The following is a 71,431-nucleotide window of genomic DNA, read 5'->3' as shown; positions in this document are numbered from 1 at the left end:
AATCGAAATCTTTACTAAAAATTATGTTCTTTCGTTGAAAGGAGGATAAGGAATAAAGCCAAGTCTAAAAAATAATACACTAGCCGTTGCCAAAACTTATCCATTCAGCTCTTTGTGCGTAGTTTGGCTTTTGAAGCTGTCAGTTCAGCCATCCAGCCAATTTTTGGCTCACTGCAAAATTAAACTATGTACTTATTCCCTTGGGCAGGCCACTTGGCCAGACGAAGTGATGGCAGGTGGACTAAGGCGGTGACAGAATGGTGGCCAAGACAAGGCAAAAGAAGCGTCGGTCGTCCGGGAGCAAGATGGGTCGATGACATTATAAAGGTCTCGGGTCGAGTCTGGATGAGGCTAGCACAGGACCGTAGAAATTGGCACGAAAAAGGGGAGGCCTATGCCCAGCAGTGGGAGGATAAAGGCTGTGGATGATGATGATGATGACTTATTCCCTTTGTGAAATTCAAAGTTGGGTAAAATTTAAGTCAATTTAGGAGATAATACCAATTTTCGTTTCTCAACTTTTGCCGTTAAACATGCGATCAATTTGCAACACATTTCGACATTTGAACACAATTTCAACGCATCGTCAACAAGACCTAGGTCACCAAAAACTAAAAACAATTTCTCCTCAAAGTGTGGGAGGTTAAAGCTTCCAATTAAAGTGTCCAGCTGATACCGAAGGCTGGTGTTAGAACGTGAGCACCGCCACATTCCCACCACGCGCTAACAATTTGCAACACACGATGCCAATTAAATGCATTTTTAACAATGAACCCTGGCAACGTGACTTTGACTATACCTACTTCTATACTGTATACACATTCTAGTCTTAAATAACCCTTCGATAGAAGGATCCCATCGTAAAGCTTGCAACAGACAGATAATGTTCTTAGAAACTCTAAAGTAAGTGTTTGTCTAGTGTTGTACATGGTTTATGGGGTAGTAAAATCTAATCGAAGTACAACGCCATTTTACGATTTAACATACAAACAAATTAAATACTTTTTATTCTCAGGAACTTCTGATAGAAACTTCGCAGTTGGATTTTTGATTTGAATAGTGCTTTCTTGCTTCATTAACATAAACACGACAATTTATAACACATGAGGGTTTACTGCGTAGTTTGCTTACAAATATTTTGCATAGCGTGTTTCGTTATATTCTCACGTTGTGCTAAAGAGCTGGAACGCTAATGAGAACCCTTCATTATAAGTCGCATGTTAAAGTTCGAGGTGCATTTGCAAGTGAAATAAAAGTGGGAACACCATGCCAGCGGCTGGTTATTGCCTCTCTAACGCCGATAGTGGGTTCAATAGACGTGCGCAGTCTGCGCATGCGACTAACGAACGAGATGCGCGCGCGCCGATAAAGCCTGCATTTCAATAGCGCATGCGTTGCGCCTGCGACACTCGCACTCACCGGCGTGAGCATGTTTCATATTTATTGCGATTGTGTAAGATGCCGTGTGGATAGGAAATGAAGGCTCGACCACTATACGCACTTAGATAAGTACCTAGATACAGCTTGTATTGTTACACTACAAAAAAAATATGTTCAGTGCATTGTAGAGATGTCCGAACACGCCATATAGGCAAGCAATCTCTGTTATTTATTGAACGAGATTTTTACTGTCAAGATACAGCATCAATCACTTCGAAGCTCAAACATTTCTTGTTTTACAAAAACAAAAAATCACTCATGAACGACTCAGCTTTACCGATATTATCTGTATTTACCTTGAAAACGAATCGGCAGACTACTTAATAAATTCATCATTATTTCGTCGAACTGTTCGTAGAAATGTTACACCTGGATTGAAACCGCAAAATGCAAAATTTACTTTTTTACACTACAATAGGCCGCTCGTTGTGGGAATATACGTTCTCTGAGGCACAGAAAATCGTTTTATGCCTCGGTTGATTACATTCGCTCAAAAGGGCAACTTATAGATGTATCCTTAATTTGATTCGCATGTTAACTCATAAAACTCCTACCCATGTAATAAACTCGGTAGAAAAGCATGTTGTTTCGTAGTTATCACAATACAAACGTATATTTAGATCACATTAATATGTATTTGAAAAATGGTAATATGTAATTAAGTGCAGACCATTTTTTACTTTACTTTCAAGCTTTTTATCGATTTGAAAAATAAATTGGATTTTCAATGCGGATAGTTAAAAACTTTTTGTTATTTACAACGAGTAATTAATAAGAAATGAAATATGCTGCTGTAGTGTTTAGCATTTGTAGAAACACAACCAGTTTAAACAACATAATAAAGAAACTCAATAATTTAACAAGACAAGGCGCCTATTTGTTTACATTGACGACATAATATTTTCTGTGTAGTTAAACACAAAACCGAATGACAATAAATGATTTTATAATACTCGTTAATTATAGAGCGAGCGACTTGTCCTTCGCTGCAGTGTGCGATTCGCAATTACAATAAGAAACAGTAGCAGCCCGACATGTCAAATTAATACTACCAGATGTAATCACGAGCTATTGAAAAAGAGTTTAATACATGATGTGTTTATTAAATTGTCGTAAGTTATTTACGACTGCAAACGAACAAGTACTCCCGGCTCGTGTAATTATTGAGAACACGCTTATATTCTCGGTTTTACATACAATTTTCAACTTCTATACTTAAACCTGTAGTTCTGTGTCTCAGGCAAAACTAATGACTGACGACGTACCCGCACTTAATTATGTACGCAATTAAAGTCTATGCGTAATTAAATAATTTATCAATTCGGTTACACAACTATGTATGTACGTGTGCAGTTTAAAAATAAAGTTAACAAGAAATACATACTCTTTTTATTTTAGAACTCTATGGTGGGTGCTTAGGTTTATCCAAGAGCGTAACTAATGTAATTCTTATTTCAAAATAGTAGTAGATACGGGTAATGAGTTGAGTGAACTTGTAAGTGCCACACAAGGCGACAACTACGGATATTATCCCACGAACACATAAGTCAATCCATAATTACAGCCTGCCATGTATAATCGATCTAACGTAATTAAACAAATGGTCAGACGAACGGGTCCGGTCCCTTGGGCTGCCATAAAATTTCTTGTTCCGCGTGAGATTGCCACAATCTCATCTTTTTATAGAGAAACTAGTCGCGTTTCGAAGTGCGTTCACGTCGCGTAGTCGCAAAAGAAAAATCTCAAGTACAAACTGGTATAGGAAACTAGATTTCCACGTCTGCAGGCGTTTAGAACGATTAGCCGGGAGGGACGCATTGTTGATACGCTATCAGCTGATTGCGCGCAGTCCGCCATGGTAGCGCGGCCGGAGCGCATGCGCGCGTCTCTCGCGGCCCGCCCGCACCACGCGACGTCGCACGCGCCGCCGTGAGCGACGACACTGCATGAATGACATTATTTTATTTATCGTAATGGCATAATAAGCACGATGCCGGCCAACGGAAGGAAGTTCGTGCGTGTAGTGAAGTACTTGCTGGCCGGAGTGACAGTGTTCTGCGTCAGCTGGATAGCCTGCGTGAGCGAGTGGCACTCGGTGCGCTGGCGCAGCAGCCGCGGCGAGCTGGCGCGGGCCATGTCCACCATGAGGACTATAGTAGCCTACTCGGAGGGCAAGCAGGCGGAGATGGATCGGCCCACGCCGCTCACCTGCGACAGTCTACCGGTTTTCCCCAAATTATCTCATATTGTTAGCATTTTTTTAATAATATTCTTCTAATATAAAAGAAAAAAAGGTTAATAACTGCAAAGCATTTGAGTGAATAAAATTAATTAAAAAGGTTTTCGTTCCAATTAAATGGTAATAAAAATGGAAAGCAAATTTTATAGCATCTAACTTAAGCAGCAGTGCAGAAGTAAAATTAATTTAATGAAAAATACATAATAAATAGAAACACGAGAGCTAAATACAGTACAAATGGATCAAACACATTATGCCGCACTAAACATTTTTACGAGCAACTAAATTACGTGAATTATGATGAGCTAAGCTATTTTTACTTTTTTGTACTCAGTACACTGATATAGTCATTCGAAGTATGTAAATGAGAACTTGTAGCAAATTAAAATAAATATTCGAATACCAATTAAAGTCATAAAAATGTTTATAGCTAGAAAAAGTTCGCGCGTCCAACTTATGTCTTCAATTCAGTGATTATTTTACTTAAATGCACAGGTTTAAATATGCACGTAAAACAATAAAATCTTTTAGTTATGTATGTACCAAACAACGCGCATATTATCAAAAACATATGCGAGTTTTTTTTTTATTAATGTAATATTCATAAACAGAAGGTGCTAATGTTAATTAAGCAATAACATTACTATAATAATTCGTGCATAATTATTATGCACGAAGCGTGAATACTTAGAGCTAATTACGACGTGATTCAATTATAAAAAGCTGTGATTATGAACATAAAGCGCATCACGCCTCGCATCGCATATGCAAATATTCAGACAATAATGGATGAGAAAACGCATCTCCGAGAATATACGATCTATTGTCGCGTCTACTTTGTATGCAACACTTCCTGTTCCCGCTAACTCACTACAGATATTTATAGAATACCGTACACTTGAGTCAATATTATAAGTATAAAATACGCAATCCGATACTCCCAGTAATGTCGTAAACGCTCAAACTACTTTCAAAGCAAACACATTGAATATAAAATTACCGCGCCCGTCCAACTGATAAATGAACTGCTAATAGTTCTCACTTTTCTCATGCATTAACTTCAATGTTCCATTAATAAAAACGGTGGTACAAAAGTGAAAGACACAAAGAAACCCGCGTCTGCGAACAGGCGGATACACATAAAAACACATTTCTCACGTCATCTAAACAAAATGATAGCTATAAACAAATTGTCGGCGATAAGAATCGAGTGGTATCGCACAAACGGCGATAGCCTCCGCACAGCGCGAGCTTCGCATGCTTTTATTTGAACTCGTTTTGTGTAGCGATAATCTATTCCGATGCCGGTCACGAATGGAAAATAAATCGAAATCAATATCCTCTACGGGCATTTCTAATAGTATGCCGCCACTGGCACGCTGCCTCCTGCTCTATATACTATAGGCAGATACTCGCCGGTCAGATTCCCGGCCAAGCCGCCGCATAGTTCCGATACACTAACCAGGAATATTTGCATACATAAATAGAAACACATTTCCGGTAAATTGCCCGAGGTCAGTAACTCCTCACTTACCTCACAGGATCTTATTCGTGCCTCAGCATGCATCACTGCATACTGAGAATATTTCACAATGCAAACATTTGCATCCGGATGTATCTACGATCTTCGCAGTACATAAAAGCAAGAATTACGTATTCAAATGTTTTAAAAAACCTCATACAATAAACTAAGGTAAATTACAAAAGAATCAAATCATTATCGTGTTTGCGAAAGCAATTTAGTCTGTTCGTGGAATTGTTGAAGTTATCCAATATATTGAGCAAAATTGGTCACGTCAATCTAATCTATACAAAACATTATAATTTAAGAACAAAAGACGTTCGGAAGATTAACAAAACCATATTCTGTTTGACCGCTTATTTGGGAGTACAACTCGAAGTAGGAGTATCGTAAAAGCTTTGCTCTGTAACTTGACACTCCGAAATTTCGTTCAATAATTATCGGAAGAGGAACGAGTAAATGCGCTTGTTATCTGGTTCTTGCGGCCGGTTTGATTAACACGTAAATAATTCCCTTGGCGCTTTGGTAAATCAGCATTAACATCGGCCATTAATAAGTGCCGCCGCCAAACGAGAGATAAATAAACCAGTCAAGTGCGAGTCGGAGTCTCGATGCGGAGGGTCCGGTAGTATTAGTCTAAAGAGATAGAAATTTGAGGAAAAGAATTACATAAACTAATTTCTGACGGTAAGAACCATTGATTTAGTTTGTATTGCTTTTTGTTGTAGTGATATGAGCAGTAATACGCTACCTCTAGTAACCACGGCTCATGAGTTGTCACCTGGTGAAAGACAGGGGATCCTTACGAATAGAGCTTGGTTTTCATAAGACTTTAAAAAAAAGAAGATTCTGAATTCGACTGTTTCTTTTACCCTTTGAACTTCAGGTGGAACCGATTCTGTTGATTCTTTTTTCATTTAACGTAGTCAATAAGTAGGTATCACAAAATTAAAAATGATTCAAGTTTAGCTCAACTGACGCGTTGGTTTTTATTGGAATTCGACTGCATGTTTTTGTTGTTTAATCAAGCTTTTTTTACTACGGAACCCTCATAACACCTGGACGATGCTCAGATTAATCTAATCTAATGATAAGCATACGTTACAGTAATTACGAAACGTGTTTCATAATAACATGGGTTTGTTTCGATTACCGCACGTTTGTCTGTCGGTCTGTCGGTAATCGGTTTATTTGTACTGCGAGATAATGTGATCTTCCTGTGGTTTCAGATTGCTTACAATCATTCGCGGTTTCAGTCATGCGAGCGATCTGTTTTAGATTGTGTAATTTTTATTTTTGTACTTTAGAGTCTACTTTAAGTGATTCTCAGTAACATTTTAGCAAAAGCTTGACCTATGAAGATAAAACCTCTTTTAGCTGATATTTGATCCGCAATCAAAGTCCAGTGTAACTGTATCCTTTGATCCCGCTATAGGTTTTATTTTACCCGTTATTCCATCCCGGCTAACGCAGGACAAAGTGTATCATCACGTAGTATCAACAAACGTTAATGTCTGTCCACATGCCGCAGACGATGACAGACATAGATTATCTCATTATCTTCCACTAAACATTCCCGTCACGAAAATAGAGTCCGTCTGAAACAAATGAGGCCAAATTGGTGTTTAACTTCACAAAAAAGGTTAAATTATTTCTATATTTTGTTGGTACGTTGCCTGGTTGGTAAATTTTGGTGTTTTGCGAACACCCGATTCATAATTATAATACATCATGACCTAGCAAAGCGTCTCGTTGACACTTCTCGTAACCCAAAGGCTGGCTTTTACCTCGCTCAGAGGATTAGCATTGCCATTCAACGTGACAATGCTGCCAGCCTTTTGGGCACACTCCCAGCCGGCAGCGATGCCGATGAATTTTTTGATGCTTTGATTTAAATTTTTTTTTAACTTGTAAATATTTAACTCTGTAAAATTGTAAATAATCTAAATACATCATTGAAATTGAAGTATTATATCTGAATTTCTTCTGAATTTCGTATTATCTAAAAAGCACATACGTTGGTATCTATTAAACAAATGAAAAAAAATAACACGAGTATTTTAAATATCAAAACAATGAAAAAGAAAAAAAAACATTAGTTTCTTCATTTTTACCTTCTAATTTATTATTAACTTGCGATTTGGGCGAAACTGAAAAGAAAATCAGAATTCAGAGAAAAACAACAACCATTCTCACCTACCCATATTCTAAATCGGATACAAAAAAACACACACCCATGACTCCCATAAGCAAGCCCCGTGTGAGTATAGAATCACTTCGCCACTGTACCAATACAACTTTTATTTTCCCGAGTAATCATGAGTGGCGTTCACAACGAGAACTTCGAATTGATTACATATTATTATTCCCATAGAACAGACAACCAATATCATATTTGGTCCGTGTGAAATAAGGCCACGTATTACGACTCCAGTGTATTATTTCTCTTTATTACTATCATTATTTTTTTATGACCCCTCTCTGTTTCTGTTTTGTGGCAATACTGAAGTTCGCACATGTATAAAGCCGTAAAATTGTACACAAATATTTTTCTTATAGAAATTTTATAGATGAGATTGAATCGTATTTGATAAGTCAAGTTTAGTATTGAAAGACATGCAACCATATATAATAGAAACGTATACATTTTTATTACTTGTTTATATTTTACTTTAAACCTGGTAGCTTAATATTATAATGAAAGATGTCATATAAAGATATCGACTAACATAAAAAAAATCTGTGAAATGTGTCAGTATCAAACTGCTTATGAGTATTACTCTAAATCCTGAATAGTGGTCAGGGAATTTTGATCTAAGCTTCCAATCTTGCAATTTACAAAGCCTTTTTAAGCACCGACACCCATCCTCCGCAAATTTCGCAAAATCTGAATCAAGATCCTTCGCAACTTGGGTTAATGCATAAAAAACAATCTAAACATAACTTCCACTTTTTGGAAAATGCACTCAGAACTATATTAAAAAAAATAGCCAACAGTCACAGTGGGACCCACAATGTTCGTATATTTTTCCCTTTGAAAGCCACAAGCGTGACGCGTATGTGTATTATTATGCAAATACCCGGTAATAACAAATGTTTTCTAATAGGGAATAGAAATTCCTTTTATATAGCAATACATGAAAAAATAACAATGTAATTATATAACCGTTCTTGTAGGCAATTAGCAATAAAATCCCCAGTCTATAAGTATTATATTGGTTTATTTGTATTATGTACTAGCTAGCACGTGGTTAGAAGAGCTTGAAGCCCTGTTTTTTCCACATTTTCCATTGTATCTTCGCTCGTATTAGTCACAGCGTGATATTATATAGCCTATTGCCTTCCTTGATAAATGGTCTATTCAACACAAAAATATTTTTTCAATTCGAACCAGTAGATCCTGAGATTAGCGCTTTCAAACAAACAAAAAAGCTCTTCAGCTTTATAAAATTTGTATAAATTATCTATGTTGGAGTGTTGGTTCAATCAGAGAAAGAAATATTGACGAAGATTAGTCATAGGAAAATATCCTTAATTTAAATAGATATCGTTGGACTTGGGTTAAAAATAGGAGAACATTAACATGTTATTATGGCTATTATATACACGACTAGATCATGTATTATTAATTCTAGCTATAATTTTCACAACAACGTAATTGAATTTAATCAACAAGGTAATCATTTCAATTAAAACACAGTGTACCACACATGCTAAGTTTCTGTGTTTTTTGTAAATAATTGAACCATACGTACGCTATTATCCTATTTTTATTATTACCGGTAAGTTTTCTGCATTTCAAAAGGTATAATTTCAAAATAATACAATCTTTTTATAGCGCCTGGTAGCAAAAATAAGGGACTATTAAAGTGACCATATAAAAATACTGGTGGTAAACTTTTGTTATGCGTTTAAGCTGGCGCCTCTAAGGCAACTTACACCTCACATCGTTAGTGAGAAACTAATATTTCTCTTTTTAGGCGCGTTCGAAAGCACGAGAGAGTGCAATCTTGGCACCAATACTTACACACACCACTACTCCTTAAATAAAACAATTGTGCAAGCGGGACAGGGCGAACACAGCTTACAGAAGCGTCTATCTTCTTTAGTTTTAGTAATATCACGTTGACACGCTGTGGTAAAAGTTCCAGCCTCTTATAAATCAGTATTGAGCAGTAAAACCAATCCAACGTAAGGTCGAATGAGCTTAGACTTATGCAAATTAAACCGACCGATGGCCTGCGTAAGTTTAAATCAGTTTTACCGCCTATTATTTGCTAGCTTTACGCTCTGAACCGTCAGTTCACTAGGTGGTAAAGTCTTGGTGTATCTTTTTTCCTACGATCTCAGTTTATATTACAATGCGTCAAACAAAGCACTGATATTAGTTTAAATCTTAATTTTTCTCTTTTCTTTTTGGACAAATTAACTGTTTTTTTTTGAATCCTTAAGCGACGTATGGAAAAAATTCTAATTGGGTGGAAATATTTTTTTATACTATTCAATTTTAACTCAATTTAACAGGCTCCCCTGTTTGTAATAGTGAATAAGTATTGCTACAAAATGTAAAACAAAAATGGTTTTGTTCAAAGTAAGTGCTTAAGTAAAGGAATCATGCTCATGAATACTTTAGAAACATTTAGACCTAGTGTAGTCACCAGTTAACGTAACTTTGACGTCGAATTACAGTTACCGTCGTAAATAGTTACAACTTTACTGTATTTCCATGTTTGAGAGTTAGTTAGGAGGTATAGCTTCTTAGATGTAAGTGATGCCTTACACGTAATAACATAAACTGGAGAAAATGCAGCCATAAGACAAACTAAATAAATTCTACATTTCCTGACAGTTTTAGTCATTTTTAAAAAAATAAATGCTGGTTTCTTTCCCTGTTATTATTTTTTTGTCTCCTTTCTGTCAACAGATGCAAGTTATTAAATCATCTGCATGAACTTTTTTGTGTCATTTTGAGGAATGTATTGCCCATTCATAAAGTAAATGTTTATAGCAGATAAACACACGCGAGCTCTGTCTAACGAAGCGCGACGTGTATAGTAATATGTGTGTAATTGCCTATAAAAGCAACTGTCGGTTTTCGACAAATATTCCAAAGACGGTGAGAAATGTTCTTCTGTATACACAATACTGGAATTCGAAACAACACGCATTGTATCATCACTTTAATCGATCTATCACGTATCGATGATACTCTTTTGTTATAAATGAATATTTATTTATTGTGCATGATTTTCATTTGTTTTGTAATCACAATACTGGCTGTTAGCAAGATTCTTAAATTAAAAAGAATTGATTTGTACCTCTTTGTTCTTCAATGAGTATTTATTTTATTTTCATTTCTTTTGTAATCATAAAACTGGTCGCTTAGGGCAAGGTTCCTTTTTCAATAAATCTATTACAGCTAAAAAGACTCGTAGTTCAAGACATGTGATTTATGTACTCACAAAATTGTAATTTACGATCGTTTGCGTTTTTGTTTGTTTCTCCGACTCAACTGCGGTTTCCAGCGAGTAATGAATATCCTTCATGGTTATTTAAAAGCTCAGTTAGTCATAAGAGATAGGAATCGCAAAACCTGAAAGCTTGGAGGAAACCGTTTTAATTGATTACTGTAATGCACATTATACACCTTAATGAATTATTATCATCTTAAGCAGTAAAACTGGAACCATTAACTTTTATGCCACTTGAATATTTATGAATAAACCTATTTACTTTAACAAATTATTGTTTTGCATAAAGGAGCTGTATTGCAGTCACTGTTTGGAAACGTTTTGTAATTTTATTAGATTTTACAAAATTTGAAAAAAGAAAGTCTTTCTTTTCTAAAATCTCTACTGCACAAAAGAGATTGAACATTACATAGTTATAATTCCTCACAAGCGATCTCCTTACTCTGATCTAGGCAGTAAAGAGGGCCCGGGGTGTTTTTAGTCTGTTTGCGTCAGACATATCCTTAAGCCGTGCCTTCGGCGTGAAAAAGTCATTAGTCGCATTGTTAAATAACAAAGCAAATTCTCAAGTACCTAAGTACTAAATTGTTGCACTTGCAATTTATATTGATAGACAGTGTGTAAGTTTAGGATTGGAGTTAACTAGTTGCAATTTTTACTCAAAAACACGCAAGAATTAAACAATTTTAGAATACGAAGAAATAAAAAACACATAAAAGTACGTAAATATACACTGAACAAATTGGCAATCAAAAAGATATTCACATACCACACATAAAACAAATCAATTCACAAATTTGAGACGAATCTTTAATGGCTACTGTGAACTATTATATAAGTACATTTTACAATTGGCCACAGTTCGTTTTCAACCACGACCTGCGTTAGAAAACTTAGAGTCTACAGTCCAACATAATTCACGCATCATTACCTGAAATATGTACGCGAAAAACAATCTTGTGGAATCACAAAGAGGGTTGGTTTTTGAAATGAATGTATGGATGTATGGTTAATACTAGTGTCCAATCAAAGGCTAACTGACTAATTGCGATTGGTTCCACTGACATGGAGAACCGTGAGAAATCCTTAATATCCGCTCGCGCACATACTAATAAGCCTCGATCAAGTATCGATCTAATTATATAATTTAAAAACCTTCCCGGGATGAACACGTTTAAAAAATCAAGTTTTTCTATACCATTGCAAAATGCAATTAACTCTACACTTAAGCAGTTCATGTAGATTAGATTTTTTTCTAATTTATGCTAAGTCTCAGTAAAATAAAAACTAAAAATAGACAACTAAGGTGAACCTGCATGGAAAAAAGCAATAATTCTGATATGCGTATCGAAATAAATCCACTTATTTTAATATAAGATAAACTAAGTAATTATTCATAGATTTAATTGCTCGAGAGCTGTGTCGTTTTATAGAGATTATGAGTATACAAAACATTATAAAACGATAAAATTACTAACGCTTAGTAAGTCTAGAGCTTGACTAACGTCAACATAATCCAGTAAAAAATAGCCTTACATCTGTGTACCAAGAGCAAAAAAAACAAATAAGTTTTTAAGACACTTCTCTCATCATAAGTAGTGAAGTGTATATTATAATATTAATGAAATTCAATTCAATTGTTTCAGGATCGGAGATGGCCAGGCGAAGGAGGCAGTGCGCAGGAGTGGCAGCAGGTGGCCGGTACGCGCGTATCGCTGTACGCAGCGTACTACGACGAGCGCGCTACGCAGCGCTACGTGCGTATACTCGCCACCTTCCACGGTACGCCAGTGAACCGTTAAATAATTTATATTCAACTCATTTAATCCTAGTTAACATATGCAACAAAATGCGTAGGATTTAATGTGTAACATCGTGATCGTAAGCACATGTTTGTAGGTTTAACTGAGGCTAGTAAGATTTGACTGCCTGGATTATATTTTTCTAAGAATCTTCTACTTGCAAATAAATCTGCTTTCAGCTCAAAGTTCACCTTTTTTCTTTAAGATCGTCGTTAGCAAATGTTGTAGGAAACACAACTATCCTAAAATTCTTTTATTTATTTATTTTTTCCACTCCACTTCCACTTTACCTTCCTTTATTTATTTATATCCGTCTTAAACATCATCATTGCATTAAACTAAAGTTATGAAAAAACGTACAAATATAAAGTTATGAACCTACACAAGAAGTGTGTAATTTGTCCTTGCATAAACAAAACTCTTTAACGTATAGAGCTTATTCTAAGTCCCTCTTTATGACATAAACGGACCAAGTATTCAAGCTAGTACTATTCCTGCAACATAGTAGAACCTCAGAAAAACTAAGACGTTTAGATAATTGACAAGACATCGTCATATGCAAAGGGTTACTGACACCTAATTAAATGTCCTCGTTCGTTAAATTATACTTCGAGTTTCATGCAGTTGCTATTTTCATATTAGTCGGTCGACGTAATGACTTAGGTAACTAAACTGGTTCGCCATGTGTTGTAATTAAACAGCAAGATGGTAATAGCTGTTTATGTAATCTGGTTAAAACTACGGTAGGTATACAAAGAATAAGATGTATTTACCTAAATACATCAAAGACTTGAATAAAATAATTAAAAAACTGTGAGACTCATCTGAAAAAGAATTAAAAAAGAGACTTGTATGATTTTCAGCAGACTTCAAAAAGGTAGTTATTCTATTTTCCTCTATATTTTTTCATTCTGTATGTCTTCTACCTCTTTGGTCTGGATGAACCGATTCTCTTCTTTGCTTTTTTCAATTAACGTGTAAGTAGTATTAAGCTATCATTTGGTCCCATAAATATTTTGGTTGCTAAAACAATATTATTTACATATACATACTATTAATATAGAAATCAAAGAAGATGAAGAATGAACTAATTTATATATTAGTTAGCCGAAATACCATGCAACTTTTTCTGGGCACAGGTATAGAAATATCATTTAAATTACAAAATAATCAGCCCATTAATACTAATTAAAGTTCTACAAAAATGTCTAAAACAACTTGTGCGGCCCACCCGTAACCCAAATACTTTAGAATTTTAAATGTGAAGTAATTTATTCATTACAAGTAGCATTCCTTGTTGTTTACAAGCTGTTATCTGTGAGCGCCACACAAGTGCATCGTGAACTTCGTTCGTTTCACTTTTAATTTTATTTAAATCCTTAATCAGCAATTAAGTTATATTTGTTTGCGTGGATCGCACGCGCGGCGCCCGCGGGCTCTCTCCCTGCCCCGCAAATAAACATGCGTAATTCAACCTCGCACGTCCACCCATAACGATTCCGCACGATTATATAAATTTCCCCTAAACACATATTGTTCACCAATACAATAAGCTAACAACTAGATTTACTCTACATTTCTCAGGAATCAATTTTATAACCCTATAATGGACATAAACTTTTATGACATAAACATGCGTTCTCGAAAATATCGGACAACACTAAAATAAAACGCCGTATAATTTCACACCCAGGGCGATTTTATATTTGAATTCTCCTTTTAAGGATCAGTATTTTACAAGCTTAAAATGTCCACGATAATCGCACAGTAAACATAAAACTTTAAAACTCCACCCAGTTATGCAAGAGATTAGCACGAACAGACAGCTTACTAAAGATTTTGCAGTCTCGCCCAGTTTTACAGAAAAAAAGGCTCGGTGAACAAAATAATCTCGGTCAATAAAGACATCAGGGAAATCTCAAGTCCTGATAAGCCAACGCCATAATTACCGGAGGTACTGATAGCCGATCGCCAGTTCGTATTTTCTCTGCATACAAAATAAAAAAGTTTACGTTTGCAACTTAATCAGGGGAAAGGTTTTTGTTTTAAGGATGTGTAGTGAGTCTACCAATAAGTCACGTAGAATGTCTCATTAAAATGGTGGTAGTATTAAGTATAGTTTAAAAGAGTATTTATATATGGAGTGCATTAAATATAAAGTTAGAGTAACAAAAGCACGGATGGAAAGTGCGGGCCGGCGACAGTGCGCGAGGGCCGATAAGCTCACACTCATTTGTCACTGGAGGCGAGCGTACGCGTCGTGTAAATTCCTTCCCGGCCGAGATAAACCCACCCAACTCCTATGTTGTGGTGAGGAATGAGAGACGGATTAAACACAGGCCCTACCCGCTGTCTTCGGTTTTTACCTTTTGTATTTGGTTTGGAAAGATTGTTTGTCGATTTTATGGCTCCCTTTTTTGGATAAAACATACGCGCCTGTAGAATTTAATGTTTGACTTTTTAAAATACGTTTATTGTTTAAATTTACCATCCACATTACCGAGCTACCTGAACTGAGTTATGCGGAATGTGATTGTCATAGCTTAATAACAATCCTTTTTGAGGAACCTTACCTTATTTTAAACCTTGAATTATGTGCTGTAGGACCATTTGTAATTGTCTAAAAGAAGTCACATACTTTGATGGCATATCTCGTTTAAGAAATATATTATTATGTTCTAAATACAAAACGACCCATAACTCAATTGCAACATTGAACTATAACAAAATATTACAAGAACTTTAGTATAAAAGGAAATGGGTTTCTTCGCCGTATTCACTAGGAAGGCGTGCCATCCTGATCAGGCAAGCCTGTAATTGAAGCACCGTTTTAATGACAGTTCCTCGCAAAGCACCGCAAGTGTACCCGAGGAAATCATTCCAACAAATTACTATTATATAAGTCCAAGTAATGGAGTTTCTCTATATGAATTACGTTCGTAGCAAGATGCACTTTTCCGTTCAGTCACATCTCACTTAACTGTAGGATTGATTTTATTTTATATTATTATCTTTAGCCAAAGCTAACTGTTTTTAATACAGACATTACTTTTTACAGGTAGAAATTATTCAACGGAAGACACGTTGTTTTGCCAAACACGTTCAAGAAACGGGAATTCTATCGAAGATTCTGTTGAAGTCGTTGCAGCAAAGCCTTTGGAGATTTGGTGGCACAAATGGGACATTACAGTATCGGAAGTAGATACGCCGCTGCTATTATCATGTCCTCTAACTGAATCCCTCGACGGTCCCTCAGTGGTGTCCGTCGTTACGGAACCGTGCGATAACCCGTCCAATGCCTTCCAGCTAGAACCTTATAAAGAGAAAAGCAACAAAAAGCGAATGTTCACCATTTGTGTTAAGGATATGAACTTCGATAAAGATATATCACAAAGCTTAGTCGAGTGGATCGAAATCAATAAAATACTCGGCGTAGATTTGATTGACATGTATGTAGACGAAGTCACAGATAAAACAAAAGAAATTCTACTGCATTATCGAGATAAGGGTCTTGTAAGATTGTTCCATGTTCCTATTAAGCATAAGTCTGATAGATCTCTTTGGCAACGAAGGAGAGATCACATTTTAACATATAATGATTGTCTGTATAGAAATATTAAAGAGTCTGAGTATATAGTGCCACTGGACATAGACGAAGTGGTTCTACCGAAGATTGCAGATACTTGGCCGGAGCTACTGGATCGTCTGAACAAATACGGATGGAATTCCTCGCAACGGTCCTCCATAATGATACAGAACGTATTCTTCTTCAACTTCATGCAAGATATTAATAAGTACAAGAGTATTAGTGATATCGGAGTAATGAACAAAATATACGTCAAAAGGGACGACGTACGAATAAAAAGAACCAACAACTTAGAAGTAGATGAAATAGAATTAATAGTTGATTCAAATAATTTAAGTAATGAAGTCATAGGTGTTAATGAAGTAGATAAAGTGCTATATGAGAAGTACAAAGCGAGATGCGGTACTGAGTTGCCGACGCCTAAATTAGCAAAAGACGTAGTAAGTTCTGCAGTGATCAGCCCTATAGGGTTTTATAGTAAGAGCTGGATGCTGACTAAAAAGGTGTTAACAGCGTTCAACCATTACCCTTTACAAAGCCTTGGCGCGTTAGGCTCCGTTGGCTGGTCAGCGCCCTTTAAAGAAGTGCAACTCAATCATTATAAGGTGAGAATATTGTTTTTGTTTACATATTAAATAAAAAGAAGTAAACCCAAGTAATAAAATTAAATTAATGATGTAGGTATTTTACGTACTTGTTGTGTTCTATGAGAACTGTCAAAAGATTCTTCTGAGAACGAGCAGACTATACGTAGACTATGTCTATGTGTACTTGTCTCAAATGTTGCAAACTGTTCCACAAACTTACAAGTACTTAATTGATAATATGAAACAGTAAACAGTTTCGTTTTGTATTATTGGAAAGTAGCATCAGAAAGCACGATTTAGCAAAATATCTACCGATTCAATCCTTTGTTTGTGGACCACGGGCACATTTAACTGTACTAGTAAAACCTAGGGATATTTAGCTCACGTTTTCAAATATTTCTCTAATAAATAAGGGCATGTTGTGAGGTTATAATCACGTTTGCAGGAGTCGTGCAACACGACGGTGGTTGGAGAGTGTGCGCGGTACGGCCGGCGCGCGCGGATCGACCGCTCGGCGCTGCGCCTGCGACACCGCCTCACGCGAGCCCTCGCTGACGCCATCTGCACTGGAATAAATGTTATCTGAGAATTAAGGCGTTTTATTTACCTATGTCATTAAATATATGTACGATGAGAACCTTTAATTGTGTAACAAAAGTGATAAAGGCTATTATCACATTTTGGAACTTACTAATGAAAATCTAATAAAAATCTAGTTAATAATATTTCTAGGATATAAATCATTAATAGAGACAATTGTAGTACCTATTTTTTATTGAAGATCTAAATCAGATATTGGAGATAAAAATGGCTTCTCCTATGTTACGCTGCATCTACAGCATCTATTAGGTATACAGAAAAACTTTACCTGTACGGACTGTAAATACATTTCACTCATAGCTAATCTCAAAGATGTTTTATATAAAAACTACCACTTTTATCTTTATCGTAAAAGACAACGCCTTCCACTCTAAAATGATATTCTATAATACCGATAAGAAGAAATCAGTACAGTCAAACAAAACATAATCATAAATAAATACCGGCACTAAACTGCACACGACTAAATGCATGCATTATGCAAAATACCATGGAGGTTTCCAACGTAAAAGATATTTTAAATATAGCTTCAAGTACAGGGCACGTGGTACAGGGTACAAAAAGTAGTTTTTAAATATTTATGAAGAGAACTAAGAAGGCATCCGTCAACGGCAGGGGATTGATGATACTGGCCTATTGCCTGGTTGATTTGATTTAGATGTAAAACTTGGAATATTTTTCTCATGACAGCACTTTATGCTTCCATTGTGCCAGGAATGTGTATCTAGGCTTTTAATGCTGACTATAGAAATATAAGAAGGCCATAGAAATCATTTAAACTTTCTCATTCTTTTTTATCGTACTGTTGAGCAAAGACCCTATCTTTTTACGAGCCATTTTCTTTTAGCTGTGCCACTTTTATCCTGATTTAAGCCGAAACTTTTGTTCCAACTGACAGACAAATTACGCTAATTCTAAACGTTGAAAGCTGGTTAGTATTTCGACTACATAGCTATTTGAGAAAAATAATATGTGTTGCTATGCGTATCATAAAAAAGGTAATGTACCTGTGATTTATTAAAAACGGAAATACTTGAAATTATTTTGGAGATGTCAATATTTTCTAATAAATATATTTTAGCAACAAATCATCCAATGACATTTACTTAATATTCAAATCTGGCAGGCACAATGAACAGACATATTTTGCACAATGTTTTTGTAAAGCTAGTGTGCCTAGATTTCAATTATTTACATGCTTATAAAACGTGCCGCATTTATTTATAAGGAAAAACAATGAACATATCTATTAGCTCCACTTAAGCCAAACTGAAATAAATCTCAGTCATTTCGCGTAAATATTTATAATGATTTATGAGCCCATTATGCATTTTCGTGTTCAACAGACTAAAAAAAATAATGTCCAAGTGTAATCGTGTGTGACGAAATAAATCGGTAATGTGGTTATAATGACGAAGATTCACATACGGCATTACCCGGTGAAGTAACGATCTATCACGCAACACTAGGATAAAATTATAAGTGTCCATAACCAATTTTCTGAATCATTTTAAATCCATTTAAGACCGAACTACAGTTCTCCAAGCCTTAACATAAAAAAGTACTTTAAAAAAACACGCAAATTGAAAATCCCGGCTGAATGCGTTTAATATTTTCAAATTTGGAATAAGCTGCGTTTGAATATTTAAGCATTTAGTTTCTGTATTTTTTTATTATCGACGTTAAATAAAGTGTGGTTTTCGTTGTCTACGTCTAGAAATCTAATCGTAAATAGTGCGTCGTTTCGCCGGCCACCAGATAGGCGTAGGTGCGGACTGCGACTCTTAATGTCCTCGTATCTGTCACTAGAATTACATTTTACGCACTTCGACTGCACAGTACAACGAGCGAACAAATACCCTTACACGTTTTAATAATATATGCATCTATTATATCAATATAGCGCGATAAAATTTCAATAATCAATTGATTTTTAATAAAATGCTTATCTCTGAGCTGGATTTAAATGTCATGAAATTTTCTAAGAATTATTGTTTTAAATGCGTCCTTATGGTAAAACTAGTATTTTTGAACGATATTATTAATAATCATTTTGTTTCAATTCAAGGCTAACAGCCTTGCCAACTAACATCCGATACAGCAAAGAAGAACTTTTAACAAAAAGAAACCTACATACATAAAGAATTTTATGCACGTTATAAAAACTTTCCCTATCCCTTTACACTTGTAAAGAAATAATACTACGAATACATTATTCAACTGGCCAGTGATTCGGAACGACCGTTCATGCAATTTGATACGAAATAATTTACTTAATAACCCACCAAAGGTCAGAAATAAAGACAATATGTTACAAGGCATGACTGTAGTAGTACTTTAGCGAGGGGTCCTATCACTTCATCCCTCGATAGTTCGAAACTCGAATGAAGCTGAACTGATTCATTTACAACGACAGATAACATCGCCTAGTTTATTGGACATTGTGCGTACGTTCCGATGCCCCGATAAGCTGATACCGTGTTCGCCACGGTAATCAATTACTACCGCCTACCTACACGCTTCCATTCAATAGCGAAACATTTTTATTGCCGCTCCCGACGCCGCGAAAATTAAACACTCGTTACTTTTGCAGATGCACGATAAAAGAACGATTGAATTTAAAATATTATATTCAATACACTTTGTTTATTTAGGACTGAACTCGAGTAAATTTATTTATTATTTCCTTTGTGTGTAATGTACACATAATGCGTCTTGACGCCGATTACACATGGAAATAAGTAAGAAGAGTCTTGTATAAATAAGTCGGAGTGCCTGAGCTTAGCTAAGGTGTCGTTCACTTGGAAGTTATCAATCATGGAGGTGCAATTGGTGTAATCAACATCAAAGCCATCATGAAACCGATGCTGAGCCGTATTTATGGAATTGAAACATGTTTCATTCGACACCCGTCAATCATGTTACTCAAATGGCTGGTTAGGCGCTGAGATCTCACATAAATTAGATGTAAGACTGGAACATAGCTCTTTGATTACTAGAACAGCAATCACGTATATTAACTGGAGCGGTAATTTGATGAACATTCATTGTTCGTAAATCAAGCAAGTATAAATAAAAATCTGTTGCTGTCGATGTTCAAAAACATATAAATAATTGATAAGATCGATATGTGAAACAATACGAGCAATATATTGGTAATGAAACAGCCGGTAGTGGTGGGTACATTGTCCAGTGGTCGATAGCATCAGTTCACTTACTGGGCGCGATGGGAGATACCGCGGCGTCACTGGTGACCATTACAATTACGATGCCTCGCATTTTAGTGGGCTCCTTCCAGCGCATTAGCAAGTACACGGCTCTTGTCAGAGAGCGACCACTTAGCGCTCACTACCAATGACTCACAATCAAAGTCAACAGATCGTTAAACTGTTGTACATTACAGTAATTTATGTGCGTCTTTACAGGTACAATTTCAAGGCACCTTTTTCACACGAAATATCAAGATTGTTATAGGTACTTAAATAAAAAGCCTGTATTCTTCGCAAAATAGATTGCAGCAGTACATTCCAAAAAGAAACAAAAAAAAACTCCAAAATTAATGGTCTTCTCGTTCAAAATTAACAAGCTAATCATTCTAAGTGAAGTTTCATCTAAGTTTCATTAAAATAGTTCTGCGTCAGGAAAACCGCTGGCGGAGTAACTGAAGTACTTAATCGTGTGTCAATCATTGTGATGAATGCTTCGTAATCCATGTATTGATGTGATAGCGGCGGACCTTCTTAGGGCCCAGACGGGTGGCCCGTCTATCGCCACAAGCAATTTCTAATCAATTCACCTAACGGACATTGGTGTTTGAGATTACCTAGTTTGGAGCAAAACCCTTTCAAAAGAAATGATGCATGGACAGACGTCTTGTTAAGTTTAATTGAGCATTCGAGAGGTTCTTGTAAATGTATGTTATATTATCTATCTTAGGATTTAACCGTTTAATCAGAGCTAGTCAAAAGCTGCTCTAAGTCTATAATAATAGAAGCGTCTTACAAAAAAAATGAAAAGTGAAATAATATGTATTCTGTTTTAGGCAAGAACTCCGTAGACCGCATAAGTGCACATATCACCAACACACGATAATCAAACCGACGTATCCTGTACCACACCACATTTCCTTCATTAACTATGCAAACTGTACGAAAGTAGGGCCAATCATACCCAATCAGTGATTGATTTATGACGCAGACATGACTCATGGTTTCGCACTGAATACCAAATGTACCCGTGCTGGTACTAAATTATCTACCTTACCTACATTGACAGTCGCCTATATATTTTGTAAGCTGATAGTTTAAAGCACAAAAAACCAAACTATCAGCCTTCTGACCTTAAGATAGAGTTTGGAATTGCGTGTAGAGCTTTAAGCATGACAAAGTTTGAAGTCCCACTTTACATCTTTCAAGTAGCCAAGTAGTAAATTATAAGTAAATGACATACGAGACAAGGCCTGGTTGACTGAATGTAATCTCAGCTCCTACGAAGATTAAATATGAGATAAGAGGAATATTCCATATTAAACTAAGCGGAAACCGGAGCTATACATTAGTATCTCCCGAGGACTTGGACATGATACACTTGGGATGTTTTGTCTTTCAAATTGATCCAATATTGTAACTTTAAACTTGAACCAAACTGCGTATATTACATGCACTCTTTCGAAGGTTATTACTACACACAGTATATTAGGATCCAGAGAGCTTGTCCGAAAGGGTTCCGCGGTCCCATGGGTATTTTTTAGTCTGTAAAAGTCTGACACTCCTTCGCGATCAAGTAGAGCCAGAAATAGTCTTTTGAGTTACGTTTTAGAACCCTAATAATGCAATAACAAACTAAGCAAATCCCATGGAAATACTAAATTACTTATTGTGGACTTTTTATTTAAAAGAGATATATTCCAGCTACAGCAATAATTTCGTTTTATATTAAAAAATAATGACGGGAGAGGTCTTTGCCCATCAGTGAAACACAGTAAGGAGGATTAAAAAAAATACATGCTTAATCAGAACGTAACTAAAATGGAATTACTGAAGAAAACAACATATCTAGGAGAAACAAAAAAGTTAAGTAGAAGATATAATATGCAAATTTTCCAGCTAGCTCATACCACCAGGAAGAAATAAACAGTCTAATGTTCCCAACGTTTCCAACACTTAAACACCTTTGAGTCCTAAGTTGCATGTGAATCGCACATACAGTCAGTAATCAAGAAATTCTAAGCCGCAAACCCTCCCGGCTATATCTGGCGTGCAAGCACTCGCCATGAGTTAGAAATCGATCACTATAAGTCACTCCAAACGAGCATTCTTGAAACCTTTAACAAAAAGATTAAGAAATAATTCTCCAATAAAACTTCATCATTAAGCTTCATTGTTCAAATATGCGGCGTATAATTGCATTCTGCTCCACTTTTGGAAGGACGTATGCCCGTAAAAATATTTTGCCCTGTCGTTTGACATTATTTTTAATGTAACTTAGCTTTAAGTTTTTATAAAAGACATTTATTTGCATATTTCATATTTAACTCGGTAGAAGTGCACGAGTACCGTCGGCAAATATATGAGGCATAACCATTTATGAAAAAATCTATTTTGCTACTTTAGGGAATCTCCGAAAAAAAAGGATCTTCTGTCCAATATTTCATTGATCTTTTAAAACGCAATTCTTACTATTTTTCTAGGTGCTAGTCTGTTTTACTTCTTTTTCCTTTCGAGTGCAAACAGTTTGCTGCTGCCAGTACGTACTTAATTAAGGCAAAAACACTAATGAGCGAGGTGGCACGTCCCAAGTGCGCAGGCGGCGACGTGACGTGCGCTCGCGCCGCACGCCGCGTCCCGCCAATTGTCTTCACCAGGTATTACTCAGAAGTTCACCCTCTCAGCTCTGTAATTCCACATAATAACATAATTACATTGTTGTCTGCAGTTCCTTAAAACATCTCGACAAGGTTTGTGTAAAATGCAAATTAAATTTATAATAATGACCGGTGGTATGAAGGACAAAAGTCACACAAGTAAGACAAGGTGCCTTAGTACATTAATGTTCTGCAGTACTTTGCATTTTACGCTGATCTGCAGGCTTGCGTTATCGGGCCGATCAGCAACCGCTACATGTAGATGACCAGGGTGGCGAATGCCTAATAACGGGGCATCTCTCGGGTAGCCGAGCTGGTAAACACAGGTATAAAGAGGTCGAGACCAGTAGTCCCTCATACCGTTGTTGATTCATGATTAACGTGCTGCCAGCTAATTAGCTGCTGTCTGTGCCGGTGAGTGGCAAGTCACTGTTTCATTATACGGCTTCGTGACGAAAATTAAATTGAAGCTTTAACTTGGTTTGAGTTTCCGTTAACTTGGAACTTAATGATTTGTCGTGTTCCTGTTTAAAGTATACATCCTATTTTTTGTGCAAACTGAAATTGTAATTGAGAGCTACTTATATCTCTGCAAGTATAATCTGATCAAATTTATTTTTCACAATCCAAAAACAACAAAAGCCTCCAGACATTTTTATTCGCTGTACTGAGTTTACGATATCAAGAGCATAAATTCTTTCGGACGACTCCAATTTGTTACATGATAATAAGTCTCATATAAATCTAAAAAAAGAAAACTTTTTCTCTTCAATAACAAGGTATTGGACGAGTTATACTATCCCAAGCATTTAGAGTCGGCATTAAACTTAATTTTATTATGGCAACACCGCCATAAACATCGTTGTTAGACAACACTTTTAACTATCCGCCACAAAAACTACGCCCAGTTTACAATAGCACTAACAATCACTGTAATGATACAAATGGTATGTGAGCACATGCGAGCCAGACACCCGAGCAAGCTTCACTTAAAAACCCCGGCCACAGCACATTAAAAATTACAAACGCAATATGAGCGGTGTTTACAACTCGCATGACACTATTGGTCATCATAAACTCATGATAATTGCAAAGTTTCACGCGGTTACAAGCCGTCTCTTGGTTAACAGCACCCTTAAAGAACTTAAAGCCTAGTTAAACTATTACCAACTTTGTAAAGTTTTCTTTACAGGACAGTTTAAGAACTTAGTGTTATAGTTACTTGCTAACATTTGCGCAGCACAAGTAAGCCTGTCTAACTACCTATATAGTGGGCATTTACAGCGGCTGAATAAACACATCAAAGTTCCAATGACACCACGCTAATGGTCAAGTCATGGTTGATTGCGTTACAAACGCTGAGAATTGCGAACTGGCTTTTGAGTCGGACGATTTACAACGTCATCTCAGACCTCCAGGCGAAACCAAATAAACGCACTTTAATAGTAGGTATTTATTTTCCTCAATTAATATGTTAAGGATATCATTTATGAGTATTTTAATAGGCATTAGATGCTCTCGAAACCACATAAAATAGAATGAGCTTCTACTATAAACTTGGTTGCGAAACAAGGACATAAAAACGTCTATCGCCATCTTCAATAAGGAAGTTATCCAGCCATCCATTAGAATTCAGATGAGACATTAATGAATATGATTTTACGTTGCAGTTGCTGTCTATCCGGGCTAAGCTGACTACATGCAGTCAATGCACTATTGAAATTTATCGTATCCTGCGAATCTACCGCCTCCGAGGCAAGGAGAGGTCGTCGACCTAGGGCCGGCGTTAGGATACCTAGGTCGGTAGACGCGGTAGGTACAGTTTAGGTGCGCGGGCTGGATAGCACGACGAACCCGGATGCCTTGCATTTATTATACTACAACATTTACTATTGAATGGAACTAGCCGCATTAACGCAGCCTTCGTAAACAATGTTCGCTTAGACAATACGGCTTGGAATGGACTCAATAATGGGATGCAGTGATAATGATATTTACGTAAGTCTTTTGATAGGAACGCAAAACTACATAAACACTCTTATCAATTCTACGTCACAGACAACGAGCCAAAAACAAATTCTTTAAATTATTTGTACTTTCTTCATTCTTGTTAGTAATAAAACAAATATAAAACTGCGAAAGAAGATACGTTAACGCTATTTGGAGTAAGATGTCCAGCTAAGAATCAGGACGGTCTTTTTTGATTCTATGTTTGACCAAAACACTAAAAAAAGAGTGCAATAGCAATCGGGTGTCAAATAAAAACTCCTTACAAAGTAGTACCCACTGTACCCAGTTCGAGACGCTCACAATCAATTTCGTCACTCGTAAGTACAGTCACAAACAACACATGTACAAGTATGTACAGTCATTAGCAAGCGCTCGACCAGTTCCTTCATCCGTAACGAATTTCTGGTTCCGCGCAGCGATTAGCATCTAACCTCAACAACCCTTTGGAAATTGGATTTATTTGGTTTGAATTTCCCTTAATGAAACTGGGTAGGTATTTTGGTGCCGTATGTCATGTTCAAATTCTAGTGTTTTAAACGTTATTGAGGATAGTGGACGTTAAAAAGATGCTGGTCATATTTGAGATGAGCTCTGAGCATGTAAGAAAAAACAAATATAATTGTGTCCAAAAATGAAATGACTTAAAAAATGTGTTTCCTTGTAAAAATTCTCAGTGAGGATAGAAAAACAATTTAATGGAAAACCGAACATTTTTTTATAAAAGGTTCCTCGACATGTCCCGTATTAAAAATATGGCCAAGCCGATCTCTACCTAAACACATTTAGTCATAATTAATAATAAAGCTAGTACATTACCCAACATCCAACGACACATTTTCTCATAACACTGTACTAGGAAGTACCTATAATTAACTTCTTAAATGTCAATATACGAGCCATAACAATATATCACGGTGCAAGAGGCATTAATATAATGATGGTAATTTAGCGTTAGACCGTAAAATGGCGGGCGACGTCGACAGAATTCAATGTTGCAATTTTTACCTTACCTAGGTACTTGGTACTAAGCTCGTGTTGTTAATGGAAAATGGTACAATGTTGTAATAGATGAATACACCTGGAAATAGTTCATTAAAACCTTTTGATTATAGTACAACAAGCTTTTCGCCCGCGGCTTCGCCCGTGAGGATGTCAGTTATATCACGTTTCCAAGAGAACTCTTCATAAGTCCGGCATTAAAACTATCCTATGTTGTTTCTCAAGGTCAACTCTATCTCTGTACCAAATTTCATTAAAATCAGTTCAGTGGTTTAGACGTGAAAGCGTAACAGACAGACAGACAGACAGATAGAGTTACTTTCGCATTTATAATATTAGTAAGGATTTAAGTTTTCTTGTAGATCATCGTGAGCATAAGTTGGTTTTCGAACACCAAAAACAGTTACTTAACAGTTTTTGGCCTATACTATTAAGTCCCAGTGTTTTTGTAGATGTAAGGAAATTAAAAGAACACTTCAATTTCCCACATACACTTCATGGTAAGAGAAAATTTACAATGACAATCATGAGCGGAAAGCATGATTTTAAAAGATAAAATTCCGACGACTTTACAGGCTAACTACAACAACATTTATTATCAGTTAGAAAAGCTTCTCAATAACAAAAACTTATTTACAACACAGCACACCTACGAGTAGAAAGCCCATAAAAACAACCAAAGCAAGTCGCCAGTGATTTATCGAAAGATAGTATTTTACTTCCTATTATACTTTGTAAATACTTGCTGCTTTAATATCCCTTTAATGGACATGGCCACTTATGCAACATTTTAATGCATCAATAGTTAATGTTCTTATACAGAACATTTCCATAAACGACGCATTTAGGAACAAGCACTCGTTTCACATAATAATGGGATCCGTTTGCCTCTCTCCTCATAATAACTCGAAATTGTTTTATTATCCTGCGCGGAATACAACGTAATAGACATTACGAAACTCGCGCTAAAAGTATACACGAGAAAGTAATGTTACTGCTTTACATAATGTTCCAAGGTACCTTCAATGTGACTCATGATTTAGACTTAATATAACTTGTTCGATGCTCTTTTATTCAGAGCTATAAACGTTTGCAGGACATTAATGCTCGGTGAATGTTAAACAATAAAAAGGCAAATCTATTAAACGGCGCTCACGCTGCGATCAGACATGTCATTTCTCTAGTAACTGCGAGAGTATCGTATGAAAAACAATCTAGTTCTTACTATTCTGGTGGATAAGTAGCTATTGCTTGCTATTATAATGTCCGACTACATTACAATTTTAGATCTGAGTATACACAAAGCGAAAAAGTGTAGAGTACGGGCCCATTCTTATTCCTAACCGCTTTCGTACGAGAAAACTAATAAAATAGCATTAAAACTTCATCACCATTGTATTCTATTCAATGCGTTGCACATGGGCGAGCTTGAATGTTACACTATCTTACGTTTGTTCTTATTCTTTGTCTATTCAAGTGCTAAGTATGTTTTCATTACACGAACGTGATTGATTTCTTGATCTGGGAATGGAATCACTTTGTCTGAAACAATAGAAAGTATGAGCTATTTCTCAACGCGAACTAATTGTTGGATTTATATTCTATTGTGTATCATGAGAGTGATTAGTTAGAGCAAACGATTCCTGTTAATACCTTCAAATATTTTAAAACCATTGCATGGATCCCAGGGAAGAGGAAACGGTTTTACTTTTGATGAGAAAAAATTCTCATGCGTATTTTACAAATGCGTTCGTCAAAGTTAAGTCTTCCAAATAATCATAATGCTTACAAAAAAACTCGTGATCCTTACTGCACAAAACTAAACACAATATCCACTCCGCTAGTTGTTAGTCCGTATTAGCCTAACGTTATATCCTATACATTCATAGTATTTGCCTGCGTTTCTACTCGCTCGCAATTGCACAATAGGAATGCAACTTATGCAAGCAAGCAATGCCAAGCAATTCTCCTTGCGATTCTAAACTCTCTATTGCTGAGGCCAAATTGTGTTTTCTATTATTATTTTTATGTCTTTAAACTATGGGATCGTACCTAGTAGTTGTTTTTCGATGCAAACTGCAACCTTGAGTATGAAATCGATGTACACCCAGTGCTCACTGGGGGGGCAACCTCACTACCATATTTGTTGACGGACTTATTTGATGTATGTTATCGTTCGGAGGCAGTTTAGGAATTAAAATCTGGTTAAGTGCAAGTCGGAATCGCGACCTGAAGGTCCAATAAACCGCTGGGTGATAATAAATTTGTGGATTGATTTTTTTCTCTCTTTAATTTATTTTTCACCCACACCAACAAATGTATATCAATAACAACCTATTTTTAGTATTTGATGTTTTAGCGGCAACAGAAATACATCATCTGTGAAGCCGTAAAAAAATAAACTATCCAGCTATCACAGTTTATGAGAGACGGCTTGGTGACGGACGGACAGACAGCAGAGCCTCAATAAAAGGGTTCATTTTTACAATTTTTTTTTAATTATTAAAATACAACATCCTGATACATGATTACAAAAGTAAGTGGTTCTTATCCTCCAAGTCTTTAACCTTCAGTGAATGCAAAGCTCTATTGAGTATTTCAAAGTGTTCTCATATATTTGCGTGGTGTGAGCACAATGTATCTTCCTGGCGAGTGGGCGGACCGCGGTAAGCGAAATAGGAGTTGACGCCTCCGAACACTCCGACGTAAGTATTTTATTTCATTTGGAACCAATGTTTATGCACGCGTGATCTTCCTACACATTCTAAAGCGTCAAATGGACGATGGACTTGACGAATATCCTGCAATGGAGGAAAATTAATCGTTTTCTTGATTTAAAGAGTAAGTTATGGGTTCAACTCCATGCCATTTAAACTGCTAGAGATGGCACAGTGCTCCTGCAATTCAACCAAAAAAAGGATACTAGCCAGATATTTTGACTCCTAATTACTTTCAAAATAATATCATCACAAGTTACCGTAAATAAGGTAAGGTATAAAAGGAATTCTAACATACAATAATCTTCGCTTGTCACTCGACTTCCAGTAAAATATGAATAAAGATATGTTGCAACAAAAACTCGTATAGGAAGCGAGGAGCGGTTTATATGATGCGAATTTAAATAGGGCTGGCATGCGATGCTTCCTAGTTCCACGAGGTTCTTACCAGAGGGGCTACCATGCTTTAAAGTGATATTTACCCGATGTGGAAGAGCGAGAGTCTACAATGTGTATGGCGCTGTCTCGCTTTCACAACCAAAATGATGGAACTTTACGACGCGCGACGTGGTGGGAGAACCTCAGGAAGCTAGATAGATAGATGGATAGAGCAAGAAGTTCAATATACTTGTAAAGTCACTGATTAGGTAATTATTTAGTTTAGTTGGTTGATTTTTTTGTCGCTGCCCAAAAGTGGTTCTTGATGTCTTTTTGTTTTTAAATAGTTTTGATTTTCGTTTTTGGATGAAGCGATTTGTCCACAACAGAGAACAAAATTTTGCCATTTAAAAAACTAATATAAAATTCATACAAATAGTTATAGAAGGTCAAAAGTTTAAGGAAAGCTTGCACTATGACCAAAACGTGAGTCACAGTTTCGAAACTACTCACGCATACGTCGTTCTATGCTAGAGACACTTAACGTATAACAGCATCCAGTTTGGACCAGTCTCTCAGGATACAGTTACAATGGCTGTTAAAGCTACCCACACTATGTTTAATGTTTGCGGAAGCAGTTCACTGTTTGAAAGTCGACTGTGCATTTGAAGTGACACTTGCAAATTTACGGAGAATTTTGTGTAGGTAATGAGGTTTAAGCTATCTACATATTTTTGCCAGGAGTAGTATTGAAGTAAAAGGGTATTTTTTGGGTTATCGTTGTTAAAAAATCCTTTATTTTTGAATGTTTCTGATAGAGTAAGAATAAAGATTATGTGAGACCTTTCCTTGCGGCTTCCATTTTACCATATTCCATATGTAATACCTTTAATATTTGGTTAAGTGTAGTTTTAATTAAATTACGAAAGATGATTAAAATCTATAAGCTAATATTTATTAAAAACTGCCTTTCAGCAAGTCATCAAAAACATTATGATCTGTATTCGCGATAAACGACATATCTTGAGAATTCCGTTACTAAATATGAACAAGAAGTTTAGAAATAGTGGCATTATAACGGGAAAGTAATGACTGACTGCAGCAGGATTATGCAAAGCGCTTAACCTGTACTACGAGCTGTCGGAATCTCATTGCAGCGTCTGTGAAAGGAAGACACCGCTACGTACTGATAACAGCGCCATCTCGCTTCCGTTCTTGAAACAATCTTACTTATGGAACTTATACTTAGTAAGCTTGAAGCTTTCACTACTGACAGACCGCAAGGTCGCTCCCCGTTATCTAATGTTACTAAATGGACAGCTTGAGGACGTACGCTTACGTATTATCTTAGCCGGTTACACAGCATGTTATGCTACCGCAGGCAACTTGTATTAAACGTTGGCACAGGATTTATTAAATAGGAATGACGTAAGTGGAAAATTTTAGTCAGAAGAGGACGAATGCTTCAGTATATAAGGGGATCAAAGGCCATTTTCAGCAATATTTTTTTGTCCGTTCATGAGGAAATCTTACCAAGTTTTATTTTACAACAATTGTACGTCTTCTTTCTCAAAAAAAATTCAAAAGCAATTAATTACTTAGTAATATATGAAAGTACTTTTGCATCCGTGTTATGGGATCAGTAATTTATCAAAAACTAGTTTAAAACCATCCTGTATCTACCATTCTACACTGCGCAGATCAATCTATTTAAGTAGGTATATCAATAACTAGATTGATAGCCGTCTCATCTATTGACAGTAGCTATAAAGTTCAATCGACCATATAAGTGCTAGAAATGCGAATACTAGCATTAACTTAGATATCCTTAGCGCGTACAGTGTAGTTGGAATAAGATAAAAGCAGTAGTAACAACCATTCAGGTTTTCCAGAATTAGTTTCTGTTAACGTACATGTATAAAGTCAACGGATAAGTTTTGCGCCTACTGCAATGTTTGCGCTTATAAACAAGTATCTGTGTAACAGTTATAAAAGTGTATTTAATTCAGGTACCTTCCTTATGTTGTCTTATCATTTTAATGTTGTCTGTCAAACTTTTAATTTTAGTATGTCAGTCGGGAAGTAAAGCACAATTAAAGGTCTTCTTTATTGTAGGAAAAAACTATTTAAATTCAAAGTCGTGGGTTTTTCACAACAATAAATAAGCACTCATAGACCTGCTGTACGCAAGGATAGCCGAGTAGTATAGGTGACCACTGGGCGTCATCCTACGCGGGTTCGGTTCCCGTGGACAAACATTTGTACGAATTCTGAGTGTATTGTGCATGTGACTAGATTGTTTAGGATCCGGGCGCGGCACAATGATTAAACTCATCAGCACGGGAAACGTCATAAAAAAAAACTAACTACGTTAGTAAAGACACATAAATAAAACATCAAATTAACGCAGAACAAAATTCCTGATATATACAAAAGGTAAGCTTAATTAGCACTTGGTTAGCAGTTATGGTGCCGCAAGGAATACCCGTAATCTTACGTAACAGCTGCCCACTGGCACTGCACTGCCTAATGAACGAATACCGCGGCTCGATTATGGCACTTCTTGTTTCACGCCAAGGGACGTGGTTAGGAACAGTTACTGAGCATCAGTCATGATGACTCCCGTTAGACTTCCTACCCTAACGCCGTTTTTGCTCGAGATGTCCTTACAAGTAAGTATATTTCTCTTAGAAACCCATGAGTAGCTAAAATTGCTTCATATGATGTTTATTCATTTGTTAAGACCCATTGAGTTTCTACTAGCGAAAACTAGAGGAACGATTTCTTTAATAGCCAGTTAATCCTGAGTTCAAGTGACATATTTTTTCTCCCGTAGATAAGGCTAATTTATTTTCATTTAAGTACCTAAATAAATGGAAATCAAGAAGTGGGACAGGAGACAGGACTAGGATAAAAGTATTTTAGTACGTTTGTAAGTGTGTGTTCGTGTGCGTTTCTTATTTCTTCACGCTCAAACTGCTGGACCTATTTCGATTAAATTTGGTACAGAGTACACCTCGGATTATCATGAAGGCCACTTTTATCCGAAATTACTTTAGGAGGTTAATGCCTTTGCACCTTTAAACGACATCCAGAAGGGTTAAGCCACGACTGCTAACATTTAATAAAATGTAGATCCCTTATGCCTTTGGCTTTATTTAAAAAGTTAAAGCTCCAATTGAGATATTGAAAATTTTTGCAACTCTGCTCAATGCAAGCAATACGGAGTACTAAGGTCTCACTCCGTATTGGAGTGACATGCGCGTTCGCGCGGGAAATCAATAAGCATTACAAAGTTCAAAGTCACAAATTGATGCAAATGACGGAAATTGATATATAAATAATCAATGTAGATATTGATGCATTAGTAGATAGATACTTTCGTAAATCTTCATTTATTGCAGCAATGTTTTCTGAAATATTTTTTGCCGCCAGACTATTTATGTTAAAAAAAATTAAATAGTCAAATCGTTAAAACGACTGAAATTTGATAAGTAAAAAGGAAAGGTATTTCAAGAAATGCACAACCTATTAGGTACCTACCCATCAAGCAATATCTATTGCAAGCAATATAATATATGTTTATTGAGATGTGATTAATTACTTGGCTTACCTAGGTAGGTACTAGAATAATGAGCTATAAATAAACAGTCGTGTAAAATGTATCTCATTGCTCTCACTGTATGCAAAGTGCAAGATATTCTTGTAGCAAGCTAGACTACGTATAAGTTTAGTAGTAGTATCTAAAAATATACTGTATTTATTGCCAATTTAGTTGCTGAATGAAGATACAAATCCCTAAATTCGCTGCAATGTTCAGCGGTCCCATGGTGTAATGGTTAGCACTCTGGACTCTGAATCCAGCGATCCGAGTTCAAATCTCGGTGGGACCTAACTTTTACCATTTGAATTCTGTACTCTTGATACATATATTATGTATTCAAAGGTAACTTGAGTTTCTTTTCTTAAGTAGCTACTAATATTAAAAACTAGCTTAGTACTTTTAGGTTTATGTGGTTTTTTTTTTTTTTATTGGGTATTTCTGGTATAAGCCTGAACGGCTTGTTATTTTAAAGTTTAATAAAGGTAATATAATTATGTCTTAACTTTACTCTAGACGAATTTGAGTCACCAAACTGTCTTACAGGACAGGGCCAAAAAGTTATTTATTTTTTTACAGAAAATAAACTACGGTCACACTCACAACTTATTTGTGTTAATAAAGATAACATCTACGATCAATAATAATTACAATTAATAGATATCTAACAACAGATACTTACCGTTTATCTGCAATAATAAATGTATAAGAATTTTATCGCGACTTTTAATCGTATTTAGAAGTAAACTATTTACGTAGGCATATGGTAGGTAATAATGCGCCAAAAACCGAATACGTAGGTACATAGAATGAAATGGTGAAAAGTCAAAGCGACTCTAGGATGCGGTTGCCTGGGTAATGATAAACAAAACAAAGTCAGTACGGAACAAAACAGGTGTCACACAACTGCATTTACTGCATAAACAATATCATATTCATGTATTTACCACACGGTCTATAAAAAGCAGTGACAGGTTTATACAATGCAGCCAAACAAATTAAAAATATTGATGATTGGACCTGCTGAGGTAAACCATCTTTCTCTAATCCCTATCATAAATTCCGTTACCACTATAACTTAAAACATGTTTTTTTACATTCTCAGAGTGGTAAGACAAGGATAGCAAACTACATATCTGAATCAATAAATATAGAGGAAGCAGAATCTCCTCGACCCACCCAAGGTGTCCGGATTGTAGAGTTTGAACTGCCCAATCTTAATGTGAATGGAAAATCAATTAACATCGACATAGAACTTTGGGACTGTAGTGGCGACCACAGGTGACGTAACTTATGATAATTCATTGTTTAAATCCACCTAGAAACATGTATATGTAATGATAGTTAGTTGGGTACGGAGGGCAAAGTTGCATCTTGCCAGTGGGCTAGGTATATAACCTCTATGTAAATAAAACGCCATCAGTCTCATTACAAGACTTTGCTATAAGTATGTAGATAATACTTACGAGAATATGTGTGTACTTTACTTTGTAATACTCACTTCTTTTGACGATTTCAATATGCATACTTATTATCTAACTCTTGGGCATTCGCTCAGACTAAAGTCATGTAAGGAACTGACTTGATAAACTGTATATTGCATTATTTGCAGATTTGAATCATGCTGGCCAGCACTAAGGGTTGGTGTTCAAGGCGTCATATTAGTCTGTTCTCCTAACACTACCCAAGCCGCAGCTAGAGAGATGGAACTTCTTTATAATTATTTCGTTTCACAACCTAAGTTGTCTGCAAAGCAGTGTGTCCTCTTTTATAATTGTACTGATGAACAAGAGGAAATGGACGCCTTAAACCTTTGTAAGTTTCTCAAGTTACCTACGTGTGTTCTATATGTCTCCCACATTGCATATTATAACAAGGTTGTTTTGCTTTTTCAGCTCCAACATTTGCAAAAGTTTCTCAAGTTGCAGTCAATTTAAAAACGGGAGGAAATCGATTGAAAATTGACTTCTCAAGTTACATAACTTCAGTTCTGCACTCAATCAATAAAGAAAGCTAATCTTTCTTCATTATCTTCAAGAAGGCTTTAATTTCTCTCCAAACATACTTACGTCATCCCAGCAAAAGTTGATAGGTAACTAAAATACATCCATTCATAGACTGGTGAACATCTCGTTGCTTCTCTAAAAATGCATTACAAAATCTTTGAAACATGAAACATACACCTTCTTGCCTACATAAAGTGAAACTTATCGATTATACTCAGTAATTGTATGTTAGTAATTGACTCAAATGCAAAGTATTGCAATTCAATAAATACGATTTGACATTTAGACAATGAACTGTGTCTAAAGGTGAACATTAATTTATTTGCGTAAGTAAACTACTTCACGCATATATTTATAATAATGTGTACAAAATTGACGACTACAGAAAAATTTGATTCTCCAAAATGTATTGATATAGGTAAATATCTTTGTTTACAAAATATATTATCTTGTATGAGGAAAATATGATTGGTGAAATGTTATTGTATATATAATTATTCGATAAAATTAACCATTGACAAATAGATCTGCTTAGGAGAATATTCATAAAATACAACATACGGATCCAAGAATTAAGAAGGATCAAGAATCCAGCCTTCTTACTATTTAAACATGTGACAAATCAGGGCTATATTCTTTACAGAAAACTGATAAATCTTTTATTCTGATAAGAGGTAGAATTCATCGTTGTTTATTGATTTCTATTAATAGAAATACACATATAAATATAATATTGAAAGTAAAGGTATGTAAATCAAGACATTGATAAAATATAAACATGAATTTATTTTAAAGTTGAGTGAGTAGGCCCGTCTCAATATTTACTATTACAATTTTAAAAAACAGTACCTACACAATTAACACTTCAAAAGTCTAGAGGTATTTTCTTATTGCTTTCACACTATGACCGCGCATAGTCCTCCCACGACACTGTTAAATATAAAACTGTCAGTAATTCATTCTTGTAAGAGAAATTAATATTTAGGATCGTAACAACAATGTATGTTAAATGACAAACAAAACATTAAAATCTCGACGCACGCACTCAGTCTTACTGCCACACTCAGAGACGTTTAACGTTTACTTAAGTCGTTTCTTAGTAAATATTTAAAAAAGTTCGCTCTCAGAGACAGATAACGATCCATTACCGTCCGATAATGACAATTAAAGTTAAGTATAGCATAGCCTGGACTTAACTTTTTAATGAGTGATTTTGACATTTACTTTTGACAGCACGTTTTTATATGTCGTAGGGAATTCAAATTCAAAAATTATTTAAATAGCAAAGATGTCCGATTTTGCTGACTTTATTAATTTTGTGGATTTTTTTTTTTGATTCCACAATTGGTCTATTTTTAATCAATTGCATCAACAAAACTTTTTCATCGCTGGTAAAATTTGCTACTCTTTTGCGTGATGATTTCGCTTGTAGAGGCTCCTAAAATGAAACAAAACTAACAATATATGAAAGTTTTTGAAAAGCGCGCGTTGCTCAACTGCTGACATAATAGATTCACTGAAAATACATGATATGTTACATAGATAAAGCTGCACAACACAAAAGTTTATTGAAAAAATAAAGTTTTACAAAAAACGAAGTATCCAACAGCATAACCTTGACAATTTGACAGTTTAAATCATTGAAAATATTGACAGTTAGTAATAAGTGATACCAGAAAAAGAAAGAACCAGATGCTTTATTTTATTTATATGAAAGTACCAGTTTCGCTTTGTCTATTAGTAAAAACGATCGCAAAGAGAACTAATTTCTATTGATATGTCTTATTTGCATGCTTTCTATATGTTTATATGAACTTATTTGTTATTTCAAAATAGCACTTTTTCAAGTGTGGATACACCAATCGTTTATCGATGTCTATCGATAGAATGGATTTGACGTTGTTCTACCCTAAAGTTGTCATTAACTAATGAACCCTTAAACTATGTCTCTGGGATAGATCGATATTTAACAGATTTAATGATAATTAGTTAAGTATTCATTAGGACTAATTTAATTACCCTTTCTGAGTGTGGCAGTTAAAACATTTGGCTCTTATAATGAGTAATTTTTAATAAACTTAATTCAGTATTACCAATAATTCATTTACATCGATAATGATACTGAAATTGATCAATTACCAGCTATATAAAAATATTTACAATAAATGGGACCTTGTACACTAATCTATACACGTAACCTAACCCTATAATAGTAAAATACAACATACCTACAAGTCTGTCATTAAAAATATTATCACCTTAATCACATTTTGCTGCATGTGGAAGGATATATCTACATTAGCTAAATAATTTATTACGTTAACTTTATGCTAAAATACATACAGCAGTTAAAATATATACAAATCCTAATTTCTATCATTTTTCCAATTTCCTCGATCATTGAAGTTCTTCCGATCTCTATGCCCTCTACCGGAACCACCCCTGTTCCAGCGGTCATTGCCGCGCCCTCGGTGACCTCCTCGATTTGGAAATCTGGGATAATTTTGTTCGCCATCCATGAAGTTAAAATCATTACCAGGGCCCGGGCCATTAAATTGCATATTTCCAAAATTACTAGGACCACCAAACTTATTATTAAAACTATGTGGAATATTTGGAGCGATTCCTAGTAAACCAGGCGTGGGGCCTCCGCGGGGATCCGCCATATTTTGGTTAAATCCCTGCATATTACCTAAATTCATATTATTCATGGCATTCATACCCATAGGCGGAATATTCATCATATTCATATTACTTCCATCAATTGACCCTGGAGGGCCAACCATATTACCAAACGGAGCTTGACTGAAATTAACAGGTGTTTTAAGTAACGCTTCTTTGGGTTTAGGCAAATACGAGTACTCGCCATTTTCACCTAATGTGATACCCAAGTTCGAAAATATATTACATAACACTGTATTACCTTGTATAGCTGCTAAATCAAATTTCTTGCCGGGTATTCTTTCTAGTTGAAACTGCTTGATCATTTGTGTCACTGGTGCTAAATGTTGATTAACAAATATCTTTTGCGTTGAGCTCATTTCTTTATACCAATTAGAATTCTGCAATATGGTTTGTAAATCTAGTGAATTAGATTTTTGATCTTGACTCACGAGTTCGACCTCTTTGGGTTTTCTTCTAGGATCGATTCTAGGCCCTGTGGGTGTGCTAGTAGTGGTTGAGGTCTTAGTAGATTTTTCACTATCGCTATTAGATTCGTCGACGGATAATCTAAAAACTTTTCTAAGTCTTGGATCTACTAGCGCTTGTGACTTAGCAGTACTATTTCTAATGTCTGTATAATCCGGGCGGGGTATATCTATTGGTACTAATTTAAATGTCATAGGAGGATGACTGTTGATTGATCCGTTTATTTCAGAAGCGGGAGTATAATTAGGTAACGGTTTAAAAGGCAAACCAAATCGAAAATCAACATCACCGCTAGTTTGACGCAAATCCGTGTCACCGAAAGTAGGAAGATTAAAGTCTGGTTTACGTAGATCAACGTCAGTTCTTCTCCGCCCGTCAGTAGGTTCACCGTCAATGCACTCATAAATAGATACTCGAGGTGTCTTTTTAATCATAGGCTTAATGGATTCACTTACTTTATCCGGCGATCTTCTAGAACGAGGGTCTCTTGGTCGGTTTTGAGGTGAAGATGCGCCCTCCGAGCTATTATCGGCCTTAGTTTCTTGAAGATTGTTCTTCATAGTATTTAACAATTTTGTAACTTCTTCACTGATGTCTATTTTAGAGAGATCGCCAAGCCTACTAAGTACTGCAGATGGCTCGATTACACTAGGAGCAGGGGCTTGAGGAGAAGGTGGTGTTTGTTTTGGCGAAGAAACAGGAGACTTCTTTTTTGGTCCTTTTTCTTCGTCGCTGGAATACCATTTTTCATCTATCAATAAATTGTTGTCCTCATCGTCAGTAGTCGAACGACGGTGCCGTTTTTCAGGATTTTTAAATATAGGTTCCGGTTGAAGGAATCGGATGTCTGTATCACATTCTTTTCTTACGTGATTGTCTTCGACTGTAGAATGTAAAATTCTTGGAGCGTCGTCTGAGAACGGAAGAACTCTGTGATCGACATCTTTTGTATCATTAGCAATAACTGGTTTTTCGGCATCATAGGACTCATTAGAAATATCAATATTTTCCTTATCCTTAGAAGCGAATTTTAAAGCATCTTTAGTGTACTGATCAATGTCAATCATATCCTTATTAGTATGTGCATGTGGCTCTTTTTGGGTTACCACCTTGTTTATGGAAGTATCTTCAGGTGGTTGAATAATTGTCGAAGGCTGGAATCGCATATCAATATCTTTTCCTGGCAATTCCGGTGGAACTGGTGTACTATTGGCTACAGGTCCTGGTATAGGTGGCACTCTTAAATCTAAATCTTTCGTGGCAGATGTTTGACCAGTAAATTGTTGAGGTTCGTTTGGGTTAATAAGACCTAACTTCTGAATATTCATTGTGTTTAATTGTATCTCGGTGATTTGTTTCAGAGACAAACCGATGCTATTAAGTTGTAATACTGTTAATTGACCTAATTGATCTAAATTATCTATTCCCATCTTTGTAAGATCCGATATTTGCCGAGGTGTCAAAACTCCTGTTAGATTTTTAATGCTAAGTACATTAGTTGTATTTGTATTATTACTAGGCGACGAATTCATATTAACATTCTGATTAGATACATCATTTTGCCATCTCGACTGTCGCACTTTAGGCGATATTTTATTATGACGATCGTTCATATTATATTGATTTCCTTGTAAAGATTCTGGCGTATTTTGAGGATTTGGTATATTTAATTCAAATAGAGATGGAATAGTTTTTTCCTGAATTTCTGGAGCTTCAGAATATTGCTGCATTAATCTAGCTTGCGTTGTTTGTATCATTTTTAAAGCACCTTCCCTGTTGAGTCGAGGAAAGTCCCCTAAAATTTCTTTAGGAGCTGATTCTATATGTTTTAAGAGTATATTCTTCAAACCATCGGATAATGGTTTTCCGTGTGCGAACTTACACTCATCTTTGTATATACATGGAAGCCCAGTGTGATAATATTTACATGGAAAATCAGCATGCATGTACAAACATTTTTCTCTCTTTGCACAACATTCCATTAAATAGAATTTACATAGTTCCATTTTTCTAGGGGGTTGTGCATCATGAGAATAAATGCAATCATCGCCCTTGTGGCATTTACCCTGCATATAATATAAACAGACGCCTTCGGGGTCTTGCATTGGATGAGTACCTCTTCTCCGATTATCGTTCTTATTATTCTTATTACGTTCACGCTGTGTCCTGTTGTGCCTTTGTTGACGATGATGCTGCTGGCCTCTAGACTCATGACTACTATCAGATGCATACGAATCCCTGTCATCATCAGCATACGTATCGACAGGCGATTGCCTATGTACCGGGGAGGCACCTCTTATACACATCATTTCGCTTTCATCCATTTCATCAGAATAATCTTGTTTTTTTCGTTTTTTACTTAGACCGTCCTTATTATCATGTTTCTTCCGTTTTTTATGTTTACGACGTTCGTCTACGTCAGCCTCGTTTGGACCTTCGACGCCGTCGTTTTTGTTCATAGCTTTCCTAATAGCCTTTTCAATATTACCAGCAAAATCATCTTCTGTAGGACTAGAGTACTTACGATTTTTTTTACTTTTGTCCTTAAATTTTTGTTCTTTATTAGATTTTGATTTCTTTTTCTTACCTGATTTTGAATAATAAAAATCTTGAGTTTCAGATTTCTCAAGTGGTAATTTGTCATCGATTGTCGGTACAGTTTCTATACCTTTATCTTCAGTTGGAACTTCGGTAGTTTCTTCACCTTCACTCTCGATTTCGCCATCCTCCAAATCATCCACCTCGGCGTTCGGCACGGCCTCTGTCATCTTAAATGAGTCACTGAAATTGAGATAAAGTTATATGTTATTTATTTTGTAAAAAATATTTTTCTCTTGGGAGTGAAAATTTTAGAAATGCTCATTCATTATTGTCAACAAAAGTACCTTGAGAGCATATTTAAGGATATTTAAAGCTGAGTATTCGGTATAGGAATTTTGTTTAAATGAGTTATTGTGTAGTATTGTAAAACGGAAAAGTACAAACAATTCTTCGATAAGATTAAACTGATTATAACTGCTTTACACCTACTTTATACGATAAGATGAAAACGATATTAATGACACCGTACGAAAGTAAAAATTGTATGGCTGAAAGAACCCAAAGCAGAAAAAACTACCCTGTCAGCTTTGCTATAACGATCGTGTCGATTCGTTCCCGAGGGGGTTAGTAATAGTACCTACTTTTAACTGTCTCGCAAGAGAAAAAAGTGCTGGATCAGATTTTATAACGTACTAGCCTCCTGATACTTTGAAAACGACTAAATAAATGTATATAAGTATGCCTATAAGTTTCTTAACTTTTTCCTGTAATTCATAGCCCAAAGTTAAGCCACACGAAGGAAGTTGAATAGTTATTAAACGTTTTGATCTATTTCTAACAGTTTCCTATAATGCAATAAATTGTGTTCTGTCCTGAACTTGAAAAATGATTGAAAACTATTACACACTCGCGTGTTTCATAAAATTTCGCATTTAAGTATTCTACGAAACGTATGTAATTGTACGATGATGACTACACCTAGTATGTCTCAAAATAACAATTTGTGAATGATTTTTTGCAGTTCCGCCTCTAAATTCACTAATTCAAGTTATACTTTAAACAGCCAAGTTAATAAAGATAATTAATTAATAATACGACTAGCAAATTCAGAAAATAATACGGAGTCATGGTCAATTCTATTATGCCCGCGTTTCTGCCGCGTCGACTTCATATTCTTAACATAAATCATTATATAGCTTGTTGACTTTTGCGCTATGTGAGAAAGAGATAGCAACAATGCAAAAATACGAACCAACTTCGAACTGAAACGGCAGATAGATACGTCATGCAAGAAAATCTACAATGCCACAATGCCATAGACGCCATTTTGCCGTATAATACGACTAAATTGGGGATATAGATTTTATGAGTTACGGGATAAAACATATCACAGGCAATTGATAAAAAATAACGAAAGCGTTCGATATAAAATAAATGGACGTAACCTCTCGAAAAAATGAACCCATATTCGTTACGAAAAGAACACAAAGATCTCACGATAATCGCGTAACACGTCCTTTGTGACTGTGTAAACAAAGAATAAATAAGAAATATTATTAGTTTGCTGGTTAATCGTGTATAAAATTCTAATTGACGAGAATAAATCTCCTTTTTCTTTTAGATACTATACCTAATATTCGTCGGAACAATTATCATTGGGAATATATCTCCAAATTTCACAAAATTACTTAGGTGTTGCGCAGTAAGAAATTCGACATGTATGGCAGAAGTCAGTACAATAACTGTTCATAGCCACTACTTTGAAGAGTAATTTAGTAAGATACAGCCAAGCCAAGCAAGCAGTGGGTGGCCGTTCACATTTCACAATATCTTGCTGCGCTCTGCGCTCTCGCCACGATTTGAATGACGTCAGCCTTCTAGAACGGCAAGATATCTATGTGTCCTTCCTTTCATCGAGGTCACGAGACGTACAAACGCTCACACACACTAGCACAAAGTATCGCAGTGATATCTACGTGTAAATATGGCGTGTAACCTACATACACTAAGTACCTATACTGTCATCTTAATTTGGCAGCGTTATAATGCTAAATTGCTACAATTAGCTAATGAACGTAGAAACTAAAATTAACATGTTTTGTGCAAAAAATGAGCAGAATAAAATTTATGAGAAAATATTCACATTACCGACACCAAATTTTACCCCTAAATAGGCATATAAGTATGAAATACATACACAAATATACAATAAATTATATTAATAGTAAATAGATTAGACCGAAAGTAACATCATGCACAAAAATAAATCGTTTTAGGAAATAGTAATGAGAAAATTAAATATAAAAATCAATATTTTCTGTGCACGGCAATGGCTGCCAAGCACAAGAAAGTTATTGCTGTTGCCGCAGACAGCCGCCATTTTGGCGTCAGTGGCAATAAGATTGATCAAACGAGAAATACTGTTACCAATTTGCAAAATATAATGCATATTTCCTTCAAAACGCGTTTAAAAACAAAAATGTGTAGCGTAGATGGATGTTGCACGTGTATGGTAATTCCATTAGCTGACCAAGCACTTTATGTATAAGGGGACACGCATTCATAAAATGGCCTAACGAGTAAATAATATTAATTGTTACCAATCTTACATTAATGAACGAATCACTATGTGCGACTACTATACGCCATATAAAATGGTTATTTTTCATAGCATTGCTGCATAAAGACGTAACAATTCGAGTACGCTATATTGATTTCGAACGACGACTGTAGCAGAACAACGAGGCGATCAAAAATTATTTAGTTACAAAATTCGTCACGCAGGAAGTAGAAGCGCTAGTGAACTCAGTACGCCACCAACACCAAGAATTATCTAATGACGCATTGTTTCCGGTCACTGCTCCTTTTTATTTACTTCTTTTGAAATATAATTTACACTATGAACAAATATATGTTGAAAAACCCTAACGGATAATTTAATATGGAATTTGTTTTAAAAATCTTGTTAATGCAAATCGTTTCATTTTAACTTGATAAAAGTAGTGCTATAACGCTTAAGTGTTGCCTATCTTTATATCTGAGTAAATGTGACCTATGTAATAAATAGTAGAATGAACAAAAACATAATCAGCTACATCAGTGAACTGCTCTCTTTTATTATAACATTTCAGTATTTTATATTTCTATTATAATGTATTTTTAAATGTTAATTATTTCATTAAAAAATATAAAAAAAACTATTTCAGTCTATATTTCAAAACCAAATCTAAATGTCATCATGATGATCCAAATTGTTGTAATGTCATTTTTATCAATTTTGTGATAAGTCAGCATTTGACGAAAATACGAATTCGAGCTATCGTCTGTTTTTTCTCTCGAATTCTCATAACACATGGTTATTTCTTGACAAAATGAGAGTAGACACTGAAAGTGAAGGTGTATTAAGGAAATTTTAATATATCGCTTAATATTGTTATTGTTCATCAAGCTTCGAATTTTCTTTACGATGTCGGAACCAAATAATCCTTTTGCGGGGCTAATAGGTGCACCTGAAGGATCTTCTGCAATTGAATCACCTCGAGCTGATGATAATGCTGCATTTCAAACTTCTGTCAAAGCGCCTCCTGGAGACGAAGAAATTGAAACTGTTAACAATATAGTAGAAAATGTTTTTCATTTTACCATAAATCCAAAAGCTGGCGAAGGTTTTCCAGTTGGAGACAGACAATTAGTCTTCTTAGAAGAATTGGCAGAAGCTACTAAGCCAAAAGTGCATTTAGATTTAGAAGCCTTAGAACAGGCACTCTTTGAAAGATTACTTCTAACAGACATTGAGACTTGTGTTATACCTAAAACATGTAGATCTTACAAAGAGCATGTTGTGCAGAAGCAGGTGTTTCCGTACTTGTTTAGTTCAATTCAGAATTTACAAACCTATGAACAGGTTTCAAACCAGGTTGTGAAGAATGCTGTTCAAAGAATGAAGGAACTAATATTCAGGAATGCAGTCACAGCCCTCAAGCAACCTGCTTTGTTTGAAGGACAAGACTTTTCTATGCAACTTGTGGAATTACTGCAACATGTTGACCCACAATGTCATACATTCTTCATAGATATTGTAAAAGCATTTATGTCTGATGGTAAGCTATTTTTCTATTTATTAACCATTAAAAAAAAGTTCTAATTCAACTGTATGTAAAGATGAAAGATTGATAAGTTAAAATTGGTAAAATATGTAATGAATTTCAATAAAAAAACTGTGTTAAATTCCATTTTGAATGACTTTTTCAATCATTTTAATCATTTGTATTTTGCGCTTTTGCTGTAATAATGTATTGTGTATTTATGTGAAATCAATAATATATGTATTTTAATCACCTTTGTTTCCAGGTGACCCAAATTCACAAGAACAGTTGCGAGACACAATGCTGCCTGTATTAAAACGAATTCACATAGATGTTAACAAAGCTAATTTAATCAACCTGCCGATTTATGTACTGCCCTCAATACAGCTGTTTGCTGGTAAGTAAGATTAACTGTTATAACTTAAGTAAGTGTAGAAGAAGGATGTGTGGTAATTTTGCTGCCTCTGTCTTTTCTAAATTTGTTCCATAGCAGTATTTTAGACTTCTGTGGAATGAGTTTTATAGACCTATGATAAGCATAGTAGCATATTGAAAAAAAAACATCTGATTTTGAATTTAGAATCATTTAAATGGTAAGAAGCTTAGAATGTTTGCTACAAAGCACTTTGTTTACCTCTTAAGAGAGTTTGTGTGAGCAGTGAGCAGTAATAAGTATGTGCAGAAATTTGTAGAGTTTCAGTAAACAGGATTTATTTTAAGATCCATATACCAAGTTTATTTTTTGATAGTTTTACATATCACATTGATGAAAAGATAGGAAGAAACTTACTATATTACTTATGTAATATATGCATTTGTTTTGAGATATTTGTTGGTCTCGGTATTCCTTTATGTATATTTAATATAACAATCTTAACTTCTACAGTCAAATGGAAACAAAGACCCAACAGCATTCATTACATTTCAAAACACTTATCTCATTAAATTATTTGCTGTATAAAACTTTTGATACTTATTCTAAAAGTCTTATATGGTACCATAGGGAGCTCGTTGAGTTTCCACTTTCCAGAGATTTATTGGTATTGCCTTCAATCAACCCACCAAAAATAAATTAACAATTTTAAAACCATTGTTTCCCTATTCCAGCCAATCAAAACTTAGCCCCTATACTTTTGGAAGCCTGTGAGCCCAAGAATGAGACAAATGGCCGGTTCTATCAGGATTCTGTGATTGGGGCGCTACTCAGCCTCTCAGTTCTCCCAAGGAATGCTTCACTGCCACATGACTTCTTTGATAATCCTATGGACCAGGTGAGAAGTATTTAAATTCCTAAAATAAGTACTAAAAGAATCTTTCTCAAAGATAAGTCCTTCGTTTTTGCTTTTCCTTACTTTTGTGATAATAAACTTGGCCTAATTCCAAGTTGGAAATCTGCTGTGTTCATGTCGACAAGGAAAACAAAATCTGAAATCATTTACTTACAAAGAGCTTTGTTTGTTTTGTCTCAATAAGTATGGTTTCTTATGGAAAGTGATGGGATTCCTAAGATTATGTGAACCCTTAACATGTTAATGAATACTTATTTATGATTACAGACTGCCACTTCAATGATAGAAACATCTGTATGGAATGCCTCATCCCACCTCACTAATTATTTGCATAGAATATTTTTGACCATCCTGAAAGGAGGTCCCCATATGAGGAACCGCCTGTTATCCTGGATGGGTAAATGTTTGAAGTCTAATGTTGGAAGAGGAAAACTTTGGAATGTTCAGGTATTTATTAATTTATTTTCTGCTTTTTATTCTTAAGAACTGTGTTGTTATTATATACTATTACAAATAGGCTTTAATTGCTTACACATAATACTTTTAGCCTTTCATCATCATAATCCACAGCAATTTTCTTCCCACTGCTGGGCAAACACCTCCCCATTTTCTTTGTTCATTTGCCAGCCTTGTCCAGACACGACCCGAGACTTAGCCCTTGTGTCTAGTCAACATTTTGTTTTTGAAAAATATTTTCTAATCATCTGTTCATTTACTTGCAGCACGGTGAAGTTAGTGCTGCTACCTTAAGCACAGTCTCAGATGGCTTCATGTTAAACTTGGGTGCAGTACTTTTACAACTCTGCCAACCATTCTGTACAACAGCAGATGATCCAAAATCACTGAAGATCGATCCTACCTATGGTGCAGTACTTGTAAGTATATTAACAATGGCACAATGCTGCTATATTTTTGTAAAATTACAGTTTATTTTATCTTTATATCATGTTTTCCTCACTTGTCAACATTCAGTTCAACATTATCCTGTTTCTAATTACTATTAGAGTCCAAAACTTTACTTCTTCTTCTAAATTCTAGCCTCAAGAATGTGCAGAGAAATCTGTACATTTGGACTGTCTCCATAGTGAAACCTGCTTACTGCCGTCAAGAGTTACTGAAGATGACCAGCCCGTGAAGAGGCCCACCGCTGAAACATACAACTTTGTTACGGAGTGCTTCTTTATGACCCAAAAATGTATTGATTTAGGTCAGTATTTCCCATATTTAAATAGTTGTTTATAAATTAACTCACTCTGTTTTTAAGAACAAATCTTTTTCTTTTACTATATTATTTTCAAGATCAAGAAGTTTTCAAAATCTGACAAACAAACAGCTTTCATTGCCTCATTGCAAGGGATTATGCTTAATTTTGATATGAGCTGTATGTACAATGGTCCCGCGGCGGTCCCCAGGCGTCCGCGTGTGCGCCGAGAAGCTGTGGCGCTGCGGGCAGGAGCTGGGGCAGGCGCAGCGCGCGCTGGCCGACGTGGCGGCCGGCGCGCACCATCTGCTCGAGCCCATGCGCCAGCGGGCACACCATCTCATGGCCAAGTAACTATTATTCATACACCTGTTAAATTGCGCAATCTTGTCTTTCTCATGCCACATCGAAATCAATTCTACCACAATCTTTTAAAGTAATCTTGGAACTGCGAAAGCAAGACAGTGCATTACATGGTAAAAGAGAGGCTGATGTGTGTCTTTCACAACTGCAATAATCTTCTTTTAAAAGCGGTGGCACTCTTCACGATATTTATATTGATTTTCGAGAGCAATCTAGCCAGATTTTAACCATTCTCCACCCACCAGGTTCGTGAGTCTCCGCTGCGCGCTGCTGGAGAAGGAGATGCTGACGAACCTGAACCGCCTGCAGGCCATGACGTGCACGTGGCTGGTGCAGGTGGCGGTGCGGCCGCAGCCCGACGCGCCGCTGCCCAGCTACGCGCCGCTCAGCCTGCTGCCGCTGCACATGCCCGTCACCACGCCGCCGCCGGACACGCTTAGGTACCTAATGCTAACTTTAGACAGATAGTCACAGCTTAACTAATATTGAAATGATATTATAGGCAACTGCAAGGATAGCCAATTGGTATAGGCTACCACGCCAAATTCAATGTGAGCAACGTGTCGCGGGTTCGATCCCCGGTCAATATTTTTTTTGCAAGTAACGTTAAACAATCTATAGAACTATTTTTTATAATGCTAGATGGAGAAAAGTTGAACCAATACATACATAGGTTATCCAATTATTTATCAGTTTAATAAGACTGAACGATTAGCCTTCAACTTAAGTCAACCTTATCAATGCAAATATGTTTCCATGGAGAGGAACAAACACTAGAAATGTAAGATGATAGATATTTATAGATTGATGGTTTTGACAACTACTTAACTGATTTTTCTGCTCGATCTGTGAAATCATTAATTTTAGTTTATACAGCACTTAGCATACCATAACCTAGCCATATAATAACCTTTTGTATCTCGCATGCGCTGAAAAAGCTTTCTTAAAAGGTTGTTTCTGTCTTTGCAGTCATTCTTTCAATCAGTCAATCAATAAACTCAATTAAATACTGTTCGCTACTCACACCGCCATCTATCGACGGACCGCGACAACTCAAAAACTAGACGAACGATAGAATGCGCGCAAACGGTTCGCGAATGAACATTCCTTTTTTATTTTATTTTTAATAAAACTTAAGCTTAGAAACTACATGATTAAAGAAATCAAACATTACATGACTTTCGGAGAAAATCAACAATCTAGATTTACAGGTTAACAAAATATTAAATTGGAGTTAAGGATGAAAGGGTTTTTCTATACTCTCCCGCAGAAATACCTCACGCTCTCTCTTGACACAGGACTTGACACACTCACTAGACACAGGTCCATGCTCAGTGCCCAACCCTGAGATTTCCCTCCATTCCACCGTACCATGTGTGGTATGTTCATCTTTCTTAGCCATCAGCTCTACTTTCAGGCTTCCGTAGAATGCTGCAGAGTAAGGCCTCAGAATTCATATTTTTATAAAATGCTTCTATATGTATAGTTAACTGCTCTTTTCCCTGCAAAGACCTGCTTGCAACGGATTTGGAATGTTGACTCAGTTAAGAGTCCTGTCATGTTTGCCAGAGCCATTTTGGCATAAAGCCGCTGTTGAGGGAGCCTCAAAACCTTTGAGCTCTTTTTGCACTCCTTATCTGCTATTTCCGAACGGGTTTTGGGATCAGACACTTCTGCTTCGTTGTTATCAGCATCTACCGTTCTTTTTCTGCTGGGACCAGCAAGCGGGTTGTCTATTTCCATTTTTCTTTCGGAGTTATCAAATATTTTAATGTCTGTTTATATTACAAGATTTCTCAAAACAATAAAATATTTGAAAGAAAAATTCCCCCTTTCCCAAATTGCGCCACAACACCCGGTCGTCGAATTTTTGTCTAAGCTGTTCAAAGATATTGAATGTTGTTTTTCTCCCACAGATGTGTCCCGGAGTTCGTGCTGGAGAACGTGGTGGTACTGATAACGATGGCGCGTCGCACGGTGGGCGCCATCACGGACGACGCCGACATCGCCAGCGTGCTGCGGCCCGCGCTCACGCTCGTGCTCACCTTCATGGGCGACTCCAGCAGGACTTATAACCCGCATTTAAGGTAATGGCGAATATTTTGGGTTTTCCAACTAGTCAAGAAACCCATCCAGATTCCTTGATGATGAGCTGAGTGCAAACATTTTAAAACTTAAATTAGCTACAGATTCAAACATTATCGAGTTCCAGAATGACATGAGTATGTATGATGACCCGAAAGTCCTTCTCTGTATAGCAGTTATGTTTTTTCAGGGCGCGACTAGCCGAGTGCCTGGAAGCGATGTTACCTAACCATCCTGATGATCAGCAGCCGTTGAGCAGCTTAGCCTCGTTCTACCGCGAACAGCTGTTCAAAGAACATCCACACAGGCAGCAGGTAAATAAACTACACTGTACTGTACTGTACTGTATACTGTATTACTATGTTTTTAAGGTTTACTTTTAAACCGGTGCAAAAAGCAATTGTTATAGCCTTCTGAAACGATTATGATTTATGTGTTCCGTTTGGGTGGCGTCCTGGCATAGAACGGTATTCGCTGGATCAGCTATTTGTTTTATGTATTTCTTCTAAACTTGTGATTAATATTAAAATGTACTACCTATACTGTCGCTTGGTTAAAGTTTTTTCATCTTCCAGCTCGTACCTTGCCTATTGGACGTGTTTGTGGGCATTGAGATGACTGGCCAGAGCGTGCAGTTTGAACAAAAATTCAACTACCGCCGCCCTATGTACCTCGTGATGGATTTCCTATGGGGAATGCAGGAACACAGGGATGCATTTACGTGAGTTTGAAACTAGAATCACCAATTTTGGTAACGACGGTCTTAGTGGTTTATATTTTACATTGTTTAAATTAGTTTAACATGTATATAGGTGATGAAACCTTTTAAGTTTAAGGATAAAAATATAACAGTAGATATCTCTGATATTTTTCCTCAACCGTTACCTATATTTATATACCATCAATATCTGGAATATTACTAATTCCACTTCATCTTGTTTTTATAGACGATTAGCTAAAGAAGCCGAGTCCAACATGGAGGCCGTCCACCCGCCGATATTCTTACGTTTTGTGAACCTTCTGATGAACGACGCTATATTTTTACTAGACGAGGCCTTAGGAAACATGGCTCAAATACGCACCATGCAGACAGCGCAGTAAGTTGAACCAAATGTATTGGTCTATAGGTATTATTATTCAAAAATGAATTACATCTTAATTAAGAAGATGTAAAATAACTTCTAAAACTAAAATTTTGTTTATATTATAATAATGTTATGCGTCAATCTTTCCAACCAATTTCGTCAAAATCTTTCCAAATTATCCAAAAGTAAAGCACTCGGATGATAACATGTAAATGATAATTATTATAGTTATATATCTCCGTAGTTGATGCATTCATTTTAAAGTTATAGTAGTACTTTTGTTCGTTGCGAAAATCGTTATTATGTTGTAATTGTTACTTTGAAGTAAGTTCCATGATGTTTCCTTAGGGAGTCCGGCACGTGGGCCAGCCTGCCGTCGCAGGAGCGCGCGCAGAACCTGGCCAACCTGTCGCACATCGGCATGCTGGCGCGCTTCGACAACATCCTGGGCCGCGACACCATCCGCACGCTCGTGCGACTCACCGCGCACGCGCCCTACGTCTTCTGCCACCCCACGCTCGTCGAACGTATTGCGTCCATGCTGAATTACTTCTTGTTGCATCTTGTTGGGCCTAATAAGAAGAATTTCAAGGTAATGCTGGAAAACTCTTTTATGAACATTTTTTTGGCATAACTTGGCTTTGTCCGTTCTTACCTAATGAGTAAGGTTTTCAATCTATGTAGTAAGGCGGATTATTGGAGAGATAATTAAACAACCAATGTCGAACACAATACATCTCCTTCCTGAAAGAAGTGCATTTTTTTAGTGCGACACTGGATTTCCGATATATATTCGTTTAATTATCACTAGTTTTAACATAGTTAATTAATATCGTTATTAATTTCATAACTTTAAAAGATAATACACATACCAATGTAAAGACTTTAACGTATGTGATTCATAAATCAGTGTACGTAGATAGTTACGTTTAGATTTTTTATTATTGTCATAAGGTAAAAGACATGAAGGAATACGAGTTCGAGCCCGCGAGCACAGTGCTGGACATCTGCCGCATGTACGTGGAGCTGGGGAACAACGAGCGGTTCTGCGCCGCCGTGTCCGACGACGGCCGCTCCTACTCGCCGCAGCTGTTCACATTGGCTGAAGCTGTGCTTGGTAAGTCAACACTCAAGTAAATGTACCATTTTCTCTTTCGAGTTGATTCTACATTAATGATAATAATGCGTCTTGGGAGCAGAAATAACAAGGGTTTTAGTTGATTTACGGGTATTGAGGGCAGTTTACTATTGTGGTGTGGAGGCGATTGGTTGGTATTGAACCATTTTAAGCAAAATTTTAAATTTGTAATGTCCTTCTATGTAAACCTTTAATCTTCTTTAACCAGCCATACTTATTAAATGTGATTATATGAAAAATAGTACACAAGTTCTTGCCATGAGTTCTTGCTACGAAGATTGATTGTTAGAATATTAAGATAACATCATCACATTACGGCCAGATAATGCACAAACCAAGAATATCCACTAATATCTTTTTTTCCTACAGTTCGCATCGGAGGCGGCGGACTTATAGGTTCTCTACAAGAAGTGGCTACACGCGTCGAAACATTTGCCGTTCAGCGGCAGCGAGACGAGGAGATTCTAGCGAACGCGCCGGAAGAGTTCCTGGACCCTATCATGAGCACTCTGATGATGGATCCTGTTATATTGCCCAGCTCCCGCACTACTGTCGACAGGACAACTATCGCAAGGTAACTTATTGAATACAATATAATATAACTGATTCAATAGTATTTTGAACTTGAAATGCCGATAGATACATTTAAAAATAAGCTAGCTGAAGTACGTTCGAGTAGTTTGGCTAATGTTACACAATCAATGAAATATGTGTGTCTGGGTGTCTTTGTGCACGTTATTTGAATATCTGTGAAACCGCCGTGGGTTGCGACAAAAAGAATAAGTTCCTTACTGATTTGATAAATGTGGTTAAATTGTTTCAGACACCTTTTAAGTGATCAATCGGATCCGTTTAATCGTTCGCCGCTGTCCATGGATCAAGTGAAGTCGAACACTGAACTCAAAGCGAAGATCATTGCTTGGATTGCTGAACAGAAGCAAAATATTGCTCAAAACCCGACCACTAGCACATAGAAGACATTTGAATAAGTTTTGTAAATTACTAGGCAAGCTAGTATTACGTAGGTTATTTTAGCGAGTAGATTTCGTATTGAAGGCAATACTATACATATATATAAGGCCGCTTGTGAAGTTATGGGATGTTGTGACTTGTGTCAAAGTGATAAACAGTGTTATTTGTATATTAATTTCAGTTGTTATTTTTTAATTGTAAATTTTATTTAGTTCCAATTTATTTACATATCAGTGGCAGTTATGTATTTCTCTGTTTTATTACCTATTTATTTTTGTTTTTTACAATTTACGTTCAACGTTCGATGCTACTTCGAGTTTAAATTGGGTGCATTTTTTTCTGGTAGGTACTATACAGTGAAAGTTCGTACCCACCTTTATATTGTGATAAATTACTATTTTCAGTCTATGATTTAGCATAATAAAAATAATTAGATGTAATAATTATTATTAATATATTTCCTGAACTGTCATTCTTGTTTATTTTACCCATAACAGTACGAGGAACTTTCGAAATAAGACTTGGTCAATTTATAAGACAAGCCCTCCGAATGTGAATATGCGTAATATTGTAACGTGGGAATCCATTTTTTTTTATCTTTTACTTTATTAGAAAATTCTCTTGCATGCAGGAGAAGGTGCTCGACTCTTTCACAATGTTAGGTCAAACCTTATTAATTAAAGCCCTGGTAAGGCCGTTTAACGCAATAAATAATTGAGTATTGAGTATTGAAGCGAACGCCTACGGTGTGTTGCAACAGACTGAGCCAGGTATTTTTATACTTTCATGGGGTGATTATTAGCAATACAAGACAAGAATTAGATAGAATATGAATAAAAATACTGCATGGATAGCCGAGTGGTTGAGGTCACCATGCCAAAACCACTGTGCGTGTCGTGTCGCGGGTTCGATCCCCGCGTAGGACAAGTATTTTTGTGAACCACAAATGCTTGATCTGAGTCTGGGTGTCATTGTGCATGTGATTTGTATGTTTGTAAAACCCCCCGCGACACAAGGATTACATTCCTTAGTGCGGGAGTCGTTAAATAAAATAATAATAATAAATCATCATAATTATAAGCAATACATCGCTGTATCGGTAAATGTTGTACAGATATGTCTATTGGCCACTATCGCCTAAATAAAGTTATTCAATTTTACTACTTCGACCCCGATTTAAATCTCGTAGGTAAGGAAAATATTTGCTTTCTAGCCCAAAGCAAACAACAAACATGCGAGTACTGGGTCTTCAATAACATCGACAGATCCGAGGTCTTAGACTAATATTTATTTACTAAAATATTTGTTTAAAGTTGCGGCATAAATACCACTAAATTAATTCGGCTATAACGATGCTAAGATAATTTACTGCTGTTTTATATAATATAATGATAAGGCATAAACTTAATTGCAATAAATAAATAAAGAGTGTTTCATTTCGTGTAACAGGGCGGAGGCCATAACAATCTCCTAACACAACGACCACAGACAAGGACAACTTAGTTGACATGGCGGAATAATCAGCTGTTAATTGCAATGCTAACGAATAAGTGGAATAATTCTCGTAGGTATTTCATAGTTTAGTAGTTTGTGTACTTTTAACTTGATATAGTTTCGTATTATAGGACGCGTATGTATTCTCGTGTGAATATTTCAAAATTTCTTACAAGAAAAAAGGAATGGCGCGATGTCCCTTGTCATCTGTCAGCTTCATTCATTCATCCATTGTGCAGAAAAAATGTGACTTGTTCGCTTTGTAATTTTGTTTTTATGTAATAAGTGCTAGTTGAATATTAGATACACCCGTTATACCATCCCAATACGTTTACGCAAGTGTTGATTACCGTATTGCATAATAAGACCACTCGTACTTACATCGTAGGGCCTGGTTTATTGTACCCCAAAATTATTCCCTCTACAAAGAGCTTAGTGCGGCGTCGGCAAATGAAATATTTATTTTTCCTACGCAGTGTTAGTTGATGTGTTTCGTTTAATGAAGATATAGGGGTGTTTATAAGGAAGTGAAGTGTGATCGGAAGTAAGGATGTCGGGCCGTGTAAGAAAGCAGTCGGACTGCCCTGTGGGGAAGCAGGGTCCGATGAGGGCGACGCTTCCCGTGTCGTCGGTGATGAAACAGAGCGGCGGGCTGAAGAAAAACGCGGCCAACAGCCCGACACTGTCGCCGACTAATGCGTGGAGGCGGATTTCGCCAGATCACGCCCTCTCCGGCCAGCGAAGCCCTGGAGCCGTCAACTACAAAGGTAAAGTATCTCAATAACATTCAAACCATTTAGATAACTGTTGGAGTGCCACATAAGTAACACTCAAGTGCTTATGATATCAAAACAAAGTAGTTATCAATAAATACATGGCAAAGGTAAATCACAATTACTCTTACAAAATCCGTGATGTATTGTGATTGATTTGAACGTAATAAATACATATGATAGTGGTTTAAACAATTTATCATTATTATTTTAAAGAGGGTAGTAGTGCAGGTTAGGTTTTTCTTTGAGAACATTGTGTGGTAGTTGTTGATAAATTTAATAATATAGGTCTACCTAACTCATACTATGTTTTCTATCATAAATTTATAATTTAATTAATATGTTACATTATTCTTTAACATTTATAACATCTTAGCAGTAACACAAACACTATTTGAGGGATAAAATCTATCTGCTATGGTGCCTAAAGGCATAATTAACATTATATATTGCATCTGCATTTGTGCACCTGTCTATTATTGCATAGTGCACCTTTTAACTATATTCATATGTATATTACCAACATAAACTGTGTATATTCCAGGCAAGGGACGGTTTGGTGCCAGCGTGATCAGGCGCACAGCGTCCCTAGACACTCTGTATCACAAAGGGCAATGGTCCAGAGACTATTATCTGCATGCCGGCCAGTTGCAAGTAGATAAGTCCACACAAGTATGTTCTATTTTTGTACTCTCAATTATGTATAGAACTCATGTGTAGTGATTAGTATGACAGGATATCATTTCAGCAAACTGACTCATAATTAAATGTGGTTAATTGGTATGATGATAGATTTGTGATCTATTGTTTAAAGAGAGTTAATTTATATTTATTTCAGATAATTTCAAGGAACCTATCATGTATGTTATGCTGATGCATTTGGTTAGCAATGGGTTATCTACAGACAGATCTATATTTAGTGATATTTAGATACCTAATCCAATGAATATATTTCATATGGCTTTGAAATAAAAAAAAGAGATTCCCTTATGTCATTGAACATTTTACTCATGAAATTTTGAAACCGGTTCCCAAAGCAAAACCTTTTCCCATTACATTATGATTATAAAGTGTCTAAATACAATGAAAATCATTTCCTTCCAGACTGACGATGGAGGTGGGGCATCAGGCCGCTCCTCCAGGAGTTCAGATGATGACAAACTTGACCGCTTCTTGCGCAGTCGTCTTCAAAGACCACACAAACCTTCTGCATCCGGAGATTACTCAAGCCATTCTATGAGCACAGCTCTTTGTAAGTATTAAACATTTTAAGGATATATTATTGATTAATCCTGCAAAATATCTGTTGTCCTTGTTATATTAGGGAGGTTTCAACAAATATATGAAGCTTACTCTTTGTCACAAGGCATTTAGTTTATTGCAGACCTCTTTATTGTAAAAAAAGCAAAATTGCATTACTTGCTGTAATATCAAGTTCAAGGTCAATGTAACTGTAGCCAATATTTTGATATGTGGTTTCTTTATTGTCTGATCATCTGTAACTTTTTACAAATACTTGTTAATTATTCATAAGTATTTATTTAGCCATTGATATAATGAAATTGTTATAGTGGCCTTGTGGTTTGGCAAAATACCCACATGAGTTTTTTAAAGTTATACGTACTTTCTTAGTAATTCTAAGACACCGCTGGTTAATGGTGAAGGAAAACATCATGAAGAAACCTGGATTCCAAATAATGTGCAGTGAGCTAGAGAGTTGTCATCAATGTTTAACCCTTTCTTATAAGGGAAGAGGCCTGTGCCCAGCAGTTGGATGTATATAGGCTGGTATTATTATAATGAAATGTATATTTGTTAGTGTGTCTCGTTCTAATCATTCCTCAATACTTTATGTAGATGTGATATGATTACGCCAGGGTCCCGTTTCGGTGGCGGCAGCGTCCCGCTGCGAGCAGCACAGTCGTCAGTGGAAGGTCTCAACCAGGAGATTGAAAGACTTGTGCTGTATCCCGCTAGCGGCACGCAAACTCCACACTTAGACCGGCTAAGAGACAAAGTATGTACCTGGATTTAAGGTTTTGTCTATCTGATGTTGCTCGCTGCTGTTACTGTCGTACCTTTCGTAACTATAGGGACAGCGATTTCAACTGTCTTATTTATATTTAGTAAGTACTATACATCTTTTCAACAAGTATCCTATTTTCATTGTTTTGCATTTAAGTATTTTATACACCATATCTTTGTGACTCCAACCTAACTGAAAAGTAGTTACGTCTTTCTTGCCTATGCAATTACTTGGAACCAAATTCACATTGTTTGTTTTATATGATACCACTCGGTCACCATTTTAGAAGTATTAAGTGTCAATATAAAAAAAAAAAACTTTGAAACCCTTTCAGGTGACTCCGGAAGGACATCGCGCGCCATTGGCTGAACTACTCAGGCGCTCCGTCAACACACAGACTCCTCACGATCTGTGTCACACTGCTCATTCATCAGGTAATCAACTTATAATATTAATTTTTTTCATTAATCATCTGTTACAATCCATTTATTAGGTACATACTAATGGCATACTAATTAAAAATAAGATGCCGAAGTAATGAAACTGTCAGCTCACAATTTTAAGTCTCATCACTCGAATTAAAAGATATAGTAGTTTAGATAAAAATGCAAATAATTTTCAGATTTATATATTCAGAAAAACAAGATCAACTAAAAATGAAGTGTTGATCAGAATAATCAAATCACAGAATCTAGAATTACTTTCTTTCTGTTAACTTTGTTTTATTCTTTACGAAATAACTGTCTTTGAACCTGTTTTTATGTTTACTATTTTCATTACATAGGAATAAAAATATCAGCCAATTTTGTAATTGCAATAAGTCTTTTCTTGTAGACATAATACGGGTACTTTTAAAACTCTTACTACACACACTCAGTCGAGCAATCGCGACTGATCAAAATCTAAAATTATTGATGCCACATGTGAAGTAATAAATAAACGGCGTATTTCCTGGACATTTTAATGTATAAAATGTATATCTAAATGGTTCGTTGTGGGCGTAGATCCACCGTCCCGGGGGTCTCTCTCCAGCGGTGGGTCCGCAGAGCTGTTGGCCGCAGGTCTTTACATAACTTACAGCTTTTAGACAAACCCTCGCAATTTAATAGTTGGTTGATATGCACAAAACACCAGAATGGTTTGACATTCCCAAAGCATGTGGTTTTCTTATAATTTATTCGCTTATTTGCTTCTATAGGTACTTTAATGAAAACTTGTAGACATAGACAATATTCTAGCTATAGAAGAATATTTTTAAGTATAAGTAGTGTCTTTTTATTCGCTTTTCAGATTGTTGACTTGTTTTCTTGAACTTACAGTTACAGTTAGCTGGTAGCTCATGTTAAACAAAGCCGTTGTGTTTTCCAGGCGGCAGTGTCTGCTCGTCTCCTGACCTGGACGGGTCTAAACTCGGCACATCTCCCCAAATAAATCGTTTCTTAGCTCGCGAACCTCCTGATGGTTGTGAAAAGGTAAGTTATTTTTAGAGTACAGTTTTATAAGTAGTCCTGTTCCCTTATTGACGATGTCAAGGGCACCGTGATTGACTGTAAGCCTTATAATCAAATAGCCATCAGTTCATTTGACAAAAGTTTACATCTATAATTTTACTGAAATTAATGAACCTGTAATAAAATTTCCTGCTTTCAACATATATCTGATAACTGTGTTCAATGTTATAGGTAAACCTGAAAGCGGGCGAAGGAGCGTTCTCAGAATCCGTGTCTGTGATGAAGCCGACGATACCGGGCTTCACGCTGCGGCCGTCGCTGGGCTCGGCCTTCCAGCCGCTGCAGCCCGCGCCGCCGCCCTCGCCGCCGCACTGACTCACCGCACTCCGGGCCAGAGGGTTTCTTACTAACCATACTCGACATTTCATTAACATTGCATTCATCTAACCCTCTTATTAAATCCTAAGTTATAGAAATTGAAAACTATCAATTTCTTGTTTTTTGACCTCATTTTGTTTGGTACAAATCAATCGCTTGTATTGTTAAAGCGAAGGTAGCTCAGCGGTTCATTTGTAAGAACAAAATATAAAAGAAAATATTTCCATAGCAGTGCAAAATTTCAACAAAATTTCTTAAGACAGAAATAACGTGTTAGTGGCATCCGAAACATCAGCTAGGTATTCAATAAACACGTGTTGTATCTGTTGTGACAATAATGAACAATATTTAATAAATTGTGACAAATTACGATGTCCCTTGATACAGGAAGTATTAAATGTTTGTCAATTTCCATCAAATTCGGAGTGAGAGTAAGAAACAGGAATGTCCCAATGTATTTGAACCGTTTAGACTTGCAAATATTTTGCACAAATTATGTATTTTGACAAACAGAGCAACCAAAGCAATTTAATCGCAGCATTAGATACACTAACGAAGCCAAACTCATGGCAAAAATATTTCGTGTAATACAAGTATATATTATGAGTAAGTTCGCCCTGATATTATTTTAACGAATACAATAGGTAATGCAGGAGCTATTTCTTTAAAATGTTAGATATTTTAGCACTCACCGCTCCAGCTAATTTGATTACATGACTGGATATATATTTGATCTCATTTTATGTATTATTTTAAAATTATGTACATAACACTATGTTGCAAATGTAGAATTTTAAAGTGTTATAGTATGATAAGTGTTTTTTTTATTATTCTCAACATGCATAAGCTTTTTTAATTTAAATCATTAAAGATTACTTCGGACCAAATTTCTGAAAGGGCCAGATCATCTTATTTGTGGTTATGGATATATCGGTTGCTAGAACGATTTTCTAATGCAAAAGAGCTTTAACTTGTGGGATTTGATAAAAGAAAATGTAAGTAAGAAAATAGACTGAATTTTTAAACTTTACTCATACTTTGATACAGGTAACTTGACATTATTTGTTACGTAGTGTACTATAAAGTGCCTATCATAAACTCGCTTACTTGTTCCCTTCAAGTCGACCAGTATTGCTTTGCGCACACGAGCTGCTTCATCCGCGATCTCTCTGTTTAATGAGTTACGTCAGTATCTGTATCAGGTACATGAGCCATTGTTCGTATAACGTTCGTTTAGGGAAAATTGAACCGCACTCGTTGGGTTTCTCATTTTGGCCAAAATGCATTTTTATCATCGAGACTGATAATGTAGTATGTTGACAACTTACACATAAACATAGTTAGATCTGCTTTTGGACATACGCAATTATTTTTTAAACCTTTTTTAAAATTCGACGGCAAATATATATTTTGGATGGCTCACCTTTGGAATATATATAGTATTTTAAATCTTATCATTGCTCAAACAAAATTTTTATTAGGAGCCACACTTATGATATACGCCGAATTTGAGAATGTAACTTAGTGATTATAATATTTCCAGTTGCTGATGTAAATTAGTACCTATTGATTATATTGGTTATTCAATAAACAAATGTGATAATGTAAGTGAAACGGTCGAATCTGAATATTGATCGTGGCTTGACAACTTTCGATACTGGCGTGTACTAGTGCTGTTGTAACCATGTTTTAACATGCTGCACAAAAGGAACAGTATCCATAAGTTGTGAAGAATTATCGAAGGTGCTGCGTAGTGACTATAAGTGTGTACAGACTAACCGACTTGTGACAGAGGAGCAGGGTGTTTGGGATGCGATTATATTGTGTAAGCAATCGCAAGTGACGGCTGAAATCATTTTCGAAATGACTGAATGTGACAAACAAAACCAGTATCTGACGCTACGAAGAAAATCGTTTAGAAATGTACAAAAGTAATTTCGTCTCATCCATTTGTAACATATATAACGATTGTGTGATATGTTTAAAATTAAATGTTGTGTAAATTATCACTCCGGTCGTTATCGATTTGACATTTTTTAATAGTGGTTATTAAATATATTGTGCAAAAACATTAACATGGAAGAAGAGCCGAGCCAATAATTAAAATCCGGATTTCTGTGTAAAATGTTTCTGAAATAAGTGCAATATATAGCTGTAATTTGAATAATTATACAAGCAAACAATTTGCGATGTACATTTTGAGGGTATCTGTATATTGTTTCTTCGTCTTCATGCCTTTTTGGATCCACATTTTCAGTTGCTGTATCATCGTCGTGGAAACATAATTTCTGTGACGTAAGCTTGATGATTATGTTCGCATTGCTTCCTAACAGCTTCCATGTCGCTTCTAGACTCCCCACACTTGGAATCCAAAACAATATTATGCTTTACTAATAATAGACTTATGTCACAGGTCCAGGTTGTAATTTAGGATTTATATAAGCCTCTCCCAATGTCGTTACCTAATTTAAGGTTTAGTAAGTTTTAGTAAAGGACCCGAAAAATTATTAGCTGTTAATAAATGTGTGCTATAAAATGGTCCCCTTACTGTTTAATTTAAAGTAAACCACTGGGATGTGGACAGAGATTCCTAAATAAAGATGTGTGTAGTGAGTACTCCCCATTCCAAGTGTCGGTACGCGCGCACTTTTCTAAAGGACATCTTTATTTACGAACTTGAAATGTTTTTAAAGTACATAAAGATATTTTTATATGTTCAGGGTAGGAGGAGGGTGAGTTGTACCATAAAAGTAACTTGGCTAGGACCTTAGATTTGATAGTTCTTTTATAGATGGTTAATATTATTTTAAAGTTTGCTTTTAGATGAATGATAAGTTTGTAATTTTTATTAATACAATATTAGATTAAAAAAAACTAACATTTAAACTAAACCAAAAGTGCCCATTGAGATAAGTTTATAATTCAAGCAAGCCTTTTGTTCGGCATTTTGTTAAAAAATAATGTTTAGGCAACAAAATTAGAAATTAAGAAAAATTATCGAGGATTGTTGAGTTTTAAGTTATCTAAAAATTGTTGAGGTTTATTGATAAAAAAAATCTTTTAGTTTTTTTACAAGTAATGTTAAACAAAGGGCTTGTTTAGTTAGAGGCATTAATTAACATCAATATTAATAGTATCTACTTTTAAGTAATAATAAGAATGGTTTTATTATAGTTTTGTTTCAGAGAAGAAATTCTAATTACTATTTTTGTTTCCAATATTTTATCACTTTTATCTGTTTTCACTGTAATGTATCTTGCTGTATTGCAGACATATCCAATATACAGACTGATTTAAACATTGCATTTTATTTTATACCTGATATACCTATTGATTGCTATTTGGTTAAAAATATTACCAACAAATTCTGATGCTATACCTTGCCACATTATTGTTTATTAGTAGACAAATGTAATTTCCCCAAGATAAACTGAATTGTTAAAGCATGATGATCAGTTTGACTTGTTTATAGCAAAAATGGCCTAATATCATTGTACAGAGGTGTGAAAGAGGGTGTCTAATTATTAGACATGGTGATAAAAAAATTCAAGGAATTGATTCAGAAAATTTTATAAATCCAGTCTTAGCTTACAAAACGAACATTTTATATTTGAATAATACATAAATTTTACTAGTACTGCAAACTGCGCTTAGTCTGTATATCATCTAACAATATCCTGAGTTCTTCATCTTCAAACCTGCCTTCTAGAGATGGTATTAGCGCCTTGGCTTCTTCAGGTGTCTCCGGACATAAATTAGCTAAGCTTGCCACTTCAAACTTATGTAGTTTCTTAGATTGTAGGAGACTGGAATAGGAGAAAAGCCTTATTTTATTTGCAAAAAAAGATAATAAAGTAGAATTTGGATGATGATAATTGGTGTTCAAAAGCTATATAGAAGCAGTATAGTTTATATTTATAACATCTATGCAATAATCTCTATGGTTAATGCCCAACAACATGGATAGTGTGGACAAATCATAGAAACCTTACACCATGGGCTTTCAATTTTAGAATTCCTTTTGCAGCGATAAATCACTAGTAGGTAAATATACCATGTTTGAGATTATAATTCACTTTGATGCCTACATGACTTGCAGTCTGTGGTTAGACATAAGCCAATTTTCTTAGGATTAAATATGAATAACAGCAGTTTACCCTAATATGTGAAGACTCACTGAATAATTGACTTACTTTCTAACAGCAGCTATTGTTTCTTTGTTTTTAAATTTCTTAAACATGTTAGTGTATGTGAGGGTTTTCATGAAAACCTCAGAGAATTCTTGTTCCTCCTCCGCAGATTCATTTTGTGCTTTCCTGTGCTCCAATAACATGTCCACTTCTGATATTAGCAGTGTTTCTGCATTCTCAAACTCTGAAATGAAAACAGAATAGTTTATAAAAAAATGTGCTATTAAGCTGAAGTTTGTTGAGCATTGCTTGACCTACTTGCAATAAGACAGAGAGGTCTTTGTTAGCTTCTAGAGTGGCTTAAATGAATGTAAATTGTTTTGCAACCTAGTGAAAACCTAAATATTTATTCATAAAATTTGTGTAATTATTATTTTAACGAATGTAGAATTTAGTTATTGTTTGGTGATTCTAATAAATCCTTCCTCACCTTTCGGGAACTGCAAATCTGCTGCGTCTTCTTCGACCACATCTTGTATAGGTCCAGCCATTGCTTAAGGGAGGAGAGTTCTTTTATTGAAACAGCAAAATCTGAAAGTTACATTGTACATTAGACCTTTTAGCAATCACAATAAATACGAAGTTTATAGTAAACAATATAATAAGCAGTCCAAAACATGACACTGCTTTCGGTCTAAATTCTTATTGCTAACAATCAATTTATAACTTAAACTTACAAGGTTTGTTATTTTGATAACTTTGTTAAAACTTTAGTAAACAATCCAAGTAATAGTTTTTGTGGTTAATCAGCCCAATCGGTAATTTCGGCACAAGTAAGTTTGACAGTCAGTGAGACTGGAGACAGTTGCAAAGTGACGTATACGTTCCATTTATTACGAATACGAACGTACGAATCGATAATCATGTTCAATCAAATTCCACAATAAATTATATTTTTGTATAAATACCGAATGCTTGATTTATTTATTAGTTTCATAATTTTTACCTTTTGCTTGGGAAGCCGTCTGGATATAATATATTTTATCGATAAATCATAGCCGCTCTGCGGTTTTGACAGAATGTACAAAAATGTACTTGTTGATTCGTTTTTAGGTTATGTTTACATTCTACAGTAAAATACAATATTATAGAATAAACACCAAATTATAGCAACCTCTGGTTGTTACAATAACACTATGTCGAAAACACCCACTAAAATAGATTCAACTCATGTATTTATTCCTAGAGGTAAGTGAACACATCTGCTAAAAATAGCAAAATAATTTCTATTTTTAAGAAAATTAAAAGTATTTATTTTGTGAATTTCAGAAATCACTACACCCAACAAGGACCAACAAGGTGTATCTAAAGCCGTGTTTTCACACGTTTCAAAACTGCATGGCTTGCTAAATGACTGGATAAAAATGAGAGATAGAGGTGTTCGGCTGTGTAGAGCTATATCTGCCCTTAAGTTACACGAATGTGAAGATGATTACTACCCGAGCCAACTAAAATCTCTGATGGAAAGCCTCCTAGATGCTCTGGAGGGTATTAAAAATATTGTTGATGGTAAATAATACAGATTTAAAACATAACTCCCAAACTCTTGTGACCTATCCTTATGTTGTTTTATTAATTTTACTTATAAACTGGTTGATGTCTTTATACAACACATAAAGACATCAACCACTTTAAACTTAACTATGTTATCAGGTTGCCTGCATTCATAGCTTTCTTGAATCTATTAAAAGGACCTGTCCTGACACTTACTTAAAGGACTTGCTTAACCAAATATAGGATTGTTAAATTTCTTCCCCGAATGGGACAACACATGTGATAATGTTAAATATTTGTTTACAGGTGTAAAAATTTTAAACAACCAGCTGCAAGCGTTAGCAAACTTACAACCCACTGATGATCCTGTAATATCCACTTGGTCCGTCAAAAGAATATCTGATACTGTTAGAAAAATATATGAATCATTAGAAAAGGAATACAGACTGAAGCAGGTTATCACGGGTAATAAATAAGTCTGACATTCACATGGACAATGGACATGTCTGTTTCATGTATGTCCAACACAATAATACCCCTGCAAATTATTAATTACTTTCTGTCTATCGGGTTAAACCTTGTTTAGCTCTTGCCTATCTTATTCTTATCCTAGTCATTATCTAATATATAAAATTCCCGTGTCACAATGTTAGTTACCGTACTCCTCCGAAACGGTTCGACTGATTTTTATGAAATTTTGTATACATATTGGGTATGTCTGAGAATAAAACAACATCTATTTTTCATACCCCTAAGTGTGAAGGATTGCTCACACAAAAAAAAAATATTTTATTTTTTGGACGAAATTTTTTGTTGTCCTTTTTTTTATAATGTGGCATTAAAAATACATATAACTAGAAAAAAAAATCGGCAAAACAACATTTGCTGGGTCAGCTAGTTTTTCTATATAATTATAGAAAAATTATTTCATTGACCATTACCCTTATGGATGTTTCTTCCTTTTATATACTAGGTGTCATAGGCAAAATTAAGATGGTCCAATTAAATTATAATTACATTGTTACACTGATCAAAATTCCACTAACATTCTATACGAATTTGTTTGAATAGTAATCTGACTTGCGGAGCAGGGCGGCTATCAGCATGATCTGAGTCGCAAAACAGTTTGATGTACCATTTTACGTGTTCACTCATTCGCTAAACATAAGCAATCGGAAAACCGAAACGAACCTGATGAGCTGCTGAAGAATTGTTATGCATCAGCTCCAAAACGCGGTAATGTAGCACGGATTCAGGTTTAGCCAAAAACAGTTGGATGCTCCCTTCCCTGAGGGGACAGGTGTCAATGATGAGGTCTACCCCAGTCATCCAAAAAGTATAGTCCCCAAAGCTGGTTCGGTTCTGTTTTTTATTAATATTTGAAATTACTCACCACTATAATTTAATAATTCTTAAGTCATTGCTTGACCCGTTACGTAAAACACTCATAGATCACCCTACTTAAGCTTTCATAAGGTGTTTTTTTTTATGATCATTATGGAAATCCATTTTAACTCACCTCATTTCGGTTGGCGTAGCACAAGGAAGTTATACACGCCTACTTAACTACGTCAAAAGTTTTGATTAACGATGCTAGGCGAACAGATTGTGTCGCATAATGATGAACGTTGGCCCCGATCACCACTCCTAGATGTCGCGTCGGTGTTATTTTAAGTATAAGTTAAAATAGGCGCTTTTCTAGAAAATATTCGTTTTATTTATATTTAGCAGTTATTGCTGTAGCTGAGAACCACTATTATATACGTAATTCTCTCTCTGCTCGCCTAACGCCGCACTGAATAGGTAGTCGTTATCCCGCCTGAGGGTAGCCCAACGTTGTCGGCTAAAAGATTCCTTCCTTCTATTTGCCCCAATTTCCAACCCTTGCGGAACTTTTGCTATCACCAACACTTTACCTGGAGAATCTTAACTTAAATAAGCTAATAGAAGTCATTAAATAGAAATTGATCTGGCTAACTTTTGGTTTTGAATCTTATATAATTACGTTCGAAGAAGAAGAGAAAAAAGAAGGAGCTCACTAGGTAGGCATACGTAATACCCTAACCGTTTTTGAAATTGCTCTTTTCTGATTTTCAAGTCTATAAAAGTCCCTGGTGATATGATCATGATTTAAATAAATGTCCTAAACTGTTTATATTGTATAATTGACTCAAGTAGCCTTGACATTTAAATTTGACGCGTAGCACTCCGTTCAGCTGTACTTAAAATAATACGTAGTTACAAATCGGCCTCTTCTTGATACAAACATCTCGCGTGTAAATATCATTTTTTTTTTACTTTATTTGTGTGACCTTTATAAGGCATGTAATGTTTATATTAATTTACGAACCCTTTATTATTATTAATTTATGCAAGCACTAAGCAGTAAAAAACAGAACAAAAAAGAAAAGGTGTGCAAGGGTGCGGCAGTTACCAGTACCAAAATGGTCTTGAGCACAAAAAATCACAAAAAAATAAAATAAAGTTAAGCCCGTGGATTTTCTGTCATTTTTCTCGATTCTAAAAGTCGTATAGTGACGATACCTGTAAAATAATAATAACCTATAGCTTTATAAGTTCCTGAGATTATCCTGATCAGCCAACCTAACCATCAAACTGTTTAAAATTGCACTATCGCGCAATATGTAGGTATGTGCAATAGAAATTTCTCATTGGAAAACGGGGAAGTGGGTCAAATTTAAATAGCTAAAAGTACGGGGGAAGGAACAGGGGAACCTAAATAAAAACCTGTAATAATTAGTATCTTACTTAATAATTTACGCATCACGTTGTTTGCTCGTTATGGACTCATATGCTAATCAACCGTTTTCAATGAAATTTTCACACCGTCTGCAGTTTGATCGAACGTCAAAGATAGGATACTTGATAAACTTAATTTAGTGTTTTTTTTTCATTACCTGTTAAGCGGTATGAAGTTCGCTGGGTTAGCGGATCTGTTACGACTAAGTATTTATTGTTACAGAGAATGTGGCACACAGCAGAGATGAGAAGCTGATAGAAGTATATACGAGTGCGTGGGAATTTGAAGCTTACTTCAACATTGAATCAAATGCTTACTTATTTGCTGAAGTTGGTCTAGCTGGTGTGACGTAACAATAATTACTATTAAGTTTAAATGTGTGAATTTGTAAATAAAATGTTGAATATACAATCGAACTTTTAACATTTTCCTCATACCCCTTTCCTCATTATTTAAAAAGGAAATTACCAGAATTCGTACGAGACTGTCATGACCTTTAAAGGCATTAAAGCCTGTACCGAATCTTTAATGAGGGCTTAAGTTCTTGTCCCTAAAGTATGTTTGATGGTAAAGTGGACATAATTTAAGGTGCTTAATCAATCACTGTTCTACTTAGCCCTCGCTTCCTTATTTCCATTCGACCTTTATAAAAGGTGGGCTGAGGGCCACTTCTAAGAAATATTGTAGAAGTTGTGAAAAAGACACCCATCTAAGCCACGAGTGCGCTTTCTAGCTTACAAAATAAATTAATAAGAGGCGAACATTCCTAGACTTTACCGAAAATTATCAGAACGCTTAATAGTTAAAATGGTACTAATAGCAGATGACCTCGACATTACCATTTCATACATATCGCTAGCTGAGATGCGATAGGGCGGTGAGCTCGGTAACCATGGCAACGCTTACCAAACAAACAATTTAAATACTACGCTTATAAACAGTATTGATGTCCACTTTACAAATTGGTTGCGGTCATGATAGGTTGTTATTGCTACATACATATATATTATGTAGTACCAATATGTCGGCGTGTGTACTACGATTGTTTTATTGTCAATAATGATTAGCATCAGGGCCCCGATTCTGCTATTTACAACGGCTGATGAATGCCTGGCAATTGGATTAAATTTGAAATTATTTCCATTCTGTTAAGCATTATGCTAACACAATAATTGGATATTCATTGTATTGTGTAGAAAAATGCTTAAGAAAATACGAAAATTGATATTTTGGCCCAATTTCATTCATTCATCGGCCATTGTAAATACCCGAATCGGGGCCCTGGTATGTGACGCTCGAAAATATTTTACACTGTTATTGCGATTGGATCAAAGTGGACACAACATGAAAAATATCGTTGTACTTTGTTAGTAAAAATGTAAGTTAATGCTTACGTATATTGCTGTTTTAGTCTGCAGACGGTATGTACCTAGTGAACCGTGTGCTGTATTTCAAAATAACAAAAAGGATATTAAAAGCAATAATTTATCGCTCGTGAAATGCATTATAATAGCTTTAGCGACTAAAATACAATATAAATTGATTTCTTATGCATATAAGGCGACTTTCTATCCCGGTAAACCGCGGGAAAGTGTAATAAGACAGAAGTAAGATTGTAAGTGATATACCATGGCACGTACAAAATAATGTTTTATCTAAGAAACATGGAAATATTACAATTTATCTAGCCATTGGAAACTAACAGTGTCTACTACAAAGTAAAATTGTGGTATTTGTATAAGAGGGACGTCGCTTTACGCCATGTTATGTGGTGTCTCACTTTTTAACTGCAACGGCGAGAATGGCAGGCCTCCGTCTCTATTGTAAGGTTTATTAGAGGAAACTGAACATTGGCAATACTTCCATACCCATAATGTTTATGGCATCATTAGCTTGGGGAAATGCCAGTCGTGGAATTCAAACCACCGTTAACAATCTTCATGCCGACTCTATTTTGAAACATTACAAGATAAATTTTAATGTCTTATTCGTGAAATAAAACAGCAACTCACTTCAATTTAGTTTTTCATATATTAGTGCATACTTTTATACATATGTATTACTTATAACATAACAGAAAATATTACTTCCTCTTCAGTTCAACCATCCGTCTCCTTTTCGTTTTTAAAATTAACCAAGTTTTCCCGCGCCGGCAAGTACTAGCTTCCCGCCACGCTAAGTGTTGTCCAACCAAAAAAAAATGGCGGGCGTGCGGCAGCAGGATATCGATAACCGAATAGATTAAACATAAAAGTTATTTTATTAAAAAAAAAACGTATTTAAAAATCAAAGTTTTAATACCTATTATTATTTGAAATAAAATTATAGAAATATATTTTAAAAAATCATGACATTCGGCCATCAGACATCGTGCCGACTCCTGGCGCACGACTTACTAACGATTATAAATTTTATACAAGTGCATCATTTGCTATTATGTTAGGATTATTGCTTGTTATATTATATATCTTCATCACACTTAGTTTTTCCCCTAACAAAAACTTCCTGCGGCACAATACAATAATACGCAGGAATTTAAAAGTATAACAACAATTTATACAAGTTGAATCTCAACTGCTGCTGTTTCTTCTACCTTCTTAAAACAAATCATGACATTCGCCAAATAAAATGTATAAACAGTAACAAAACATTTTTAAACACAGTGAAAATTAATAGTTAATAGGATAAAAGTGTAGTTAGTACATTCCAAATAAATCAATGTACGGTAGTAAAAGTGTACAGTTAATAATTACATGGATTTGTTATAAGACCCTGTGCATGTTCAGTCGCTATTATGATCATCACTATGCTCACTAGAGCTGCTATTTTCTGAATTATGTACCTCTAAAGCCTTTATATGTATCCAGGGTCTCATCCTGTCTGCTGCTATCACAGTCTTATAGGGCTTGCCCGTCCTATTGAAGCCTGGGACATCGGCTATCCTATACCTATCATTCCCTAGAACCTCCACAATTTTATAAGGACCTATGAATTTTGACAAAAGCTTTGTGCTCTTCCCATCATTGGCAAAATTGTTTCGCGAAATCTTTACCAGGTTACCGACTTCATATTTAGCAGCAGGAATTCTATTTTTATCATGTCTTAGTTTCATCTTTTCTTGCCCCCTCTGTATGTTATGGCTTATGTCTTGTCTAAGTTCTTGTAAATTAGAAGCCAAGGGTTGATCTACAATATCGAGTTTATTCGCTAAATCATCCCGCATTTTCAGCCCAAACAAAGCTTCAGTTGCCGTTTTTTGTGTTGAGGCATTTACAGTGTTGTTAATGCCCCATTGAATTTTCCCCAGACACTTGTCCCAGTCGCGCTCGTGGCCAAAAGAATTTTGTGCCGCCAATGAATTAAGAATGGTCTGGTTAAATCTTTCGGCTTGACCATTGGCTCTGGGACAAGCGACTGCATTCAATACATGTTTAATTCCATGTCCCTCACAAAAGGTCTTAAAGGCTGTCGACGTGAAAGATGTACCGCGGTCAGTTATTATCCTAGCCGGAATACCGAAATCATAAAATATTTTCTCGAGGACTTTGGTAGTGGTTTTTGTTTTAAGATCTTTTACTGGTCTCACGAACACATATTTTGTGAAAGCGTCGACTATGGTCAAAATGTGCGTATTACCATCTTTGCTGCGAACAAATGGCCCGAGATGATCCATGTGGACAGTATGAAAAGGTATATTTACCTTTTCAATTGGGTACAAATGTCCAGACTTTTGTTTTGCTGCAGTATCTTTATTGTATGCGCACTCTAAACAAGCCGTTACATATTTTTTTACAAATTTTCTCAATTTCGGGAACCAAAATTTACTTTGTATCCTTTCTAGCGTTTTAGAATAGCCGTGATGCCCTATCTCATCGTGATTAGCGCGACATACTTGCCACCTCGCACTACGTGGCACAACAAGGCGTAATTGGTCGTCTATTTTTTTATAAACAACGTGGTTTTTAACAACGTAATTTTTGCGAATGTCCCGGCACTCTAGGTCATCTTCTGGTTTTAGAATTTGCCAAATACGCGAGATATCGGGGTCGGCTTTTTGTAAACTTAGAAGCCAATTGTCCTGCTCTATAGAATAAATGTTAACGGATAAATGGTCATCCGAGTTCGCGGGTAGAG

At 35.8% G+C, this 71,431-nt stretch overlaps 7 protein-coding genes and 1 non-coding gene across 11 annotated transcripts; 6 read left to right on the top strand and 2 right to left on the bottom strand.

The window, feature by feature from the left end:
* The first annotated feature begins 2,170 nt into the window (after positions 1–2,170).
* Positions 2,171–17,234, top strand: LOC113498915. The gene is made up of 4 exons (XM_026879171.1): positions 2,171–3,688; positions 12,319–12,454; positions 15,533–16,665; positions 17,093–17,234. Exons 1-4 carry the CDS (start codon positions 3,431–3,433, stop codon positions 17,231–17,233), a joined length of 1,668 nt encoding a protein of 555 aa, XP_026734972.1. The 5' UTR covers positions 2,171–3,430; the 3' UTR covers position 17,234.
* Positions 17,235–33,035: 15,801 nt separating this feature from the next.
* Positions 33,036–33,107, top strand: Trnaq-cug. Its single transcript has one exon. It is a non-coding gene; the product is annotated as a tRNA-Gln (tRNA).
* A 553-nt stretch (positions 33,108–33,660) lies between these two features.
* On the top strand, positions 33,661–35,289 carry LOC113498580 (intraflagellar transport protein 22 homolog). The gene is made up of 4 exons (XM_026878642.1): positions 33,661–33,843; positions 33,921–34,096; positions 34,428–34,630; positions 34,711–35,289. Exons 1-4 carry the CDS (start codon positions 33,799–33,801, stop codon positions 34,830–34,832), a joined length of 546 nt encoding a protein of 181 aa, XP_026734443.1. The 5' UTR covers positions 33,661–33,798; the 3' UTR covers positions 34,833–35,289.
* Positions 35,290–36,861: 1,572 nt separating this feature from the next.
* LOC113498579 (protein suppressor of sable) lies at positions 36,862–43,416 on the bottom strand. Of its 4 annotated transcripts, none has more exons than XM_026878641.1 (2): positions 41,491–43,416; positions 36,862–40,752 (listed from the first exon to the last, which is right to left on the bottom strand). In XM_026878641.1, the coding sequence occupies exon 2, from the start codon at positions 40,737–40,739 to the stop codon at positions 37,188–37,190; it is 3,552 nt and encodes a 1,183-aa protein (XP_026734442.1). In that variant the 5' UTR covers positions 40,740–40,752; positions 41,491–43,416; the 3' UTR covers positions 36,862–37,187. The 4 variants fall into 4 exon arrangements, with proteins under 4 accessions (XP_026734442.1, XP_026734438.1, XP_026734441.1 ...); XM_026878637.1 differs by having other exon boundaries at positions 42,143–43,416; XM_026878640.1 differs by having other exon boundaries at positions 43,122–43,415.
* A 357-nt stretch (positions 43,417–43,773) lies between these two features.
* LOC113498635 (ubiquitin conjugation factor E4 A) lies at positions 43,774–53,170 on the top strand. The gene is made up of 16 exons (XM_026878723.1): positions 43,774–44,612; positions 44,863–44,994; positions 45,705–45,868; positions 46,154–46,333; positions 46,609–46,761; positions 46,925–47,093; positions 47,299–47,437; positions 47,696–47,890; positions 49,367–49,537; positions 49,726–49,849; positions 50,111–50,256; positions 50,483–50,632; positions 50,969–51,212; positions 51,575–51,737; positions 52,128–52,332; positions 52,582–53,170. Exons 1-16 carry the CDS (start codon positions 43,979–43,981, stop codon positions 52,730–52,732), a joined length of 3,120 nt encoding a protein of 1,039 aa, XP_026734524.1. The 5' UTR covers positions 43,774–43,978; the 3' UTR covers positions 52,733–53,170.
* Positions 53,171–54,211: 1,041 nt separating this feature from the next.
* On the top strand, positions 54,212–62,150 carry LOC113498542 (glucocorticoid-induced transcript 1 protein-like). The gene is made up of 7 exons (XM_026878576.1): positions 54,212–54,991; positions 55,542–55,669; positions 56,102–56,249; positions 56,875–57,014; positions 57,358–57,457; positions 58,392–58,495; positions 58,706–62,150. The coding sequence occupies exons 1-7, from the start codon at positions 54,775–54,777 to the stop codon at positions 58,847–58,849; spliced, it is 981 nt and encodes a 326-aa protein (XP_026734377.1). The 5' UTR covers positions 54,212–54,774; the 3' UTR covers positions 58,850–62,150.
* A 256-nt stretch (positions 62,151–62,406) lies between these two features.
* On the bottom strand, positions 62,407–63,843 carry LOC113498544 (DNA-directed RNA polymerase II subunit Rpb4). Its single transcript, XM_026878578.1, has 4 exons — positions 63,720–63,843; positions 63,473–63,573; positions 63,046–63,226; positions 62,407–62,658 (listed from the first exon to the last, which is right to left on the bottom strand). The coding sequence occupies exons 2-4, from the start codon at positions 63,531–63,533 to the stop codon at positions 62,484–62,486; spliced, it is 417 nt and encodes a 138-aa protein (XP_026734379.1). The 5' UTR covers positions 63,534–63,573; positions 63,720–63,843; the 3' UTR covers positions 62,407–62,483.
* Positions 63,844–64,089: 246 nt separating this feature from the next.
* Positions 64,090–67,709, top strand: LOC113498543 (cyclin-dependent kinase 2-interacting protein). The gene is made up of 4 exons (XM_026878577.1): positions 64,090–64,230; positions 64,312–64,551; positions 64,843–65,001; positions 67,520–67,709. The coding sequence occupies exons 1-4, from the start codon at positions 64,179–64,181 to the stop codon at positions 67,648–67,650; spliced, it is 582 nt and encodes a 193-aa protein (XP_026734378.1). The 5' UTR covers positions 64,090–64,178; the 3' UTR covers positions 67,651–67,709.
* Positions 67,710–71,431: the final 3,722 nt, after the last annotated feature.

Source organism: Trichoplusia ni, chromosome 11 (assembly GCF_003590095.1).
Source record: "Trichoplusia ni isolate ovarian cell line Hi5 chromosome 11, tn1, whole genome shotgun sequence".
NCBI lineage: Eukaryota > Metazoa > Arthropoda > Insecta > Lepidoptera > Noctuidae > Trichoplusia > Trichoplusia ni.
Note: the sequence above shows the minus strand (reverse complement) of the source record. Positions and strands in the feature narration are given on the sequence as shown.

Bases quoted from the DNA above. Each gene is read 5' to 3' on its own strand.
- LOC113498915 (XM_026879171.1), top strand. From the start codon at position 3,431: ATGCCGGCCAACGGAAGGAAGTTCGTGCGTGTAGTGAAGTACTTGCTG. The intron at 12,455-15,532 runs GTACGCCAGTGA...TACTTTTTACAG, and splicing joins TATACTCGCCACCTTCCACG to GTAGAAATTATTCAACGGAA. The intron at 16,666-17,092 runs GTGAGAATATTG...TCACGTTTGCAG, and splicing joins TGCAACTCAATCATTATAAG to GAGTCGTGCAACACGACGGT.
- LOC113498580 (XM_026878642.1), top strand. From the start codon at position 33,799: ATGCAGCCAAACAAATTAAAAATATTGATGATTGGACCTGCTGAG. The intron at 33,844-33,920 runs GTAAACCATCTT...TTACATTCTCAG, and splicing joins TGATGATTGGACCTGCTGAG to AGTGGTAAGACAAGGATAGC. The intron at 34,631-34,710 runs GTAAGTTTCTCA...TTGCTTTTTCAG, and splicing joins AATGGACGCCTTAAACCTTT to CTCCAACATTTGCAAAAGTT.
- LOC113498579 (XM_026878637.1), bottom strand. From the start codon at position 42,168: ATGATAATTGTTCCGACGAATATTAG. The intron at 40,753-42,142 runs GTATAGTATCTA...TCTCAATTTCAG, and splicing joins ATTGTTCCGACGAATATTAG to TGACTCATTTAAGATGACAG.
- LOC113498635 (XM_026878723.1), top strand. From the start codon at position 43,979: ATGTCGGAACCAAATAATCCTTTTGCGGGGCTAATAGGTGCACCTGAA. The intron at 50,257-50,482 runs GTGAGTTTGAAA...TTGTTTTTATAG, and splicing joins GAACACAGGGATGCATTTAC to ACGATTAGCTAAAGAAGCCG. The intron at 51,738-52,127 runs GTAAGTCAACAC...TTTTTCCTACAG, and splicing joins ATTGGCTGAAGCTGTGCTTG to TTCGCATCGGAGGCGGCGGA.
- LOC113498542 (XM_026878576.1), top strand. From the start codon at position 54,775: ATGTCGGGCCGTGTAAGAAAGCAGTCGGACTGCCCTGTGGGGAAGCAG. The intron at 56,250-56,874 runs GTAAGTATTAAA...TGATTACGCCAG, and splicing joins TTCTATGAGCACAGCTCTTT to GGTCCCGTTTCGGTGGCGGC. The intron at 58,496-58,705 runs GTAAGTTATTTT...TCAATGTTATAG, and splicing joins CTCCTGATGGTTGTGAAAAG to GTAAACCTGAAAGCGGGCGA.
- LOC113498544 (XM_026878578.1), bottom strand. From the start codon at position 63,533: ATGGCTGGACCTATACAAGATGTGGTCGAAGAAGACGCAGCAGATTTG. The intron at 63,227-63,472 runs GTGAGGAAGGAT...TTTTCATTTCAG, and splicing joins AGATTTGCAGTTCCCGAAAG to AGTTTGAGAATGCAGAAACA. The intron at 62,659-63,045 runs GTAAGTCAATTA...CTCCTATTCCAG, and splicing joins ACAATAGCTGCTGTTAGAAA to TCTCCTACAATCTAAGAAAC.
- LOC113498543 (XM_026878577.1), top strand. From the start codon at position 64,179: ATGTCGAAAACACCCACTAAAATAGATTCAACTCATGTATTTATTCCT. The intron at 64,231-64,311 runs GTAAGTGAACAC...TGTGAATTTCAG, and splicing joins TCATGTATTTATTCCTAGAG to AAATCACTACACCCAACAAG. The intron at 65,002-67,519 runs GTAATAAATAAG...TTATTGTTACAG, and splicing joins ACTGAAGCAGGTTATCACGG to AGAATGTGGCACACAGCAGA.